This window comes from Centroberyx affinis, unplaced genomic scaffold (assembly GCF_046629955.1).
Source record: "Centroberyx affinis isolate AG114_WGS23_722 - 3 ecotype Tasmania unplaced genomic scaffold, CSIRO-AGI_Caff_v1 ptg003635l_1, whole genome shotgun sequence".
NCBI classification, from domain to species: Eukaryota; Metazoa; Chordata; class Actinopteri; order Beryciformes; family Berycidae; genus Centroberyx; species Centroberyx affinis.
Genome location: NW_027281544.1, coordinates 269,321 through 330,268, shown reverse-complemented (window position 1 = coordinate 330,268; position 60,948 = coordinate 269,321). Strand labels below are relative to the sequence as shown.

Below are 60,948 nucleotides of genomic sequence, written 5' to 3'. Positions count from 1 at the left end.
ATGGCGCCCCCTACTCACAGTAATGCAGAATTGAGTTGTGTTTTTTTTAAGTGACACCCTGCCGTGTAATTCATTAGGCAGCGGCGCTGTAATGAGGCAGCAAAGACAAAGCACCCAATATTCGGCGTGTCCTCTGTCCCTGGGGAGCTGCGATCATAATGACAGCGCTGTTTGTTGCCTGGTTTCATGCTGAATCATGATCATACAGCCACAGGGCCCCTTAGGGCTCTCTCTCTCTCTCTCTCTCTCTCTCTCTCTCTCTCTCTCTCACTCTCCCTCTCTCGTCAGTCAGCCAACTCCAGAATGTAATGAAGAGACACTTCGCTCTCTGTGGACAAAGACTGGGTCAATACTGCTGCCAAAAGCTATGATAAGCCTTGAGGTCATTTGCATGAGACAAGTGTGATTTGGTTTATTTATTTATTTGGACCAGGGTATAATTAGGGTAACAGGAAGTGGTAGAGCTTCTTCTTACAGTTTATACCTCATGAGATCTTCTAATGACAAGCCATAACCTCTCTCTGTTTTGCAGCCGCAGTCCTTCCCAGCCAGTGGGGCAGCAGGAGGGCAGCTGTTCTGTTTTAGGTCAGTTTGCATGGGGGCTCAAGGCAGACTAGCTCTCACTTTAAGAATTCAGCTAGATATTGATCAGCTGTAGTGGTTCATGCAACAAGAAGGCTAACATCTTCTACTTTGTCACCACATTTCCCCAATGAGTCAGTGATAAGCTCCTGCCATGCTATAACTGTGAAGTAAACATTAAAACAAACCCCATCCAGCCACCGCATAAACAGTGTCGTGTTCTGTCTCTTCGCCTCGGCTCTCTTCATTGGCTTATGCTCTCTGCATTAGCCTTTGCTTTGTCCATTGGTATTTGTCTCCAGTTGATGGAGTACTCAGCAGCCACTTTACTGTTGAGTGCCTCTCTCCACCATATTGGGTTATTATTTTTTCATGTACATTTGCATTGTTATGATAATAGGCTATTACTGCCACATAATGGAGAGCTATTTCTGTCCTGCTGAATGAGCCTTAATGGAGCCAGCGGTGCAATTCTTTCCCCTCTGTTATGGTCTGGGTTTGTGGAGGTTTTGATTTGCTTTAATTGTACAGCATTTTGTTAAGAAACATGTATTCTTCTTCTTCTTCTTCTTCTTCTTCTTCTTCTTCTTCTTCTTATTATTATTATTATTATTATTATTATTATTATTGTTATTATTATTATTATTATTAATAATGTTAATATTAGTATAACACATGGGAGCCTGTGTTCTTTGTTCTCTTATGCTATTGGTCCGAAGACTCAGCCAGAGAATTCTGATTGGCTGTCGCCGTGAGTTCATAGGTTAGCTTGTTATATAGCCACCTAGCTAGAGAAGGGTGTGTTACCTGTTCTTACAACAATACATTTCAGTCCAACTGTAATTTGCTTAGGGACACTCGTTTATTCACTTGACGTGTCGTGAAGAGGCTTCGCTTATTTACTGGACATACGTAACGTTAATACTTTTTTGCAGTCTGCAATCTTTCCATAACGTTCAATGGTGACAACCTTGACATGCTAACGTTAGCTGTATAGCTAGTTAGCTAGCCAGCTGGTTACAAGTGTGTTTCCAAATGTCATTAACTATTAAAAGCTCTGTTAGTAGACAGCTGAAGGACTATTAAAATGGGTTCTGTCAGAGCAATGGCATCAGCTAGGCTAGCCTGCTTGTCCTACGCGAAAGCAGTAGGCTCGACCAAAACATTAGCCTGGTCAGGATGCAGTGTGTGTTGCAGAAGAAATCTGTACAGCTCATCTTCCAGACTGCAGAACTGCATGCCAGCTTGGGTTGTTGACCAGTATGGCACTAATGGGGTTTTGAGGTTCACAGATGAAATGACCGTCCCCGCCATCAATTTGGCCAGTGAAGTGATGATAAAAGTCTGTGCTGCAAGTCTCAACCCCCTTGACATATCTATGAGGGGTAAGTAGTTTGCATACATGCTTTTAGATTCAGTTTTAGATAGTTGACATAGTTGTCATTATTGATACACAGTCAATTACTTATAGTTGCATCTGTTTTCAGTAGGACTGCTCACTTTGATTTCAGGTGGATATGGGGCAAAGTTGCTGAAGTTAAGAAAGGATCCCTTGTCTGTGATGATGGAGAATGACAGTGAGTTTCCCCTCATCCTGGGTCGTGATGTTTCTGGTGTAGTGGTGGACTGTGGATCCGGGGTGACACATTTCGCCCCAGGAGATGAGGTAATGGTTTGTCGCTGGTATGCCACTGCACACCTTCCCAAAACAGGGTGTGTGCAATTCAGTAGTCAGGTTCTTAACAAACATTTCCTTGGAAGAAAGGTTGTGCATTGTTTTTCTAGTTCATCAGGAATGTGACTCATAATTACTTGAGAATAGTTTGGTATATTACTCCCTAACTCCAAGGTAACTTGTGCACTAGGGCTGTGCATCAAGTTCTATATTGAATAGTAGTGCAAGGATTTCATGGACCAATCGAATATCCATTTATCAACTAATCTGGAAAATTGTCTCTCCCACATTATTATCCCCCTGCAAACAAAAATGCAAGTATGCAAATTGACCTTACCATGATGTAATGTTTATCAAAGACGACCAATACGCATTTGGTAATATTGTTCTGATTCCAGCAATGTTGTTACAGCTTTTCAGGACACAACATGAAAATGTCTTTTGAAATGACTAATTGACTAGAACAGTTGAGCCTAAGAGCCCAGCAGCTCATTAGTCGACCCGGGGACTAAGAGAGTAGGCGGTCAAATTGTCTAGTGTACAGCATTTTGAAAGTCAAATCTGTGTTTCAGGTGTGGGCTGCTATCCCTCCTTGGAAGCAAGGCAGCCTGGCAGAATTTGTGACTCTAACAGAGTATGAGGTAGGCTGCTGGTAGAGTTACATGGTTTCAGTGTATTTCCATCAGCATCAGGCAACAAGCTATGAGACACTTTATTATTTAATTGTTGTTAAACATAACACTGGCTGACTGGCTTAAATGAAAGCAAATGTGATTTCCCTGGTCAGTATGGTTTCAAACAAATGGCAACTATTTGTAGAGAACTCTCATATGAATTGTAAAAATGCGTGGAACAAAAGTTTGGAAGAAGTGCACCCTGTTATGTAATCCTGCAGTGCAAGAATTAATTAGGATTAAGTTTGTCTGGTTGCGTGAGCCTCTGTGGCAGCAATTAGGCAGACACACAAACTGCCCAGTGTTTCTGGCTTGTACTGCGCTTCGCTTACTTGGCAGCTCCTAGCTAGCTGTCCTCACAGCAGCTCTTATCATTAGACTGAGCTTTTTAATTGTTGCTACAACAAAATACTTTATACCGTAGCTTTAGGCAGAGAAAAGGCATCTTCTTGTTTTTATGTGCCTGTAACTGTTTACATTTTGGTATGTTCCTAACTGTCGATGTTGTGTGTGTGTTTATTCCACAGGTGTCCCACAAACCAAAATTGTTGAGTCACACAGAGGCAGCATCCATCCCATATGTAGCTGCCACGGCCCAGTCTGCCCTCGTCAACGCAGGTGGTCTTTGCAGAGACAACTGTTCCAAAAAAAGGCAAGCGCCACCCTGATCCTGGCAACATGGCCAAACACATTATCCTTGTATCAAAATCCCCCCCCCATTCATCATCACACATACACACACAATTACCCAGACTGTGTGAATCCACGGTGTCTGCAGGTCCTGAAAAACGTCACAAGTCTTGATTTTCAAAAGTCCCTGAATACTAAATATTACTATTTCATTGTTAAGCCTTAAATTACTTCTTAGAGGGCTTAAAATTGTTGCAGTTTCTTAATGCGCTCTTTTTCTGGTGAGGCATCAGTCCAGCCGTGTGGACCTGTACTCTGATAAGACTGCTTTTCTCATATACGCTTTCATTCAGTGGTGTCTTATATTTCAGTCTAATTGGCATCAAAAAGGTCTTGAAAAGTCTTGCGTTTGGCTTGATGAAACTTGCAGACACCCTGGAATCTAATGGCCTCCAATCCCGCGAATCCCTTTTCCCTCCCTGAGGCTTCCTTCCGCCCTTTTTAGTAGCTTCTGTAAATGAGTCCCACAGTAATTGAATGACCCTTGGGTTGCTGGGGTTTTTCCTCCCAGAGTTTTGATCACCGGAGGATCGGGAGGTGTGGGAACATTCTCTATTCAGGTAAGGCTACCTCACACTACCAGTAATCATAGCTGTACTCCACTAGCCATACCAGCATTGATGTCTGACCCTTTTCGACTCGGCATGAGAATAAGGCCACCGCTGTTTGTGTGTGTATTTGTGCTTTCTTCCTCGGTGTGCTGCCAGTTATTGAAGGCGTGGGGCGCCCATGTAACCGTAACCTGCTCTCAGAACGCAGAGGGGCTCGTTAGAGGGCTGGGGGCCGACGAGGTTGTGGACTACACGGCAGGAGACACGGCCACGCAACTAGAAATGATGGAGAAGTATGTGTTCTTATGGTGAAAAATGTGTCTACGTCCTGTGTAGGGCATTTCCAGAAAAGACCACAAGATCAAATGGCTGTACATTGTGTGTAGAGCGGTGAAACAGAGTTGTTTTTAGGAGTGAATGAAAGGGAGCAGAACGTCCTCTCCTAGACATAAAGCCCTGTGCGATTCAGTCAGTTGGTGAGGTATCATTAGTGTCAGCGACAGGCAGTCCAGCCGACGTGCTAATGAAATGGAGCCATGCTCTCCTGTAGTACTGCTTGAATCGTGTGTTTTTCCCCCTTAAACTACCCTTACAAACGTGGTAAACATCTCCCCCTCAGCATGGCACACCTGCTCACTGATTCACTTCCTAGTTTCCATGGCGACCGGGGCTCAAGGTCTGAGTGGACGCTAGTTCTCCCCCCTCTCCACCCGCCCCCTTTTCCTAACATAGTCTTTGAACTAGGGCTCTAGCAGTATGCAGAATACTGATATAAGATTGTTGGATTATTGAATTCAAATCCTGCAATGCATGATCTTATAACTTTGATTACCTCTTATGATGTTATACATGTCTATCTGTCTGTGTGCGTGTGTGTGTGTGTGTGTGAGTGTGTGTGTGTGAGAGTGAGTGTCAGTATTAAGAACCATGCACTGCCAGGATTCCCATAAGGTTGACAGTCTGTATTTGCCACCACCAGGTTTGACGTGATTCTCGACAATGTGGGTGGGGACACGGAGCAGTGGGCCCTGGGCCTGCTGAAGCCCTGGTCCGGGGCCAAGTACGTCACGCTGGTAACACCCTTCCTCCTCAACACCGATTCCATGGGTCTGCTGGATGGGGCCATACGCTCAGGATTCACCCTGCACAACAAGGCCCTACAGGTAAACAGCAGCAAAGCAAGCACAAAAAATGCCACGTTTTAAGAAAACCTGAAGCCAACGAAGCGGAAGTGAAAGATTATACTCTGAATTTTAGCCCAGGTCTGAAAAGAAAAAAAAGAAATATCATAATCACGGTGACCTTGATTTTGTTTTATTAAATGTTTTGGCTGTTATTTGCCACCCAAGCATGGGTGGGGTCCACAGGTGTACCAAACCTGAAATAGAATACTTTGGCCTCATTGGCGTGGAAAGACAACAATGTGAAATGGGTGTCCACCTGTTCCAACCGGTGGATGCTTTTGCTCCGATTTGTTTCCACTCGGATGATCAGCCTCCACATCTAGTGACTCGATGTTCAGTCAGTGGAACGGAGAGGGAAGAGTCATGTAGTAACTTGACTCAGCTTTTATAACAAATTCTGGCGTTGTAGATTTTCATGCTTGATCAGTTGCAATATGCCCTGCGGGGTGTAATAAGAATGAGCATGAGTAGATGAAATGATCCGACCAGAGAAACAGGAGCGCGAGCGTTAATGGTTTGAGCTCCTGTATGTGCGTAGGTCTAGTGTTTGTGTGAGTATGTCCTCTCCTTCCAGCCGCTCTGTTTGTGGAGTGCATGTGTAATAGGGGTAGTGGGTTTGGGCTGAACCTAGTGGGTGAATAGTTGAGAACAGGGTGGAGTTGCTTTGGGGACTGAGTCAAGTTGTCCTGGGCTGCGCAGGCACGGCTGACAGCATGGCTGGCAGCGTTCGAGTTGGGTGTGTGCGTGTATGAGAGTGAGTGTGTGTGGTAGTCTGGATGCGGGGTGGGTGTGTGTGTGTGCATGTGTTGCTGAACCAGCAGTATTTTGTATTTGGGCAGATTGTAACCGACTGTCTCCCCCCTGCAAATACCAGTGTTTGTGTGTTTCTCTCCAAGCCTCCGGGGCCCATTGTCCGCGGAAGCAGCCGGCTGGTCAGTTTGGCGGGGCTCAGCCACATGAGTCACACCCTCAGTGCCCAATGCTGGACAACGGGGCTTTTTTCATCTGGGAGAGCGCAGCCCAACAGAGCCCTCTGGTGGTTAACCTGTTAGCAGCATTGAACGATCAGCCATGTAGTCTGCTCTATTTGGAAACAACCCTATTTGGCGTCGTTTTACCAAAGCCTGAGGTGTGGCAAAGTGATGGCAGATAATAAAATCCTATGATAAAACGAGAAGGAACTAGATGGTTTAGGTGAATGAGCGGTGCTGTATTTCAAGAGCATTCTGGGCTGTTCTTCTCTCTGATGCACCTCCATTGAGAAGGTTTGGATGTGCAAGTTTGTTCCTTGCTCACAATTCACGCTCAATTTTTGCCAGCAAAATGCCTCACCTCATTACACAAATTAAATTTGGGGGAACAAACAGTGACTTGTGAAAGATCAGTGGCATCAGATGTGTAATTATGAATAATAGGAATAAATACTCATCGGTGAGCTGCTTTGCTGGTTAAGCTCATCACCGGCATACAAAGTCTGTCGATCGATCTTGTCTGTCCAGACCAAATCTTTCTTTTGACTGCCTCTGAGAAAATGCAGTGTGTCAAACTAAATTGTAGGTTATATTCTAAATGTAAACTTAGGAATTGGTTGGTGGAAATTTCAGCAACTATTGGCCTACGTTCAGTATTCTATTTGCAACTTTGTAACCTTCGCTTGTTTTCCAAATAATCCATTTACATAGCTCTCACTCTCAACATGATCACAGCTGAAATAAAGTTTTCTCTGTTCCCACTGGTGAGCATCACAGAATGTTATGGAAGTGCTGATGGGGTGTCTCCAAAATGTGTTATGTGCACTGTGTGTGCCAAGATATACACTGAATGTACAAAGTATTAGGGACATCTCTCTGATATTGAGCTGCAGCCCATTTTGCCCTCCCTTTAGATTTAATAAGGGAAATCAATAAGGGAACTTTTCATCTGGATTCACCTCATCCCTGATATGCGTCCCTGATATTTTGTACATTTAGAGTATATTATGACGGTGTCATTAACATCTCTCCTGAATTGTCAACTGCAGGTTTGTTTAAACACACTAATACACATTTCCAGCTTTTCCCATTAAGGTATTTTATACTTTTGGTAGAAGGCTAATTTTATTTTCAGCATTATCATGTGAAAACTTGAGAGATCAAGTTGGGACTCCTGAAAGCCTTGGAGTGATGAGTTCCTTTACATACCCAGTTAACCCCTCTAACTGTAAATTGTGTGTGTTCCCTGTTGTTGAACCCGTCTGACTTCTTCTTATTGTCTCCTTTCTGTTTGCCTGTCAGAATGTAATATCAAGCGGAGTCTTCTACCGCTGGGGATTTTATGCTCCAGATGGGCCCGCCCTGGATGAGATCAGCAAGCTGGTGGATGCAGGAAAGGTATTGCTTTTATGTTGATCATGTAATGCCATGCTCCTCATTCATCACCAACTATACCGGTGTGATGCGGAGGAGGTGGACATCCTCTCATTTGTGCATCATTCGCAGCCCGAAGACTCGTATGAGAAATTCACGCAGGGAAGGGAGATCATACAGCGGATTGATTAGGAACATACCAGGGATTCCATACATGCCCGTATATTCACGACTCCCTGGTGGCTTTATGAAGGAGCGAGCATGGCATTCCCGCTGTGCTGGTTGGTTGGTTGTGTGCATGGCTGGCCGCTGGGCGATGAGTCAGGCGCCGGGAGACGATGAATGGGTTTTGAAACAGTGCTGAGCAGCCATTCGCTAAGCGTATGGGACCTCTACCCTTTTGTCCCGGGGCTTACAGCAAGCGGCACACTCAGACCTGTGGCGGGAAGCTACTGACACACACAGCCCCCCCCGCACAAACACAGATGCACACACACACACACACACACGCACACACACGCACACACACGCACACACACACACGCGCTCTCGCTCTCTGTCTCCTATTCTCAGTCAGATGTGTGGATGGTTTCCAGTGTGACGCCACTGTGCTCCCCATTCATTGTTAATGACAAGAGATGCTGACCAGAATAACAAGCCTGGCTGTGCGTGTTGTGGGACTAGCATAGGATTGTCCAGCCTCATCACATTCTAAACCCCTCCTGCACTTTTTCACATCTACAGCCTTGAAAGCAGAGATGATTTAGCACTGGGAGTCATAGTTTGTGGGCTTTCTTTTGTAACAAAGACAGAAAATGAACATGATTACTATGATTACCTAGTGCCATGCATTGGACAAAAAGAAAAAAATATATATCTCAGGCCTGGGTCCAATAGTATTTGCAAATAATTGCAACAATGTGTTTGTGTTGTTTGATTCTGGTGTTCGTTTTATCATGTTTGGAGTGTCAGTTGCATGTAGTTTTTCCCATCAGGACAATTCAGATAGCATCAATTGTCAATCACAGAAAAGTCTACTAAATTGTCTGTCAGACTGTCTGACACTAACTGTACTGTCTAATATGGCAAAGTCCACCCATCTAACCCATTAAAATAAAAGCTAAGAATCATTTTCAAATACTGTTTGACCCAGGTCTGATACACCTATGGTCTCTTCAGTGTTTTGTGACTTGACTATAAGATTACATCCATGATGTTTTCTCCTGGTTCACCACAGATCCTGCCGGTAGTGGAAGCCGAGTTCCCATTCACCCAGGTGCCGCAGGCCTTCCAGAAGCTGGAGCAGGGCCATGCCAGAGGGAAGACGGTGGTCAGGGTGGCTGAAGAGGACGAAGGTCTCGGACAGGCTGAAGAGTCGGTGGAGGACAGTTACAGAGAGGCTGCAGAGCCAGAGCAAGTGAGGGAAACACCCAATCCAAACTAAAGACGGGAAGCAGAGTGCCAAGAGAGTTAACTCTGTGACTTTTCTCACCTCGACAAAGCTACTCTTCACAACGTGACTGAGATGTCCAAAGAGACCAGGATGCTGCTGGTGTGCAGACTTGGACTACAAGCCTGACTTGAGCTGGTAATGGGAGCATGTCAAAGGCTGTTGTTCTTGTTAAAGCTTAGTTGTGATGGTTTCACAAGGTTTTGGATGTCAGGGATTTCTCTATCCTGACTACACAGGAAATAACAGCTGTTACAGTCCTGCAGTTCTCCCAAAGTACTTGATTAGATGAATTGAACAAAAGTAACACTTCAACATTTAGGGAACAATAAGTGAAGAAACTTCAACTCTAAAAACTTTCCCCCGCTGAACACTGTCAGTTAAAATACATTGGCAGTTTTCGCTGAAGTTTCTTCATTGTTGTTCCGCTGAATATTTATTTTTTGACAGCTACTGTATAACATATTTGAGAAACATGAGGAACAAAATATATTTTTATTTTATCTGACAATATAAAATGGTTGTTGTGTGTTGTATATTTTTGACTGGACAAAGTAAAGAAGCAACTTGTTAAGTGAAGGAGTCATTTTTGTTGCATCTTCTGTTGCATGCATGCTGCTGATAAGTAAGGCATGGTGAAATAGCATTGCATAAAAAATATGAAAACTGCATTAATACTGTTAAGTTTAATTAAAATCAAGCAAACGGGTTTATTCATGGAAAAAGACAAAATATAAACCTTAAGATATATTATTGGATGTGTAAAACATTATGCATAAGTATTTCAAGTTCGGAGTCCACTCTCACGTAACGTCCTTTCTTGTCTGTTAAGTGGCTAGTAATACATTCTTACGGATTTTTCCTTTGCTCTCACATGTTGACCTTCTCATTGGAAATTGTATATTCCTCCAGCAGCAAATGTTCAGCAGACTCCAGCGATGTACCTCGTCCTTGAAGGCTGGGGCCCACTGTGCAGCTGCGTGCCAGAGCCCCTAGTAGACAATAGTAGGGATCCAGTTCTGCAGCTCATAAGTCTTCATAGAATCTCCACATTCCATCTTTGGGTTAGTTTATTTGGATCAAGTGTATTGAGAATCACTTGGTTTTTGTCGTAGTTATGACCCCCTGAAAAAGAGAGAAAAATGTGCTCACCAATGATATTTGATAATATTCAGGCTAGTCAAGTATTATATTTAAAAGTGGGCTTGTATCTTGTTTACTGCACCTGGGATAAGCTCATATCCCAATTAAGAGAAATTTAAAACATGATCACTGGGATAATGAGGGATGTAAGTCTTTATTGTGTTTACTGTTAAACTTTGTGGTGTGTAGGGTCTGCTTATATGGTAATATTTGGAATATTCTGTTTATTCATATAGAGAGATATTTGTTACCAGGATATGAAGATGCAGCTTATTCCAAATATGACCATAAGAGGGATATGAGCTAATCTCCAGAATACCTTAACACACACTGAATGATGGTTTGTACACTGACATTTAGTCCACAAGGTGTCACTAATTGACAGTGATGCAAAGTGACGACTCCTGACATAAATACCCAACATCAATTTAATTGTAACTACAGTGTGCAGGAGGGTAAGACACTGATTATGTTCTCACTCTCCTGTTTGTAATTAGTTAAATGCTGATTTAGGATTCAATATCAGGTAAGTGCTTAATATACAGAGGTTGCATCCAAGTTCCATTGTTAAAGTCACATGCTTTACTTTTACTTCTGACATTAAAATCAGACCTGGGACAAATATTTACCAATCATTTTAGTGTTTGATTTAATCTCCTTGAGCTACCAGATGGGTGGAGTTTGACAATATTATAATGTAATATCTGAGCAATCCAGTAAGTATCAGGAAAGTTGGCAGTCACAGAGATAAATTAACCTTGAAATACTTTCCTGTCATTGTCTAAACTTTATGGCACTTTTTTGTATTCTGTGGGGCAAACTCCACCCAGCTGGTATTCAAAACACCTTAAAACGGAAACGTAAGAATTATCTGCAAGTACTAATAATCCCAGCTCTCATTTAGACAGACTGATAATATGAAATAAGATCAATCCAGCCACATGCATCGCAGGCACACATGGATGACCCGGGCTCACCTTTGACCTCCAGCAGCAGATCAGGGGTGGCGGTGTAGCGGATGAAGCCGTCGGGGGTGATGCTCCAGAGCGGGTGCTGGATGCTCGGCTCTGGGTTGAGGCCCAGACGGCTCCCTGCCATGGTCACACTCCCACTGGGGCTCAGGCAGCACTCCTCCAGCAGCTGGAGACACAGGGAGAGGAGGCAACGATGAGACCAGTGGCAGGTTTGAATTCATTCTGTTGTGTGGTGATGTAATGTCTCATGGTTATGCAGGATACACCAGATCAATGGATCAATGGTGGTTGGTGTGAAAGTGGGAGGTTTGTGGTTAAGTGTTCGATGTCTCTCAGCAATAGAAGATGGATTGTGGGTAAACCATAGTGGGGGGGTGGGGGGGACTGTAGTTCTCTCACTTTTTTGAAATATCAGACTTGTCTCGGTCTCGTTCCTATATTGACTCCGGCTTATCATGGCTTTGGCCACTATGATTCAGTGACTCAACTTTTTCCCTGCCTATCTTAAAAAAAATAATAAATGGGTAATTTTATTGATGTTTGCTTTATTTTTTTGTCCCCCGCACTGCAAACAGTTTAAGGGATTTCATTTCCTTGTCTAGTCAATTCTTATTGATTAGTTGGATGCTGAAGGGAACAGCACAGTTTTGCAGATAAATCTACATCTCTCTGAAATCTCTTAATAATTATGTTTGCATTTTGAATGAAATGTACCAGGTTCATTGCCTATTTTAGTCTTGGTCTTGAATAGGATTTGATTTGCTCTGGTCTGGGTCTTCACTTGGTCTCGACCTACTCTGAACCTGGACTTGGACTTGGAATTGGCTTGAACTTGATTAAGGTGGTCTTGACTGCAGCCCTGCTAGTACCCCTAAACATTTTCACACATAAGCTCCTGGGATATGGGCTTATGGGAAATAAGCCTTACTTGTACTATCCATATCCCCCCCCTGACCTCTGACACTGATTGACAGTATTAGGAAGATGCTGGTACCCTGCAGTGGAGGTGTCCGTTCTGGTAGGACCAGATCTGCTCCAGTCCACCGGTCTCCTCCATTTCTTGGACACGCATTAGTTTGATATCGTCCAAATCCCCAGTCAACGACATCAGGAGCCCCGTCTCCCTGTTCCTCAAATGGAAGTGCACTTGCTTCTACTCAGAAAACACACACACACACACACACACACACACACACACACACACACACACAAAGGATCAGTCCTTCTGTTCACTGTGAATCACTAAGGCCATGTGTATAAAGAACATGGGAACAGAAAAAAAAGGAAACATGCTGGTTGCACTCAGATGAAGGTCAGTTGTAATGCAGGTGCACGAATCAAATTATTGTAAACTAGAAAAAAAGGGAAATAATTATGCACACTGCAAATAAAAGGCTAGGGCAAAAAGTCTACTTCAAAAAACAAATTTATTGCACAAGTGCCCAACTTAAAGTGCAAATGAAAAAAGTAATATGTGTACAAAAGTAAAACATTTCATCAGTGCTCTGAAAGGAGGCACCACACAGCCATTTCATAAGTTTACAGATAGAGGAGAATATGTAGAATATGTACACATATAAATTATGTATATACCATTTTCTATACAGATTTTGAGCTTTCTAGAATAAAACCACGCTTGACATGCAGGCATACATGTCAAGCTTGTTCATGTAAACTATACAGTGTGCTGTTTCAGACTTTCAATAATGTGACTACATGAAATGATGTTTATTACAGTGAGGCCATCTAGATTAGATTTTCTCTGTAGGCTTGGCTGCAGCATTTGTAACATAATTCATTAAAGCTAATCACAATTCTCTATTGCACAGTCACCAAGTTCTTGATAGACTTGTTGGCTATCATTTGAAATCTTGTCCGTCCTTTGTGCCATAATGGAAATGTTTTAAGTGCTTTGTGTGGAACCGCATCTTTGATATTAGATGTTTTTAAACCCTCCTGGACAAAACTGATTCATTTTGGTGCCAAATGACTGGCTTGGCCTATAGCAACTAATGTGATACTGTAATAACTGACAGATAATGTGATAACTTGTGAAAGTTTTATAAAATGTCCCTCTGTATGGACTGAAATTATAATGAAACCTTTTAAAGTAATAAGTTGCAATATAATTTCACATTATTACATTAACTGGCAATAAGCAGTAACATGTAACATTTTTATCTGATGATGTAATAATAATATTGTTTAATGATGTAATGTATTACACTCATCACATTAGTCCATATCATTATTGCATGATTTAGTTGAGAATGTGCAGCAATTATGATGAAGTCATAATTGCTGGTTAATGTAATGAAGTGATTTCATTACATTATCTGGTAATTTACACATTAACAGGTTTTATTGCATTTTTGACCCATTTAGAGGAACATTTTATTACTGTTTGACAAGTTGTTACATTAGCCATCAGTTATTACATTATCAGTTGCTGCATGGCCCTTAACTGTAGCAATGACATCTGTTCAGAGATCATAACAAATACGGTCTTGATGTGTGCACTGTGTAACGTTTAGCAATATCCCTTTACTACATATCTATTTTCTTTTATCAGTACTATAATTGACAACTCAATGCCTTGACAAAGTGAAATTATTTGCTCTTTATTTTTGCTCGGCTCAAGAGTCAACCTCACCCATGACTTCTGCAGTTGTGTTTGCTTTCAGAAGTTTCTTATCAAGAATGAAGAATCAGATAGAGATATATGTTGTTAACTGTAGGACTTCAGTAGATCACAAGTGATCATGTGTTCACCTTTGCACTATGATCGCAATGTAAAACAAAACATTTTATCTGATGCACGTTTCCACCTTTGTGTGCGCAGAATCTTTCGGGACCATTGTGAACAGTGTTTATGGGGTGTGTCCTCCTACCTGGATAAGAGGGCGGAGGGACCCAATTTTCTGCCAACTGCTGAACTTGCGCCAATCTGGAACCTCACCAGGCCTCAGCAGAATCTGAGCACCCCGGTAGTTGATTCTCTCATACAAAACCCACCTGTTAATAAAAAACAAAAGAAAACGCAGTCAAGCCTGAGATATTCAACAACTACAATGAAGCCTGATGCAGTAAACCCAACCTATCTGGCATTTGATGCAGGTGAGAATAATGTTTGTTTTTTAAATGCAGCTACATTTTTGGGTCCTTGATTCCCTGCTAAAGATAATCTTTTGAAGCATCTTGAGCCTCACGATGATCACGAATTTAGGTTTGTGACGCTCATTGTTGCTTGTAACTCCGCTCTCAATGGCTCCATTCTTTGGCTGGTTCCCCACCTCTCTCCTGCAGGAGGAATGTGCCACTCCAGAGGCAGCTCTGGCGCTCTGTGGGCCCTTTATTTCCCCGGGGTGAGCTGACACCTCCGGTCTGAATCTCACACATCACCCCCATATTTCTTCTGCATCCCTCACCTCTCCATCTGTCAATAACATCGCGCTCTAATATGAGATGTTCCGCTGACATTGCATTCTGCATCCAATAAGTTTGAATTAATGAAGTGTCATGCCTGAGGATACAGGGCAAAACCGCTTCACCTACACAAGCCTTGGTGAAAAAGCATATTGCGGTTTGTGTGCAGACGGTAACACGGTCTTCTGGGGGAAAAAACCCCCGGCAAAACCATCTTCACTGCTTTGTTGCAGTGACAGACCTGGATTAAATGGATTCAAAAATAATTGCACCATTTCAAAAGCAGGACACCAAGGCACTTCAACTTTCAGATAAAAGCTATTTATTCAGGCAAACAACCTTGATATTTTTGCCACAATAAAATACTTATTTTTATCTGTAAATTCTTCACCTGTACCTTGGCATCCCTCTTTTGAGACTCCGCTCTTACCCAAATAGCCCGGCCTCGGAGTTAAGACCATGAGGCTGCAAATTTGGGACAAGAATGACAGAAAGCCGAAGCGAAATATTTGGAAGTCAATTAAAGTATATTTCGCTATTTTTTTTGATAACTTGGCCCGACGCAAGGAGATAAAAACAACAACAGGGATTTGGAAGTGGGACTGCTGAGAACAGACTGAGGCCACTGAAGGACTCGTCTGCCAAGGAAAAAGGATGTTCTTCTGTTTCACACCCTCCCGCCAGAGGAAAATGGCTTTCACAGCACAGTGAGTTTTGCTCCCAGCGCACACACACACACACACACACACACACACATCGCCAGTTTCAAGTGGAGAACTTGGTAATGGCTGGATATATACGCCCTATACTGTATATGTACTCACATGCCTCCTTCCACCAGCACAGACTGGACGCGGCTGCAGCCTCTGGCCAGCTGCAGGTTCACCGATCCGGCTGTCAGAACCACTCTCTTCCCCCGCAGACCGCACCGCTCAAAAAGAGTGACGGAGGGCAGGGAGAACTCCTACCGAGGAAGAGAAAGAGAGAGAGAGAGAAAGTGCATGATAGGATGGAGTGGGCGGGAGACTGCAGGTAGTGTAGCTGGAGATATGTGTTGAGGAATTTTTTTTTTTTTTTTTTTTTTTTTTTTTTTTAGGTTGCCCTGGAAACGGGCCAGACTCCCACCCTTTGCGCTCGCTGGCTTTTGGTGCTCTTGTTTGCCAGATGGACAGTTTTATAAATTGATGCTCCTGCTGTGTGCAATGGCAACTCATTCTATACTGAGATACTGTATGATTCAGCTTGAATCTGACATCATCCCTTCTGTTTTCAATGTAGAGGAAGATGGCAGACAAGCTGTTGCTGAGAGACAGTTTCAGACTCGGTACCTACTGATGATTATGAAGGATCTTCATATAATGCAATGTTGGCATACCGCGACTTTTATGTTTGTGCTGTCTTGGCCAGATTACCTCTTGAAAATTGGATTTTTAATGTCAGTGGGACAAACTGGCAAAACCTGGTAACAAATAAAAACAAAATAACTTACAAAGCCAGCAGTCTGTAGAGACAGGATGGAGGAACGAGGCTGTACACAGCCCATTGCTCTCAGGTCCGGGTAGCACCCCACTTCTAACACATACATGCTGTCAGTGAAGTCCTGGCCCTCAAATGCCAGCCAGCTGAAAGTAATTCACACACAGACGCACACACGCACACAGATGCACACACATATACATATATAAGAGGAGCACAAAATATGACACAAATCCTCATTCTGGATTCATGCAGAAGAATTTCTTGATCTAAAAATATCTGATATTTGCTTACTGCTGGTTTCCGATAGTAATACATACAGTACATCTACATCTGAATATCAGATGGAAACAGATGAAACGTGGCACTAGGATGCTGCAGCTGTGCAAACAGTGAGTGGTTTATGATACGCTGGATGGATTATTAATGCCTGAGGATATGCAGCACAGTGTGTGTCCCCACCTGTAGCGCCAAGCAATATATCAAATTAATACTGATATTGTAATATGGGAATTTTTGCTCATGTGAAGCAGTGACAGTGAACAGCCTCTGACAGACCCGCCTCCCCCGCAGAAACACTTTATAATATGAGGAGACAGTGTAATATCCAGCAATTATAATATGAGGCCACCAGAGATATTCTGAGAAAAACACTACTGCAGGCGCTGTGAGAAGTGTTTCAAATCACTTGGAAGCGTGTCATATCATAACTGGAATAACTAATGAGAATAATCACAGTGTGATGTTTCAGGCGTCCTCACCTGCCAGCCAGCACCTTGCAGGAGGCCACAGTGAAGTCCGGCTGCAGGGAGGCGGCACTGTCCTCCAGAACGAGGACAGATCCCTGGAAACCTGGATCAGAGAAGAGCTGCACCTGAGGCACACACAGCAAGACAATACGCGTGAGTCATCCTCTCTGACTCAGCCACCCGGTTCAATAGCTCAGCAGATAATGTGCAAGAATAGCTGAGCAAGATCAAAAGTGTGCTTTCGCTCTGTTGAATCGCTGACCTTAAACTTGGCGCAGTTCTCCAAATCATCCTGAAATGGAAATCAAAGGTTAATGAGAGTCATTTGCATGCGTTGAACTGCAACATTCTTCTTTTGTGTTTTGATCAGCAGATTTTGCAGAGTGGTTATTTGCATATTCCTCCGAGTCACATACATTATGCGCATTCCACTCAAGTGCTTATTAGGTAGGCTGTCTTGCGAAATTATACTTTGAGCTAGTGCTGCACGATTGTGGAAAAAATGACAGTCCCGATTAATTTGCTCAATATTGTGATCACGAATAGTAATTACATAGTATCGGTTTCAGGATTAGTTTACTGTGAAGTAATTTTTAAGTAAAATTAAGTAAAATTTTCACAAAATTTAAATACATAATTGCTTCCCTAAGGTGAACTTGGGGTTCTTGTTTATCGTCATCTAAAAACAAACATTTTCACGTTCAGACTCTGGAGAAGTATTTTCCTCTCTAACATTGGACCGATCTATTCTCTCCCACGTTGCTCGTCCATATGTTTTTCCAAAGATAGTCTATGTAAGGTTTCTCTCTTTCTTTCCCACTGCTGCCTGCTTCTCTATCTTAACTTCTGCTTTGGTCACATGGGTGAATGTTGTGATTGCTCATGCATAATGGAAGCGCTTGATTAACTCTACCAGGACTTTGAAGGCAAAATGAAAATACAACAAGCACTTCAATATCGTTGAGTTACACAATCATTAATCCTGAAAGCATAAAATCGTGATAATTGTGCAGCTCTACTTTGAGGCATGGACACACTGGCACACACATCTCTCTAATAAGCGAGCCATCCTGCCACCCTAGACAAGTGGGCAGATTTCACAGTTCTGTTTGAATTATTCCTCTTACCAGTACGACAGGCATTGCTGAGGCAATCCTGGGCCGCAGAGCCCCCCAGTCCTCTGGGCTTCCATACAGGCCTTTCTCCAGGACGTAAGCCTCGCCACAGAAGCCCGGCTCTTCAAACACAACCCATCTAACAGAGAAAAGAGAGAACGGAGCATAAATTACCAGCTTTAAACAGTACTAATCATGAAAAGCCAAAGTGCGCATTTATTTAGCACTGACATTTCAGATCTGTTTTTCTTTCCCCTCTTTCATCTCATGTTAATTATTGGAGATGATAAGCAGTCTTTGATGGCTTTGTGCACCCACGTTTGCCTTCACAATTAAAAACACCACAGGAATTCATACTACGAGGCAGAAACTATGCGTGTTGCTCAGTTACTGTATGTCAACATTTTCAGGAGTCTTGGTCAGAGTCCAGGTTGAGGCCTGTCTCCCACATGACAGTGGTTCACTAGCTATGTACTGTATGTACTCTCATGGGAAATGTGGCATGACTTGGGCACCAGTGTGTGTGTATTGGTGGGGGGTGGGGGGGGTTGTTATTTCTGCTAGAAAGATAGACAAACCGACAGACAGATTGGGTATTTTAGGGTGTTTCTACTCGAAGGAGAGGCAGGCAAACAGACAGACAGAGGCTATGTTTGCATTTGTGGGCGTGTGTGTGTGTGTGTGTGCGTGCGTAAGCTGATGTGTGTCTGCTCACATATGAGACTACAAACAAGTCTCTATCTGCAGCGCTGAATCAACACGCCGACCCAATCCGAGGCTCAGGGGGACAGCCGCACGGCAAGGGCGAGGCTGCGCAAGCTAATAACAGGCTAGCGGCGCGGCGATCAGCACGAAACCCTTCAAGACTGCTAGAGCCCCGCCTCCTGAAGCAGGGGTTGTTCACCATTTTGTGAGTTTCTCGCATGGGCAGCAGTGAGCAGCTGTAAACATTTGCCTGTCTTTGTTCAGATTTGCTTTTGCTGTTTTTAATTACTTTGGCATTATTTCAGCTGAATAAAACGTAATGGAAATCTAATTTGCTCCCAACAAAAAAACAAAAACAAAACAAATCTCTTTTAAACAAGGAAAACATGTAATTGCTCATTGTGATGAGAATGAAGAAAAACAAACAGCTAATCGTCGACCACATTGCCCATGGCACTTGGATTTTCCACTCTCCCTCTGTGATTATTGAACAGACAAAGCCCTTAACAAGAGAGCCCATCCAAATGTAATGGCATTCCTTGGCAACTGTGGCTGTGTGACTGATCCACTTCCACACCCTACACTGACTTCACCTTTACTCCCACTGGAACAAGGTGTGAGACAAGTAGGCCACCTGACCAAATGAGGCATGGCGAACATTAGAGAAATAGGTTATCTGTCTCGACCTGCCGGCATGGGCGCGGCAACCACGCTGCCAGCCCTACCCTACGGCTGCACAACTGAGCTGCAGAGGATAGAATATATACACCAGAATTCACTAGAACTGTAACCTCAGCTAATGAAAGGGTTGAGCGCAGGAATGCATTTTAAAGCGAGCATGCCGAGTCGTCATCTGTCAGAAAGGAGCTGACAAACACAGGAGGGCTTGGGAGTCGAGCGAACTTCATTGCAAACAGGTGAACTCGAGCATGCCTTAGGTATGTGGGAGGGGAGAGACAGCTTAGCGATGCAAATAAGAACAGACAGATACTATCTAAATTGCTTTAGCTGGGGAAATGGTAATGCTATGCACCACCTAACCTGTTATCTCCCATTACTGCACACACGGCGGGGAAGGCGAGAGGGATAAACGTTAGACTCGTCACTTACACGCCCCCGGTGACGTCGAAAGACTGCGTCTTCAGCCCGTAGCCCGTGTCCTCGATGTTGGCGACGGGGACTGACAGGTCAATGTTGACCCCCAGCGCGCCGAAGTCTCTGTCACTGAACATCTTGAGGTGCGGAGACATGAAGTCCTGCAGCGGGAGGAAAAGCATACAAATGCAATGACCGTCGCACCAAGCTATGTGACACTGTGCATTCCAAGCACCGGCAGAACCAGTTTAAACTAGGACTAGATGTATCAGTTTGTATATATAGGGGTGAGTTGATCCACCGCTGATGTGAGTTTCCCTTGCCGTTTCATAAATGTGATGGCTCATCCTGCCTTAAGAAGCTGCAAACCTTAGAAGAATTTCATTAGTCTGGATTCAAAAGGGGAGTTTCAGTGTCCCATGATGGTCTAAATGCTGTTTCAGAGGCTTTTCCACCCTGACAAGACTAAAACTTTGGGGTAAACACTGAATCTTTTTCATTTTGGTCAAATAAGATACTGAACACTGGCACAAATGATCGGCTATTGGCAGCTTCAACACGAAAATGTGTTGGTCAAACCCTAATTTTATTATTACCACAGCTACTATTCATCATATGCAGATGCATTCTAGGTTACCTAAAGTCAGATGTGGGTGCATGGTGAATTGGCCCAGGGTGACACTTACAGATACTATGGGTCGCAGTGACAGAAGCAGTTCTGAGCCTCCTCCCCAGTCCCTCCAGTCCAGGTACTCTCCCTCCTCCAGGATGTGCTGCTGGCCTTCAAACCCTGGCTGGCTGTAGCCCACCCAGCTGGGACAGTGACAGTGACACAGTGATTACTTACATTTGTTTCAATGGTAGAGATGTTTAGTCATGTGCCTCCATTGCTTGGAGTGCTCTGCATGTGTGTATGTGAGGACAAGGACATTGTTAGGTAGGAAACAACTACAGAGACGTTGCTGTGGAGTTGTGTTTCTAAGTCATGACTACATTACATAACCTCAAAATCACCATCTGGCAGCAGATTCAGTCCAGCATAGACCTTGTAATTTCCCCGGCTCTGCGGTCGACAAGCCGTGATTACCACCTAAACTGAATCCAGTGCGAGCAAATAGAATTAAATACGGCACGGAAGAACAATAAAAACTCACAGTCCTCCGATGATCTTTAAAGAGCCCACAGATGTCAGTTTGTTCGACTCAAGGTTCGCTCCATCTGCAGCGGAGTCTCCTTCGCCCTCGCCGAAGCTGAAAACGTCGCCGTCGATTTCCAAACACGAACCCTCAAAGCCGGGCTTCTCGTAAACCACAGCCTGAGCACAGAACGGAAAGAAAAACAAAAACCCAAGATGAAACTTGATTCCTCCTTTAAATAGGTTGTTGTGTGAATATAAAATCATTGTTGTCTAGCGTGCCAATTCTGTTCTGTCCTTGCCCGCCATCTTGATGTTTTGGTGTCTTTTGAGGTGAGATATTTAAAAAAAATTTTGCAGCTCATGAATTGAAAACATATCCTGGTAAGTTTTAAAGGATAGAAGGTAATTAAAGTCCTTTTTTAGCAAAATGATAACACTTCTTTCAGACTGAATCCTATTTGAGAGATATTGAAGAACAAACTTTGAGTACTGATATTTTTCCCCAAAATGGATATAAAGCATTTTGCAAATTAAATCTTCAGTTTCAGAATCAATACTGACCTTAAAGGAAAAATCCACCCTCGGTTAATGTTAGATACCATCAATTTGTGATGTCCAAGCTTTCCAGGAGTTATTTTGTGATGAAGTGCTGCAATTTACTTTTTTGATTTAGAAAAATTGCTTCTGCCTCTTCTAAGAGGCTGGATGATTGTGTTGAGTCTAGATGCTCTTTGATTCTAAGAAACTGACACCAAAACCTGATGTTTACTGTTGATGTTTTAGATAGCTGGAATTTTTTCTGCTATTAAAATCCATTGTAGCTGTGCTGGAAATATTTCAACGTACATATACATATGGTATTTGTTACAGGGTGGATTTTTCCTTTAAGGGCAGGCACAATAATGACAGTGAATTAATTGGTTACCTTGACTTCATTAGGATTCTCCACTTTAAACCCACCCTGCAACAGAAACATTATCATCAACAACCATACTGCAGCTGTAATTAATATACATGGCATAAAAGAAAGATAGTCAGCAAATAGTCCTGTTTTCTGAAAAATAATGAGAAACCATTGTGTTTGACAGTAATAGGGAGCAAGGGAAAGGACACAGAATGTGTCTCTGCTGACCTGAACAGCCGTCCCTGCGGCCAACTAATTACAGATAATACTGACACTGAAGGCACAGTGGCAGAGAGACAGTACATTCACAATAGAAAGTCACAATGTTAAATTCCTTTTGAAATAGAAAGTTAATTAGGAAATAGAATATTCATGAGCGTAGCAATTGTACACTGTGATGTAGCGGGGGCAAATTTACTAGTGGAAAATAGCAGAGGAAGAGATGTGTGGCATAAAAAAATAAAATAAAATGATGTTGCATTCGTGCCTCAGAATCACAGCATTCTTGGATGGACTGCCCTATTACTCACCATTTTGAGGGGTCTGAGGGAGCCTATGAAGGGTGAAGGGAAGCCCCAGGCCTCAGGGAAAGGATACTCTCCCTGCTCCAGCACAGCCAGCAGGCCCTGGTACCCCGGATCACTGAACACCAGCCAGCTGCAGGAGGGAGGATAACAAAATGAAGCATTAAATCCACAAGGCCGCTTCACCTCGGACCTTACTGCACCTCATAGTGGTTCTACAATAACTGGGAATCATGGTCTTGAGCGGTTTACAGCTTTTAAAACACAGCTGTAACACCACTGTCCTAACAAAAAGAACAGAAATAGTCAAGATATTTAATTTTTTTCACTACTAATAATAGCCTAGCAGTAAAGTCCTTGAACAGTAGTGGTTAGTGTATAGTGGTATATAAACTATATATGTCTGTGCAGAATTATGTTCATTTCTGAGCCACAAATCTTTCTAGCGATGGCATTGTCTTGCTAGAATCTAAACAACAATTTAAAAATGTCATTACAAAATGTAAATAATATAATTTGGATGGAGAGCTTGTGAAATTGTGATAGTCAAGCCGTTTCATTTGTGATTACTAAGGCAGAATAAAATGGAGCTAATATCGCAATTCATTTTTCTGCGCCACGATACTTATTGTCACATTTTTGTATTGTGATAGATAAAATTTCGTTATATCGTCCCATCCCTAATTAACTACTATGTGGTCACAGGTGTGTGTTTATTGGGTATTTTACAACGGCTTCAAGCGTGACTGAGGACCAGCACTATCCATTTTACAATATAATATGCCAGTTGTCGCACACTTCTGTTGAAAGCACTTCTCTGTACTGCTCATTTCTTTGCGCGGGCAGCCGCTGCTGGCATCAAACCCCCTCGCCCTGGCAGCGTTAGAGCTGAGCTCTACCCTCTGAGCTGCCAAGATCACACAATGCCTCAAGCAGGAACACATCAATCACCAGATCAGAGCCTCTGGCCAAAAATAAACGCAGCTCGTTCAGTCGGCTTACAGGAACCGATACAGAGCTGATGCCAGCCTCGTGACGATGAAAAATTCATAATGCTCGGTACACTCGAGTGAGCTCGGTTGAGCTGGGTACAGGTTAGATTAGTTAGACCCAAATATACATCTGCTGAACAGACTTTCCACAGATGTCTCAGTGCAATACTGCAGGAGGAGCTGCTGAGGCAGAACGATTCGTGGGTGATCAGAGATGGGTTGCTAAATACTGCGCTGGCATCTGACAGTAATTAGCTCAAATTAGAGCATGATAACTGAAAAGATAGTCAGGGACTGAGGAGATGTTGAGAAATGCTGAAATGATTCCTGAAGTGTTCGTTTTCTACCGACGGTGCCAATGTAAACCAACAAAAAAGAGCTTGCCGGCGCTGTGGGAAAAGGTCTACTGCCATTAACTTCCTTCAGGGGCAGGGCACAAAATGTCCTGAATACCTCCTGCTCACGTTGAAGAAAACACACTCTGCTTTGCCAAAGTCTCTCCCCACCTTTGTCTGTTTCTACCTCAGTCTCCACCTCTCTGTCCCGCCTTCCAAGTCCCCCCCCCCCCCCCCCCTCACTCTCTCGTCAAACATGCACGAGCAGGAAGGACATTCCTAAGCAGGCAAATGAGTGAGAGTGAACCCAAAGGGAGGGATAAACACTAGGGAAGACGGTAATGATTATCTGTCAGCTCAGCCTCTCCTCTGACTGCCAGCTCATGCCAAAGTCAAACAGCAAGAATATCCCATTAAAAGACAGCAGCTCAACATTTCCTGCGTCTACCACTCTGGGTTTGTCTAGCGCACCACTCTAGCCAGGAGCGACGAAAAAAAAATCATTGCCGAGAATTGGGATCGTCTCATTGCTTACAGCTGCGGGATTTTGCGGCTACCAAAAAACTCTCAGACACTACTTCTGCTTTTCCTCGGCTCCTGCAGCTTGACTGCGTTGCTTCTCAAATCAGATCCGATCTCCAGGTGTCTCCCTTGCTAGCAGTCTCATCAAGCACAGTTAGGAAGACCATATGGTTGGCTAATGACTTAATTTTGCCCGTCTGTTTCGTTATCGCTAATGTACGCAACAGTTTGCTGAAATGGTCACACTTACACCCCGGAGTGGACTTTGATGGAAGCAGTGTTCTGTGGGATGCCGAATGAGCCGATCTCTATGGTGTCGTCGTGGTAAGGTGTTACCCTGCCGTGGCCCTCCGGATCAGTAAACAGGTCGATATGGGGAAGGCTGTAGTCCTAGAAAGAGGGGGAAAAACACACGGGAATTAGCAGCAATGGAGATAAATAAGGCTGAAAAATTCATCCCCCACATAGAGTCAAGCAAAGTCTACATCACATTTCTCCTTCTTTTCTGTTCTAAAGGAGTCACGACTGAATACCGATGAAGCATTAACATACATTAGCAGGCCATGAGGTGATGCTTGGTGATATTGAAATACTGAAGGCCAGATGAGGTGACAGTATAGGACACTAACCCAGACAGCGAGTCGAACAGAGCCAATCAGCATCGGCGGGTCGATGTGCTGCTGCGTCTCCGGCCCAGACTCTGCCCACACATTCGTCAATTCTATACACCCCTCCTCCAGGGCGATGGAGCGGCCCTGGAAGTCAGGCTTCTCATAGAGCACCCAACTGCAGGGAAAACAAAAAAGCAATTATTGGGAAGCTGCGGAAAAAAGACAGAAATGTCACAGGGCCGATAAATGTCTGCTGTGCAAAAACTGTGATGCGCCTGTCAAATCTCAGCCAAGCAAGAGAGAATCTGAGTCATTAATTCATATGAACATGTATAAAAACATAGTCATCGGAACATTTTAAGAAAACGTTTGTGAATTAAACCCACTGTAATACCTTGAGGATGGAGGTTAATCTTATGAACCAATACGCAATATCTGATGTAACAATCCCTCGTGCTATTTTTGGGAGAGCGCCTACTGTATGTAGACACCCAGCTTTGATGTTAGAGTGGGTGTGTCATTGAGGTTACCAAGTGTGCAACGCTCGTCACAGATGTTTCACTGAATTAGGGCCACGACACCTCCAGAAGGCTCAAAAGGAAGTGCTATCATCCCAAAACCACTCAACGCTAATCAGCACTACACTCATCTGCACCACCTTGTATCGCCGCACATAACGGTTCTCCTTTCATTGTCGAGTGCCGGTTGAGTATCGCCACTTACCATCCTCGGACCACCCTCACGGATATGAGAGGGGAGAGCTGGAGAGAGGTGGCGTCTGCTACGTCCCTGTAGATCTCGTACGCCTGGCCACCCAACTGAGCATTCTCGAACAGCACCATCTGCATGGAGACACCCAAGGGCAATGTCAACTTGAGACATTAACCTGAGGAGGAAATAATAACTGGCTAAGAGCTTTACAAGCTTATTCCATTCGTTGAGCTTTCTAAGGAGGAGCTGACAGCTTGGTAGTTTCCTTTATTTCTTTTTTGCACTACAGTAGAAGCGTTTTAAATTTCATCTACAAATCCAGCATACAGGCACAGACTATACAGTTAAAATGTTGAGCACAAGGGAAATATATTTTTGAGCAGTCTCTTTCAACCCACAATGCAGTGCAGCGCTCTCCCACAAGCTTCGCATTGCATTGGCAGCACTAAATCTCATGATTGTAATCACATCCAGCTGAGCACTTGTACTGGTATGTTTTTTTTTTTTTCAATACTCTGTTTACCCCCAAGAAGAAAAATATAGAAAGCAGATGTTTTCACAGAACAATCACATTTCTATCCAGATTCCTCTCTCATTGTTTCCCCCCTGTTGTCTCTCTTCTATGTGGGCAGAGTGTTGCCTACTCACCTTTCCAGGGCGCCTGTGAAATCCTTTGGTAGCTCTTATCTGCAAATGCAACAAACACAGATTATCATGGCGCTGGAGACTGCTGAGCATGGCAAGCATTCATGAAATGCTGGAGAAGTTAATCCACATTTTTTTGTTGATTGTCCTCTTTCTGTTTACTTACAAATTTATGTTGTTTTCCTGTGGGGACACAATGGATCCGTGGGCTACACTGTGTTATAATTGTATTTATCTATTCCGCTGATAAACATATCTAGTAAAAAACATTTGTCTTTGACACATATATGCACACAAATTGCAGAAAAATACAATATTTACAGAGGTCCAGCTTGTTTTAAAGCTGCACTAGGCAGCTTTGCATGTTGGAAGCTCCAAATGGCAGCGAGAGGTAACTGTTTGAAAAATCTGCCCTTCAGTACCCAGCAATCATGTGACCAATGGGGCCGATCTTTGATCGCTTTATACACAAAAGATACCAACAGACTAGAAAGGCCAAATATTTATCATTGGTGTAAACAAAGATGTCCTGCTAGTGACCACACCTAACACCAGAATTTAATTTGGATAAATAGGTTGAATCTACAAGGTCTCAATTACGAATGGGTGGGACACTCTTCTCCATTGTAGCCCGCTTAGTGATGTAGGCTGATGATTAGGCTGATTTACTTTTCTACATAAAAATCTTGCCTAGTGCAGCTTTAAGGACATTAAATGATACAAATCATTGTAGTAACCAGCCACATGTGCCAAAGAGTCCACACACATACACACCTGTGCTTCAAAGAGAAGTACAGTCTGTATTTGTCATTCTCAGCAATCAAATATCCTGTGTTTTTACACACTTACATTGTTACTAGGCATCGCCTGCGGGTGAGCCAGAGGCTGGTGGAGCTCGGTGAGTGTGGGGTGCGTGGTTGGAGGAACCCCAGGGAGACATGGAGGCGCACCATCGGGAAGCAGGAGACCTGGCTTCACATCCGGGTCTGCTCCACCTTCAGGGACTGGTTTTGTCATCCTTCCAGTAATCTGATGCATAAGCAGTAAACCATCAGATAAGGAATAAAGCACTTAGACGTGCTTCTCTACTCGTATAATGTACTGAATTGACATTTATTGACATAGTGAAATGTGTTACAACAGAGTAAAGATCACCAGGTTCTATGAGAATCTTCTTTCTTTCACTGGACAATGCATGCATTCACATGGTGGTAAGATACACTGCAGTTTTGCTTAACTTACACTACTTGTTTGCACGTGTGAGAAGTATTTTACCCGTTATGTTGTAAATGCATGGAAATCTCTGTGTTTTATGAAGGAAACTTCAACATTCACACCATTTTTAGCTGGTGATAATAATGCATGATTTGACTAACCTCTGTGTTGAGTTGCTCCTGTCCTTCTGTGCTCTGCTCTGGTTTTGCTAGCTCTCGAGGGAGGTACTTCTCTAAATAGTCTGGCAGCTTGATGTCGTTAAAGGAAGGAAGCGGAGGACCTGAGTCACCGACCGCAGCCTCCACAGCCTGGGCTCCGGCTCTGTCGCTCGGGGCAGGGCTCTGCTTGGCCAACGCATCACTGAATGGAGCTGTGAGAGTGGGGCTTGGCAGGAGTGGCTGGGATGCCGGCGGAGGGCTCGGCTGGGGGGCCTCGCTCGGCGACACGTCCCCAGAGTTGGTGCTGTCTGCCTGGGCCTGAACTCCGTTCCTCTTCCCCCTGAGGCTGGAGGAGCTGCTGAGGCTGCTGAGGACACAGCTCCCCTCCAAGCGAGACTTCACCTTGATCTGCTCATCTTTCTTCTCCTCTGCCTCTTCCGCCTCCTCATCCTCGACTGTGGTCTTTTCCTTAAGCCGAGAGCGAACATCCAGGCTATTAAGCAGCATGCTCCTGTCTGCCAAACTGGCCCTGGCAGGCTTCAGGCCAGCTTTAGTCTCTGTGCTTTGGAGCTTGGCTAAGAGGCCGGGGCTTTCTAAGCTGAATTGTTTCTTCTTCCTTAAGCCGAACTGGAACTCCTCAGGGTCAAAAGTCTTCTCGAAGCGGTCCTCCCTGATGGCGGGCATGGCAAACGGGGGCTGGGGTGGCCGAAGGTAGTTGTGCTTACGCGGCGGGAGGGAGAAGGGAGCGCAAAGCTTCTTGATTCTCTCAATGAAATCATCATCATCTAGGTCACCAGACGTGTCCAGGAGGTTGCTCTCACTTCCACAAGAAATTAGTTTGGGCGCTGGGATTTTCAGCTTCTTTTTGGGGAAATCCACATCCAGCCAACTGGAGGGGGCATCCCGCTGTGTTGAGGAATCTCCTCCGCTCAGTCCCCGGGGCAAAGGGAGCTTATTCAGGGATGAACGGTGGAGAGAGCTTGAGCTCAGTTTAGTGGCCTCTTTTGAAGTGGGTGCTTTTGTAGCTTGAGCTGAACTCCCTGGTTTATTATTGACTGTGTGGGGTTGTCGGGGTGGGCTGATATCACCATTAACAACGGGTGAAGGTTCATTCACCACAAAACCTTGTGTTTTATCAGTTGTCTTTTTTTCCACTGTAACTGCGGTGCTAGTAGCAGTAGCGCCGTTAGCAGATGAGCTCTGTATCGTTTTCTCTGTGCCCTTGGCTAAACTACTATCATTTATTGACAGTGTCTTTTTTGACTCCTCGCACTGTGAAGGAGACACTTTCATTACATCTGTTGAGCTTTTGACTTCTGAGGCCAATGATTTGATAGCTGAAGATTTATTCTTAGAATCTACACCGGCTCCCTCACTGCTCTCAGATTTAGGAACAGAAATAGCAATCGGTTCCATAACAGATGATTCTTTCTCAGCCATTTTGCCAGTCTGTGTGGGAACTACAGCTATCAGTGCCGGAGTCTCATTCGCTGCTTTCACAGTCACCTCCTCTGCTGCTGTAGCTGCTCTAGCAGTCGGCTTTGAATTGGAAAACTCTTGCACAACATCATTAGCTCCATGTGCATGTGAGTCATCAGTACATTTCTCTGTTTTTTCCACAGATACAGAATTAGGCTGTGGCTCTGCTGTAGTCACGGCTGGCTGTGTTTGTATTCCGGGGATTTCTTCAGACTTTGTTTGTGACTCGGGTGCATTTGAAGCTGTCTCTCCCTTAGGAGGCTCGACAGGCCCTTTATCACTGTTGGCCACACTCACAGTCTTATTAGCCTGGGTGACTGCACAAACAGCTTTATGTGGATGTGCAGTAACCATCTCACTGACAGGCTGTGTCTGAGCAGGCGAGTCTGATCCAACAGTCTTTTCTGAGACTGGTTCTGGTTGTTTGGACTCCGCTTTGGCTTTGTCTTTAACAAGCTTTGGTTCCTCTTTTCTGTCAGCGGTAGCCTTGCTACCCCGTGTCTCAGGGATGTCCTGTCCACTGTCTGAAGCCGTGCCCCTTGATGTATTTTTATCCAAAGGCATGAGCTGCTGTGCTTTTTCTTTGTCTTTGTTCTCAATCTGATGTATTTTTTCAGTGTCTCTCTTTTCCAATTGCACCACTTTCTCTATGTCTTTTTTCTCAGTCTGATTTATTATTTCTGTGTCTTTCTTTTTTGGTTGCACCACTTGCCCTGTGTCTTTTTTATTGGGCTGTTTTACTTTTTCTTTATTTTTTGTTTCAGTTTGCCTTGTCAGTGGGTTATCTAATTTGGGGTATTCGACAGGTGGCCCTTGCGCCACAGGAGGAGTCTTCTCAATAAGATGTTGTTCTGTCAGAGGTAAGGGGGAGGAGGCTGACGTCCCGCTGCTGTCCTTGGAGGCGTTTTCCCTCTCCTCAGCAAATGAGAGGCTGTGTCCCCCAGCTCTCTCTTCCTTTTGGGGTGAAACAACGGGATCCTTGTCAATAGGCTTCTTTGTTCCACTGCTGCAAACAGCAGTATCAGGTTTGTCAACTATGTTGACAGATGGTTTGGTCAGTCCCCCCTTTTCCTTAACTGGTTTGTCAATTTTGTCCATTTTAAATGAAGAATCTAACTTTTTGTTCTGTTTGTCTGATGCCTCTAATGCCTTTCTAAATGCTTGCTGGCTGGTATCACTGGGCGACTGTGTTTCTGAAGTACTTCCTAGAGATTTATCAGATGGTAATGTGACCGTCTCAATGAGCTGTTTGGTGGGAGAGGCGGTCTCCTCGGTATCAGCCACCTTTTCCTGTTTGCTGGCAACGACCTCCTGCTTGCTAGTACAGTGACCTGGTTTATTTTCACTATTTGGGCTGATGGGGCTGGTTGGCTCTCTGCTTTTCCTTCTCTTAGAGCGGGAGCCTGTCCTGCCTGGACCTTTGGAATTGGTCAGATCATCTAAGTCACCAAGCCCTTTAGCTGGACTATCTGTTTCAACACTGTTAGGTTTCGTAGGCAGATCTGCTGTTTTCGAGGCCTCTTTGACTTTTGTTTGGGAGTCTGTTTGTTGTTCGGGAGCAGGAATGCTCACCCCAACAGCAGTGGTATCTCGCCTATCTGGTTTACATCTTATCTCTGACATGACCATGGTCTGCGTCTTCTCTTTGCAATCCAGTTTACCCTGAATGTCCAGTTCCTGTGACTTTGACACAGGCGCTGCTGCAGAAGGGGAGGATTTCTGGGGCATTCCTGTCATGGCAGACTTTTGAGACAGGGCCGTCCTGTCCTCTGTCTTACGCGTCTCTGCAAAGTTCCTCGCCCGCTCCTTAACCGTCTTGGGTTTCTCCCCGACGGGCGGCGCAGAGCTGGACCTGGCGTCGCCGTAACGCTCGGCCGATTTTGACCTGTGATCTGAAAAGCCAAAGTCTGCTTTCAGCCTATCGGTGACTTTCCTGGCAGGGGAGACATCTGCACTCCGGGGGCTTTGGAAGGTCTTCTTGCCACTCCGTACTGCCTGACCCTCAAACAGGCTGATCTTATCTGCAATCCGGCCAACGACTGGCTTAGACTCCTCATCGATTTTCTTCACGTCCTGCAGTCTGTGAAGAGGTAAAATGTATGTGAGCAGGTAAACTTCTTCTTGGGGGTAAACAGAGTATTGAAACTGTTAGGATTCAAACACAGATTTTATATATATATTGTATAATCTGAACCATTTGAAGTAGATTTTCACCAATACATTAATGCTGTACAGCCTCCTCTATAAGCAATCTTTGCAATATGCTCTTATTGTCACAGAAAAATATAGCACAACCTTCTCTTCATTCTTTATACTAGTTGAATCTCTGGGTGTAAGTGATTTGTAAAATCTTATCTAAACTTCATTGTACAGCGCCATTCTTGCAGCCTAAAGGGTTGTACTTTGTGTTATGACTCACTTTATTTTTTCAACTGTTATAACTCTCCCATAGCAGTTAATGGACATTCCTTGTTTTGGCAATATTCTTATCTTAGACATCAGCTTGACAGGCAACTTACAATGTTAGTTAATGTCGGAGGTACTTGTAGCATTAAACATTCAGTCCATACGAATAGGTTTTGCTATACACACCACAGTTGATGGAAATGTGATGATTTATTGTTTCATTCATTCACAAAACACAGGCAGCTCTCTTTCTGAATCAAACCAGTCACCTTCAGGTAAAGACTTACCTTGCATTAGTCTCTGGTTTGGGCTTATCCTTAGCTTCCTCTTTGGTATTCTTTAATCCTGACTCAAAACCCTGGTTGGTTCCCTCCGTTTTCGAATCAGCGTTCACCAGAACCTTCTTTGAATAAAACTTCACCTCGCTCCGAGAAACCTTCATGCTCCTGCGTTTGGACTCCGGCGTCTCGGTTTTCCTCTCCACCTTGTAGGGGCTATCATCATCCTCCATGTCTGCTTTCTCATCCACCACACATGCCAGAGTGGCTGCAAAGGCTGAATTTGAGTCCTGTGAGTCGCCCAATTGCTTTCCGGTAGCGGGGGAGGTCTTGGTCTTCCCTCCTTCAGGTGAGGCCTGGGAGGCGGGATTGTGTTTGGAGGAGGGGTTTACGGATGCCTCTCCCAGCTGAGTGACTGGACTTTTGGCCTGGGGGCCGGTCAGCGGGTTATCTGATGTAGGGAAGCCCTCCAGGACAGACTGGGCTTTGGTAGGCGCGCTCTCCTGGGAGCTGCTCCCTCCGTCTCCCTGAAGGTTCTTCTTGGACTTCCTCCTGGCTGTGTTTTTACGCCCCATGCTGTCTGCCTCTGTGTCCTCTGTTTCAGGCTCTAACTGTGAGTCTTTGCGTGATTTCAGTGACACTCCCACCAGGGCGCTGTAATGACTCTGTGCCCCGACAGTGGGCTTCAGAATCGTCCTTTTATTCTCCGACCCCGCTGGACTGGAGCTCTTTAGGGGATCGGCACTCTTTAATGATTGTGCCTTGGAGATGACCTGGAGGCTTTTCTTGACCCTGGTGCAGACCACTTCCGGTGCAGCACAGGCGTCCTGCCCGCTGTGAGTCACGCTGGTCTCCTCCAGGTACACATGGAGCTTCCTGCCTGTCTGGGCCTGGGCTTGTTTCGGAGCCTGCGGCTGGGCGTGGGCCTGGTCAGAGTGCCACACCGCTCCCTGCTCAGAAGAGGAAGAAAGATGTGTCAGATGACTGGCATTCTTCTCTGAGGCGGGATTCCCGCTCGCTGAAGTACCGTTGCTGCTCTCCTCCCTCTCCCTCTCCCTGCCCTGCCCTGTTCTCTTCTTTCTAAACTCCTCCTCTGTCGGCCCTCCTTCTGCTGGCGCACTGCTGGCTGCAAGGGGGCCGTCTCTGTGGGCAGACTGAGTGGCGTCCTCGTCTTCACAGAAGACAATGTCCCTAGAGAGGCTCAGCTGATTGGGGTTGGAGCTGTGGCCCTGCTCCTCCTCCCGCTGCTGTTCCCTCACAGGCTGGGTCTCCTCTTCTCCCTCTGACCTGAGAGCCTGGTCACTAGTTGGGGAGTCATTTTCAGCATTTTCAGAAGGACCGCTGGGAGTCTTTCCCCTCCATGGGGAGAACCAGCTCCCAATACGGCCCAGGACCCCAGGACTCGGCTGCTCCTCTGGGCTCTGGGACTGAAGACAGGCAGAGAAATAACTCACTAAAAATGTCTCCACACATGGATAGCGGCAGTTAATAAACATGCACATTTTTCAATTGAATATAGGCACATTTCAATTGAACTGAAGCGTATCAGTTACACATGGTAGGCTACTGTAAATATTGGAAATAGGAACAAAGGAAGGGAGTGCAGGATTAGGATCCAAGGTAAATATAAGTAGGCTATTGTTTGTTCACACGCTCCTTTAGTATAGCCATGCATCTCTCAGCATAGCAAAGGCATGCAGGAGTGCTTATAACCCATAAGCTTACCGTAGAAAATACCATATCATTCAGACTCTTTATGTAGGTTGTGAACATGTTTTTGGTTTAAAACAAAACACCTATAGAGCATAGAACAAAAACAAAATCATTCCTCCGAGATAAAAAAATAAATAAAAAAAGCAGTATGAAAGAGCAGCAAATCCTCAAAAAAGTTTTTTTTTTGCCTTAGGAAAGTGACAGATCCCAAAAGTTTAATACAAGAACAACTCACCCTCAATTAGACTATAGAAGAAAAGTTTTCGCCCCCCTCCGACGTATAAACGGCTGTCAGTTTGTACAGCATCAGATCTGCGCTGAGATGCATGCCTAACTGATGAACTTCAGTTATATTGTTTTCAGTCCTTGCATCCCATAAAGCATCCACAATAGCACGAGTGCGGTAGACTGTGGAATCGAAGCTATGCGTTCTGCTGAAGTTCTGCCCCTGGAGCGGCGCGCACCCGGTGGTAAAATGCTGCCTTCAGGTGCTCCTCGTAAATTCTTCCTTCCCAGTTTAGATGTCGTTAATAGGCTATGCTTGTAGGTGTATTCAAGTGCTTTTGGTCGGGGAGCTGAACGACGACAGCTCTCCCTATCCCTTTAAAGAACCACGCCCCCCTCCCCAAAAAAACAAAACAAAAACAAAACATTAACAAGAAAAAAGGAGCCGGATTATATTTCGAGAAACTGCGTAACTAATTGGTGTTTTAATGAATGTATTAAAAAGAAAATGTGTCACAGCTAAAAGAGTGAGAATAGAGTCGTACAACAATAGCTACTAATTATTTACACAGAATGCCAAGCAATGACATATACGAATCAAAAGCATCACTTTTACTATCAGTCGTTGACATGGCAATACAGCTCGGCACCTCAAGGAACGGGAAAGTCCCACTTTCTCATATGAACATCAATTAGGTGGGTTACTCAGACCTCAGCTTAAAGAGTCCACATTTGATCTTGTAGATTTTAGAATTATAACAGAGAGCAAAGATCAATTAAATATCCCCAGAAATTTAATTTTTTTGGAGGTCATATTTTCGCAGGAGGGTGCAGTCTGTAGTGCTGTGGTTCTCAACGTGGGGTCCGGGGACCACCAGGGGTCCTTGAATGGGTTCCAGGGGGTCCCCAGCAAATTTCGGAATTGTTAAACTTCGCCCCTTATTATTTACAAGAAGTTTGCACAAGTAGAGAATGTAGAAGAACGACTATTTTGATCATAGCTTCACTGTTACCTCTCTACATAGGCCTAGTCTTGGAATTCTGGACAAAATCATATCACTAAAAATATTGTCCGAGTTGGGTCCAAGAGACAAAATCTCATCAAATGTAGCAGCAACACTATGGTATGGTGACCTGCTACATCTAATAATATATCACATTGTCAAATAAGAAAATTCTTAAATTACTCGGTATAAGCGGGTTTTAAAGTTTTGGTGGCAACTGATATTAGATGCAGGAACTTTAAGGAACCATACTTTATGAATTGACACCTCAGCTCCTACTCGCTTCACCACCTTGTTGGCTTGCTGATGTGCGCTCAACGTCGATATGCGTAATTCCGATATTTACTTCGGTACTTGAAGGCAGCAAGAGGCTGGGTCCCAACGAAAGTTTTCCAGGGGAAATGACGCATCTACTTGTGTGGGTTTCAGAGCCTGTTGAATTCTGCCCTTGGTTTCCAAGTCTGCTTGCCCTTATTTCATTTGGCGGGCAGCTCAAGCCAGTTTTTCCATGCTGCGTCGAGGAGCATTAACCCTTTAACTGCTTGTCTCCGGGTCGATAATAAGTAATTGCTTCAATTTCTTGTCAAATAAAAGAATTGACACAGTAAAACAAATGGTAGGTTTTAAAAATAATAATAATATAATAATACATTTCCTTTATTCATATTAGCTTCTCGCCAAGTGTATTTGGAGTGGGCGTAATAATTATCAGCGCATATTAATTATTTGGCCCTTATTAGTCAGTAATAACATCATATGCTCTTGTTGTTATTATACATTTATTGCGCCTATTTGGTCATTAATACACTATTATGGGCTGTTACTGGGCTAATATGCAGTATTGTCTATTCATTTGCTTATTTCCATATACTAAACAGTCGCCATGGGGATCACTAAAGTTTCATTCTCTAATCTAATCTGGAAACTTGTTTAGTTTATGATAACCTGAGCAGTCGATAAAGGTTTAACAGGTTTCTACACGAACTGGAATGCCATAAAAGTTGACCTTAAGCCTGCCGTCTATCAGGCACTCCCATCCTCAAATAGCCTACTCGACCGCAATTCACCTGTAATAATAACTCACTCAGCAGCCCCTGTTAATTTCTTTGCCAAAAACGTCGCCAAAGACAGAGAGGGAAATCTTACCATGATTGCAGCGCTATCCTGCTCTTTCACTCGTCCCAGGAATGAGCATTCAAATGCAACCAGCAGCAAAAGCCCTTAGAAGAGTGAAGTATTTCACTGTCGCCGCCTCTCCTCTCCTCTCTCTGTGGTAACCTGTTCCTCAGACAGGGGAGCCTGCAGAGCCTAATGAATATTTAGTGCAGGTATACTCAAACGAATACTACATATCTTTATCAACGCAAGTGCCAGTACTCGAGGTAAGCCTGTTAGATTGCATTATAAATGTTGCTTGAGAAGTTTTTTTTTCCCACTGGTAATGATGGCTCGGCTACAGGTGGAATCTGCCCGGGCCAGGTAACACACCCAAAGGCTTTGAGCGCCGTGACACAGCAGGCACGGCGGTTTATTGTGCAACGCTTTCAGGCCCACAGACAAAACACAAAGACGGGTACAGACTATGGCTTTGTCAAGGGAAACCTACACGTTTTCAGGTTAAGGATCCCCAGATAGACACTCTATTAGTCCACGGACTACAGTTTGCTAGGATTCAGTCCCGGGGAAGCCCATATGAGAGGATTTTTATTGTTGTTGGTTTAGTATTGATTGTATAGGGCGTCAACCGTAGCCTACATGAGGAGATAATAGGGGTGAAAGTGTGAGGAAAGAGGTCAGTATCAACAGAGTGAAAGCTGTGATTAGAATAGTAATTGTTATGCATTATCTAATTTGGATGATTTCTAGTGAATTCAATTAATGTATTGTACACACACACACACCCCGCCCACATTGTCACATTGTGGACACTAAACACACATCACATTCGTTCTGACATGTAAAGCCTCTCTCTCTCTCTCTCTCTCTCTCTCTCTCTCTCTCTCTCTCTCTCTCTCTCTCTCTCTCTCTCTCTCTCTCTCTCTCTGTCTCTCCCATGAATCATTAATGTGCTACAGAAGCTGAAACCAGTCTCTTTCTCCGCCCCATGAAAAATTTACACATTGCCTTTCAACATTCATTCTTTTTTTTACTCATAACAAAATGCACGGGAAGCAAAACATAATGACGCTAATTCACACACTTTTATGCTCACAAAACTGTCCGTGATCAGCTGCGTTAGGTGACCTCATCTGTTCAAACCGGTTCAAACACATCATAGTTTGTTTGCTGTAAGAGGAGAAAATGACTCAAGTAAAAAAGAGTGAACTGAAAAAAGAGTGACTGGAAAAAAAAAGTTGCTGGAGTGAGAATCGTGAAGCTTTGTGCGCGTTCCAAAACAGATAACCCATTTGGTGTGGTCAGTCACGTGTTAGATGGATATTTGGGATTCTGCAGGACTGACAACCACTTCAACCGCTTGTTGTCGTTTTTGTAACTTCGTCAACAAGACTGAGCATGGAGCAGAGCGTGGAGAGGAGGGGCTGAGATACTTTTTTTTTTTTTTTTTTTTTTTTTGCTGCTATCAAAGTAAAAGTCCTCTTCAGTTTTGAAAGATTCTAAGATTCTTGCAGACAAAAGTAAGAGTTCTACTTCAAATAAGAGCCGTTTGTATGAGGTGTCCATGTCTGCAGCCCTCTGCTGCTCTGTGTCAGTTACTGATACCGTTATGTTGGCTAATTAGTTCAAGTATTAGTTAGCATGCTAGCTAACTTCAGATGCCATTAACCCATCAAGCTAACGTTAGCTAGCTAATTGGCAAAGTTAGGATATACTGTATATATACGTATATACGTGTGTGTGTGTGTGTATGTGTGTACGTGCCCGCCCAGTATAATAGGCAATATCTATGGCGTGCATAAACGTACAGTAAAAGTGCCTATGTATTATCTGTGTTATGAAAAATGAAGTTAATAACAGTTGCCTATGTGTCATGGCCTTATTACTTCATCAAACCCAGCTGACAGGGCTGGACATGTAAAGTTTCGGCCATAACCCTCTCCATGCCATGCATTAGGTGACTGGGTTAATTAGCAGCAGCTGTTAATGAGGTTTAGGTTCACCTTAGACCCAGTTATGGCACAGATGAAGATTGAATACATCTTAATCCAGTGTAAAGGAAAACTGATAGGTTACTCATAGCGTTATGTAATCAAAGGTATTTTCCCTGATGTGTCCACATGCAGGTGCAGATGGATGTACAGATACAGATACCCTCATCATGGTCATCTTGTCCACATGAAAAGGGCTCAAGTCTGCATTGGGAATGTTATGACCATTATCGCTGAATTTATTAACACTTGTGTATTTCCCCTTTCCCTGTGTGTGTGTGTGTGTGTGCCAGTATCTGTGATGATACTGGCAAATGACCAGCAGTTAGGAACTGAGCATCTGTGAGGAGAGGGTCTTTCACCTTGAATGAGTTTATCCAAGACATCTACTGCCTGCCACAGCTCTGTCAAGGTACACTTAGCAAACTCTGTACTTGTTCATCTGTTACTCACTCACTCAGTTCTTTGAGTGGGAATTAATGATCAAGGTCATTTTATTTTAGTAGAATATTAACCATCGTCACAGTGAGGTCAATAGTACAATTTTGTACACACACAGTGTATAAAATTATTATATATAAATATTTTCCTTTTTCATGTGGAGGATACAGGTACCTTGACAACAAGTTCAAAAGGTTCATTCAGGTTCATCAAAAAAATGACCCACCTGAAAGGTATTACATTATCGGTAAAAATGTTATTACAATATCAGTCAAGACATTTTATTACATTATTGGTCAAGTTATTACATTATTGAGTTTTATTACATTTTCGATCTAGTTAAGTGCAAATTTTATTACATTTTCAGGCGTTATTACATTTTCAGTAAATTATTATTTAAATCATTATTGGGTGCTACAAGGTGTACTCTAACACCATAACACCCAATTCCCAAAGACTTCCTCTCCACCCTGTCTTATCCTATCAACCTCTCTCCCATAGCATTGTGCTTCTCTTCCCTTACCATTTCTTCTCAACTCCCCCACCAGTACCAGCTAATTAATTAAGTTAATTATAACTGTTATTAACCCCCCTCCCCTGCCCCTGATCAAAGCCCATGCCTTTGTAATGCATCACCTTCTTCCCTTCCCCCGCATGGATCTTGAACGTAATCTGAATATCATCTGAATAAATATTGGATGTAAATTAATTTGCATGGCTCAGGCTAATTTCAAGGGAAAAAGTGCATGCATATTTTTTCCCCCTTTCCCCCCTTTAAGTTCATATATTTTTGGCTAAATCCAACGCTTCCTCCCAGGCCTCAGAGTTCCTCTGACTAGCTCGGTTCATCCTTGCTGTGGAAAGTTCCACAGATACATAGTCTACTAGAGACTGGCACCATGACCTGATGAGTTGATAATGAATGAGAAAGTAGGCATCTGGCAGCAAACATCTTTTTAGCAGCAATGAGCCCTAAAAGCATCATCCACCTCTGAGTTAAATGTCACAGATGAATCATCATTTAATAACATTAAAAGTGGTAAACAGTCCAATTCTGCTGCTGTTAAAGTGGGCAGTTTTTGAGAGACCCATTCCCAGAAAGCTTTAACCTCTGGGCACTCCGAAACCATATGCATAAATGTACCTATTACATTTACATTACATAAGGTACAATACAGAGAAAAGGATATTTTAATTAAAATGTCGTTTGATCTAAAATTTGATAACCATATCTCTTCTGATGGAACAAAATCCTGGCCGCATGATCTGCTCTTCTCCTCTTCTCTCAACAGCTTTTTCAAAGAAACCCCAAAGTAAATCCAAAATACTAAACTGAATTCATTGCACACAGACAGAGGAATTGAAGCGGGCTGTTAGAATGTTTTTATCTGTTTCCATGTAATTAGTCTTTCAGCAGAACAAATAGGCCTAGAATCTTTCAGACAGCTCTTGTATTTGAAAATGAGGAGGACTTTTACTTTGATGTCTGATATCAGGCATATCCATGTTTGGTGTTACCTTTACAGTATGGGTGTTACACGTGAATATATGAACTGTAGGCACACCGACCTGTAAGGATTAGGTCTGGAACAGAGAGGGTTTTGATGGACTGACAATGCAAATTTATGTGCAATGAATCACACATTCCACTTTACTGAGCAGTTTCTGGTGTGTCTCTTGAAACATATGAGCAGTAGAATATACATAGAATAACATTTGTGAAGCCTTTATTCACCCAGGGAGGAGTTTTACTCAGCAAACATGCTCTTTTTCAGACAGACATACAAGGGAGCTGCCCACTAACCAGTCTCCTATTGTTGGCCGCTGAGCGGCTCCACTGGAGGCTTAAAAGCCTGGTTTGTTGTTTAGAGGGCATGCGTGACTTATTCTCTTTCTCCACACAGATTTGCCTAGCTTGTCTATGGGCCAGATTCACAAAAGTGCTCTTAAGAATAAGAAGTTTTTTTTTAAGGTTAGTCTCATCTCTTACAAACTTTGATTTCTCATTTATTAACTTCTCAAATAGGGCAACCACAATGTAAACTAAAAGGGCACTCGGAGAGCGCAGACCTCCGCCAAGGTTCATGCTATTATTGCTTGTTCGTGAGTCGGATCCGGATCCGCTCCAAAATGTAATGGGTTCTTCCTTGGCCCATGCTACACCCTTCCACGAAGTTTCATGAAAAACGGGCCAGTAGATTTTCCGTAATCCTGCTAACAGACAAACAGACAGACAAACGGCACCGAAAACATAACCTCCTTGGCGGAGGTAACAAGCATAAGATTTTCCTACCTAGCTGCATCCCATCATACTTCCATCCAGAAAACAATTTAAAACAATTATTTAGGGTGGTTATATTTGTGGTTTACTTAAATAAGTAACTTTAAGCATAGGAAAAGGCTCAGACATTGTTAACTGCTAACGCCCTAATGTCTTTCACTGCAACAATTTTAAGACAAGTGGAAGGCTATCCTAAAGTTAAGAAAGAAATTAAGAACAAATTTGAGAATTTTACCTTCAAGAATCCCATTATTTGTACGTTTTTTTTTTCATAGGAAGCAAAAATAAGAAGAAAGTTAAGAAAATACTTAAGAACTACTTTGATGAATATCAACTTTTCTTAACTTTTTTCTTAACTTTCTTGACTAAAGTTACAAAAACATAGTTAAGAATAACCTCCTTTTTTTTTTCATAAAAAAAGGTTTTGTGAATCCCTGGTCACAAATCTGCTTCTCTTTGGCTATATAGATTTTTTTTTTGCAGTATAGATGACACAAACAATCCCTCTCTCAATCTTCAGGCCATTGAATGTTCAGTCAGTACTGAAGAGAGATGATGAGAGAGAGACAAGGAGAGACAGAGCCTTGAATGTATGTATAGGTTGGTGCAGTGACTCATAGGTGGTATTGAAACCTACGAGTTGGCAGAGAGGTAGAATCTCTCGGTATCTTCTTATCTTTTTACTCATGCACTCTTATCCACCCAGGGAGGTAGTCACATGTTGTGTGAAGACTATCAAGTGTGTCAAATGTTAATGTTATTGTAGTTTGCTTGTAGCATGAGCCTTAAGTGCAGTAGCAGTCCCACTTCTTTCATGTTTTCTGAGTCACTGCATAGCGTTGAACCCATGTCATGGACTACATCCCCATATTAACTGTATACACTTGCACTGATGAAGTATCCAGTACATTCTGACTCAGAGACAACATGGCACAATACAAGTAATGATGGGTGGATCAGAGGTTAATGATCCTTAAACTAGATTCTGTTTTTTGTGGAAGCTATTGAAGAGGAATTACATTTTTGTATCAGTGCCTATACATGAAATAGGGAAGCATATTGTAGTCACCATTGTTCAGCTGATTGCTTTGTTTGTTGGTACTCTGTATACTCTGTCCTTCCTCATTTCCTTGCAGCATGCACATTAATGCAGTGAAGTATGTTGTGTGTCTTGTTTTGTCCTGGGGGAGAAAACATAATTACCCTTTGATTGACAAGATTTCGTTCAACACCCACCAGATCCTACAGTATTAACAGCGTCATCAGAATGTCAATCTTTCTCTCTCTCCCCCCATGCCTCTCCCTCTCTCTGACACCTTTGCATTTCTGTTCATGTACTGAAGCGTCACTATAATCCACCAACTGCCACAATGCCTGGAACACTGCCTTGGGGCATTTAGTAGCAGGAGCAAAAGGCAAACTTTGGCGCACAGCATTGGTGTCACTCCATTGCCCCACCCGCTGGTTGTTGACGCTCATTACACCCTTGCGGACCAGCACCCTCCCACAGTGGAAACATTTAGTCAAAGAGCAGTTGGAAAACATTGGTCAGAGCTGAACCTCTGAGTCATAACATGGAGCCATGAGTTTATCTAGAGAGTCTTACCTGCATGTATTGTTTTCAAGGTACCTCAGCAGTGGGATGGAGAAAAACAGTGTGAGGCCACATCAAATGTAGACATGTAGAGGAGCTAGAAGTAATCTTTTTCCAGCTTCCTCAGTCTATGAGTCTGTTTCTTATTGCCGACACGTTTTCACATGTGCGTGGCTTGCAAAATGAGTCAGGCAGATGAAGCTATCCACCCAATCCTCTCTATATTTTGTGTTCCAGGGGATGGTCTCCCAGCTGCATTTCTTCGGGATTACAGGGGGCACAGTTTTGACTGTGTGTCGTTTAGATGATAAATAAGAATGTGATTCATTGCTGCCCACTCACTCAATGCCACCCACTTACTCCTACATCACCACAGCAACCATCCTCCATGACTTGTAAACAGTCTTCCTCTCAGGCTGTGCCGTTCAGAAGTGAGATCGCCGGTCCCATGTGGTTAAAAACAGTTCTGGTGTGTAGGAACAGTGTAAAAGGAAAAAGAATAAATTACATTGCTAATAGATGCCTTGTTGATATGCAGACTTCATACTGCGTCATTAAGACGACCTGGACCTCACATTATTTTTAAAGCCTATCCTTTGTGCAGTACTGGATGCTCTTCATGGTCACAGGCCTCAGTCGGCAAGCAGCACACACACACACACATACAAAGACAGTACTGGCGGGGTCAGAGGCATCAACCATGACCTGGCGCCAGTAGAGGAAAACTTGTAGTCACATCTGTTTTGCTCCATAACTACTATAACCATAGCATTTGTCCATTCTCACATACCCGTACATTCACACTGTTGAGTAAACTCAAATATTGATCTGCTGTTTGCCACCGCAGCTCTTAATTGTCTGAATTGCTTCCTGAATCTTTGAGTCCGACTGAGCTCCAAATCCCCAGAACCTGGTTTTTGAATGAATCCTTCAGCGGTGTCAGAAGTGTGATTGAACAGCACAGCCGAGCAATGCCTACTCAAATGCGCTGGTAAACTGAAAACAGCCTGATGATTTAGAGGGTTTGTATCCACTATACTCAGCCTACACAGTGACACAGGCAGAAACACAGGCACATTTGTGCTGTGCACGATATACAGTGTGTTCTGCACTGATTAGAAAAAGAAACAAACAAACAAACAAAGAAAAGTTGGCATGTGTTATCGAATACCATGTCGGTCTCATAATCTAGATCCTCTCAGCACCTTCCCCCATAGCAGCTGCCACATTTCCTCCTTCACATATCATACTTTCTTACATATTACATTAGAAATAAGAAAATAATGCATTGCTGCTTATATATGAGTGCGGTAATACACTGAAATAATTAAACATTAAAGTAATTACACTTCCTTCTTAGTGCGCATGGTACAAGGAAAAAGAACATTGACTAAATTGTGAAAGCCTTCCCTCACGCACCGTTCTGGGGAACTAACCAATCACATTTGATCAGCTGCGGCACAACTGTCTGCCTTGTAAAGAACATTAGATATATCAGCCGAGGACAGAGGATTTAGTGTTTGAAAAATGACCTTCCTTGGCACGTCGAGAAGAGAATTAATGGGCTGTTTGTCACAATCTGAGTGACTGATTTGGGCTCATTAATGTTGCGTTCATGCAGATAGACTCTTTGGCATTCCCAGCACATCCTCCTGTTAGCCAAATATAGCTTGAGCAATTGCTGACAGGTGACAACAATAGTTATTAATGTTCTGTTGCATAATTATCACCTGGTATTGCTCAAAGTAAATGTAATTGTAATTTGTTTTGACTGTGAAAGATTATTCATGAATAAACAAGAGGACAGAAGTGCAGCGCTGTTCCTTTCCTCCATAATAGAGGTGTTTGTCTTATGATTGACCTCTGTCAAGTCCTAGCAGTCATCCAGGAGTATTGCTGAAACATGAAGCCAGTAGTATACAGCAGTAGTAACTTTGATCTGATCCTCACTAAATATTTACATCGTTACAGACTGTGGTAAAAAATATATATATATATGAGAAGACACAAAATATGTGGACATTAATTAACTGATGTTCTCATTTATTGTTATTACCTCTGGCACAGGCTAAAGAAGAAATTGTGAATATAATCACATTTGATAATCATTGTAAAGTGTTAAGAACAAATGTGTGCACATACTGCTGCACCACATCCATTTGAGTTCACTACAGGCTGGATCCATTTTGGCAACAACAACAAAAAAATCATTACCTGAAGTTCACCATTCAGTATTTCTAAAATAAGGAGGATTCTGTCTATAAAAGTGTAATCACGTTGCAAACCAGGTCTCAGGTTCCCTACTATCCTTTAAAAAGTACCACAGTATGTTTGATTTTGTGTGCTGCTGATCATAAAGTAAGACTACATGTCACTAGATCACTTTGGAACAAAGCTCTGCCAAAACTCAAAGCATAGCCATGTTTTATATCCTGTTGGTGGACCAAAAAATAAATAGCAGAATGAATTCTACAAAGCATCTCTTCTCTGGTGACTCCACTGCCCTCTTATACAACTTTTATATCTGTGTGGGAAGCCATCACTTCTAACTACAGATGAACCCAATTCAGTGGAGCTCAGATATCAAAGGTTCCATTTGTGAGGCGATTTTTATCTTCACCGATGCAATGGGACGAAATGGTAGCTTGTTACTCTGAATTGTCCCCAATAAGAAATTCTGGGCCATCCTTTGTATCTTCTTTTTTGTTATTCTGAATGTATGCTTGTAGAAAAAAAGACTCCAAGCAGATATTATGGCAAAACGGTAGGTATGTCGCAGGTGGGTATATGGCCTCCATCATTTCACAAACAGGTACAGTCCCCTTGAAACAAAAGAAAGCAAAGGAGAAAATGTTCCTGTATGTTGCTACAATAGCATAAGTCCATGTATTTTGTCTCCTTAGTTGATGTCGCGATGGGCATCCTGAGAGCGGGATTGGCGGTCCAGCATGACGGACGGCTCACAGAGCAGCAGATCATCCTCTCCCAGCGTGGAACTGTGCTCCAAGTTCACAAAGTTTGGGATGTTGAAGTGGGACAGGAAGGCACTCTCTCTGTCCGACTTATCCTCCTCCATTAGTCCCCGGAGAGGCTGGCGTCCCTCAGCTTCCTCCCCCTCCTCTTCCATCTCCTCCATCCCAGAGGAACCGATACCTCCGGGCCTGCTGCGGCCCCGCTGGCCTCGGGCCTCGGCGTGGTCCCCGACTCTCCGGTCTTCCGGTTTGCACCTTCCCTGGCCCTGCTCCTCCTCGCTGATGTAGAAATGGAAAAACGAGCGGGATTCAGCTAGCAAGGGGCGAGAGAAGGCTTTGTCATTTTCGTCCTGGGGACTGCCAGCATCCACCAGACAGCTCCCCGGCCGATGCCGCTTCTCGGCAGGTTCTGGGTTTCTGTCAAGAAAAGAAAAGAGAACTTTGAAAATATAAGGGGCTTCCATCATCACAATAGTCCAGAAGGTAGCTATAGCTAAACACTTGAAACCCTTGAAGAGTGAGAGCGAAATTTTAGTTGCTTCTTTTTTTGTCTCCCTCTTTCTCTCCATTTCTATCAAAATCATCATTTCAAGAAAAAAATACAGCTGCCCCTAAAGAACCATCAAACACTTTAATCAGAGAGAGAGATGGAGAGAGCGAGAGAGAGAGAGAGAGAGAGACTGAATGCCTTGGCAACACATAACTCTCACTTGTAATGCCAGTAAAGCCAACCTGAACTGAGAGAGAGAGAGAGAGAGAGAGAGAGAGAGGGAGGGAGGGAATAAATACAGTCCAATAAATTCCCTATCTCATCTACGCTTAACCTGTCCGCTCCACTCACTATGACCCTACTTGAGTGATTTCTTTCCAATTTCTGCCTCTGATCTTCACTTGACCTGGCAGCGTGCCTTTGCTCATATGAAGCTCACATCCAAGTTTAATATCAGCTCCACATCAAAGGTGCAATAACTTGGCATGCTGAGGCATAACATGACCAATCAGCGTTTATGTGCCGGCACACAATGCCTTAATCAACTTCATGTCTTGCAAGCATAACAAAAGCACCGAGGCTGTTGCTCCTTTTGTAAAGCAGGGGAACGGATCTCATTGAAGTTCTGTCACTATGCTTTTGAACGCCCAGACCTGACTCATAGCACAGGATGAAAAGTAGTTGATCTAGTGCCATCAAGCCAGAGGGAGTTGGATCAAATTCAACGCTGGAGGCTGGAGCTCTCCTTGGTTCTGAAAGAGCTTTTCTCCCCGGGGTCAGATGTGATGGGTAGTGTGAGGGAGGCGGGAACATGGGCTGTGTACTGTCATGGAAGAACTCACTCTTGATGTGGCGCCCCTGTCTTCGTCAGCAGCGTGAGAACAAAGAACATGAAGATGACAAACACAGCAAGTCCGACCCAGAAGCCGATCACGATAGAGTCTGGAATGTCAGAGAAAGACCTTGTTATAAATGCAGTGCTTTTATGGTTAGGTTCATCTCTCTGTGACTTCCCCCGGTACTTGTCATTTTGCCTGTCTGTGTTCTCTCAGAAGCCCCCTCTCTGTCTCTACTAAGAGTAAAACGCTCAATTATGCTCAAACTGAGAGGGAGGCATTTCTAAAACTGGATTACAGAACATGATGTAGACTGTAATTTTGTGTACTTGTTAATGGCTTGGAGCTATTTTTCTGTTCCTCTCTCTTCAAACACAGCACTCAATATCAATTTGAGAATGAGGTACCAGTAAAGGCCTACTGCTTAATAATGCATGTATGTCAGATAATTTTCTTATTGAAGACCCAGGTAGCCTACATGTCATCATGCAGCATGGCACAATAAAGACAATGCAAGGAAGTGAAAATGTGCCAGGTGCAAGAATCAAAAGTAATTAATGGTCGGCATAACAAAGGTGAACAACCGGTGTTTAATTGCCTCACACAGACACGCAGCGCACACACACACACACACACACACACACACACACAAAGGTGAACAACAACTGTCACCAGACACACGCACGCACATACAAACGCGCGCACGCTCTTAAGCAAAGAGAAAATTAAATGAGAGCAGAAAGTGAAGGGCAATAGCACCGGGCAGTAATTTGGACAAGTGTATCTTACATCTATGCGCTTTGAGACCTTCAAAAGACACGGGCTCCTCGTCGTCGTAATATTCATATTGCCACACGTAGTCACTGCGACGAGTGCTGGCTTGGCTCTGGTTGTGGAAGTCGGACATCTCAGATTTAATTCATGTACCTTGTAAATGGAAAAGCAAAAATAAATACAGAATACTGGATACTGTCAACTGAGCAAAAAACTTTACAAAGCACAGGCTACAGATCTACAGATCTTCTCTATGGATATGAAATCTCGTGCGTTGTTGAAAAGCCACATTGCATAATGAATGTGGGAATTCCGCCAATAACTCCCAGAGACGTTATATCCTTCTTCGGGGAATTCAACAGAGTGCCAAGAGCAAGGAAATGCGTCGCTTTACCGTTACGCAAAAACTCCATCCATCCTCATGTAAACCCTGCAGCCGAGCAGCAGCGTCTGGCGAACTGCTCAGTGCGCATCACCGCCACTATCCAGCATCCTCCACTGTTGGTTCACTGACATCTACCCGGGATACCAAGATTGCACTGCAAAAAAAATACCAGTCTTAAGCGTTAGAAGATTTTTTCTAAACCAAATGATCTACCAATGAGATGAGATCATTCCACATGTTTCCAATAGAGTTTCACTCATTTTCCATGCATTTCTCCAAACAGGTGACAATATAATAAGGTGGCTCACTCCACTACGATTAAAGATAATGTCATTTAATTCAATAAAATGATTGAAAGAAATAGATTTGTATTAGAAACGTGAAATTCTCACTACATTGGTAGATTTTTTTTTACTTGTTTTGAACAAAAAAGGCTCATTGCAAGACTAAATGACTTGTTAATATGGATATGTTTGCAGTTTGTTATAGAGGGGTGTCTGCGGGTGACTGATGGAAATATCTACATTTATTCTTGAAGTCATCATTTAAGTAGGCTATAAAAGAATGCACTGCAAAAAATATTCATCATATTCAGTTTTGAAACGTTATTTTTTTCTTTAAAACAAGTGAAATATTTGGCCAATGGGGTGGGCTAATTGCACTTGTTTCCAACGCAGTTTCACTTGTTTCAGGAGTTTTCTAGAAACAAGTGCCAATGCCAATGTCAACCATTTAGGGTAGAATCATTTTCCTCCTCAGATTCCTTCACTCAACATGAATCCATTGCACATTCTGGTTTAATTTCTGCTTTAATAGTTTTCCACCATTTAGAATTTTATATAAAAAAATTTTTTTTTTGCTATTTCTCCTACAAATTTGATTCAATCTCCATTAAATTTTGCACACTGCATATTTGGGCCTCTCAGATTACGTCTGTTCCATGTGTGGCTGTGACACACGAGGAGGCTGTGTGGTGAAGATGTGAAAACAGAAAGTGACGCATCATTTTCAAGCTAGTGCAACAAAACGTCAAATAAATGTTTTGGATGCGCCCCCAAAGTGTGTCAGACCACATGTGTTTGTGCTCCGTACTGCCACCATCAGGCCAATCTTGCAATGAAATCATGCCTATTCCATAGCATTATGATACATGTAACCATTTGGCCAAGACACACAAATGAAGGTGAAGATGAGCAAACCAAAACACACATATTCACAGGGTTTAGAGGGGTTCCAAAGTGTATCAGAACACATTGTGCTGCATAATGTTGCTGTGAGGACAAATTGGCACTATATCTCTGGCATCTGTGTGTTTGGGCTGCTTGGCTGCTTGCGGCTGTATTTTACTCTTGTTTTAGGACATGTGCTCAAAATTAGACTAAGTGATATGATGGACACATAGATGGACATTTTTGCAGTGTATAGATAAACCCTGAAATTACAAAAATGCATTATGAAAATAGAACCACATCTCAGGAAAAATCATAAACATCATTGTTCAAGAAATGATTCATTCTTTGTAAAATAAATCAGACCCGATTATTCTGATAATTTATCAGAGGCATTGTCAGCAGATGTGGATCACTAAACTGTGACGTGACGGGGCCCACAGGAAATTACAGACATTGGAATTCAAACACCATGTCCGTCCCCACCAGTCAGACAAATGAATTAGCTTCATCCCCTTAGGTTTTAAATGTAATAAAAAGTTCAGTGAAAAGCATGCCAGCTAGTCATCACCATTTCAAAATGCTATTGAAGTGACAATAATCAGCCAAAACAGTTTTAAATTGGCCAGTCAATGGTGTGTTTTATGTTTTTTATTAGTAATACGTTTGCAAAAATCCCTGGCAGAATGAGTATGGTGTTGAAATTCAACACCCACCTAGCCTCTGACTGATAAGCTTATATCTAAATGGCTGAATCATTTACCATTTTAGTGGAGAGAGGGGGTGTTAAGAGGGTATAAACAATGCACTGGAGCAAGACTAATGATATTCAAATTACTCAAACTGATGGCAGACCATATGAAAATGTGGGGACCTGGAGAGGAATTCTGTGCTTGAGGCAGCACAGACAGGGAAAGCTTTTTAAATTTCTATATGATCTCTATCATTAAATGTCTTCTTTTCATCCTTTGATGAATCTACGCTCAACTGACATGCATTGCTTTGATTTTCAAATCAAAAGAGAACCATTTATCCATTCATTCACTGATGAAAATGAGCATTATGGTCATCAGGATCATCAAATATATATACACTGAAAATCCACTGCTATCAGTGTACTCTTTTATCTCTTACTAGCTGTGTTAAAGACCAGTCAGCATGTATGCTTCCATAGATATGTGATCATTCAATCTAATGAGTTGGATACTGGCTGCAATATACATTCAATGGCCAAAACAAATTGTAAATAACCAGTAAACAAATAAGACAAAATGATGATTTAGTCACTGTCCAGGCCCTGAGTTAGTATACCATCACGCTTCAACCGCTGGCCACTTCAGCTGCAGGCTACCTCCCGGCTAAATTCCCTAGGAGTCCAATGGGAATACTAGTTTGGCAGAGCTGGTTTGGTTTTTGAACATCATGCCAGATTTAGTGCCATCCAAGTAGTCCTGAAAATCCCACTGAGATAAATTGAGATGGAAGAGGTTGCAGGCCCAGGGGTTCTCAAAAGAAGTTACTAAGAGCCTTGTGGTATCGGAGGATGAATCACAAGCCTCAGGTGGTTATTGTATTAAAGCAGCATGTTACCAAATACTGATTTTACATGATTTTTATGTACTCCAGGCTTATTTGTTCCCCCTGTGCTCGAACTTATCAACTGCTGAAATTGTTAAAATGTCTGCAACAACTTCAACTTGCACTGCATTCAAGAAAATACAGGATATATAGTGAGAATCAAAAGCCTGACGTCTATTTTTGTCTCATATTTATCTGTTGATCAGAAATGCAAATTTCACTAATACACAATGAAAGAAGTTTCACACAACTCTCCCAATGGTTTTTCATGTGGTCTATTATTCATGCTGTGACCATTCTTTGCTGCGGTAGGCATGGTGAGACGACACGCTGGGCTCTTTTCACAGTGAACCTTTTGGAAGGCTTTCATCTAAAGAACTGTGTCAAGCCTGCTATGGAAATATGGCTGCTTATAGTCAAAGTGCCTGTCAGCAGGGAGAGAAACATACATTCAGTCTCCTCATATCCCCACTACCATTAGTAGCGCCAATCAATCATCTTCTGAAGAACCCTATATTTCATATTCAAAATGTTCATGTTTGAATTTTGGCGTGACTGGGCTGCATATTATGCATCAATATACATTTTTATGAGTGAATTTAATCTTTGTTAGTGAGCTGCATATTCACTTATAGCTATAAAATAGATTATTAAAGCTCTGCATACTATCACTTCTAAACTGGAACGCTACCCTCATGGAGATAAATTCTGTTAAATTCAGTTTTCCTGCCAATACATGATGCAGACAATATTTTATAAAGACCCTCAGTAGTGGTCAGTAGTGCATCAAATAATTAGAAGGTGACCAAACACCATATCAGCTATTGCCACAATCTCACTTATCACTATCGCCTATCACCACCACAGCCACTGTGATGGAGAGAACTGATCTGAAAGCCCCTCCCAAGACCCTGCGGACCTCTCCTGCATGCAAACCACCCAGAGGTGCAGCCTCAGACCTCTCTGACTCACCACTGCAGGTAGGCGAAGGATGTTTTAATAGAGCCGAGGAAGATTCTGCGCTGCTAAATATTCCTCCTCATCACTGTAGATTGAGTGCTGGGAATTCCTCTCCACATATCAAGAAATCAAGAGACTGAAGGTCACATTTTCCAAAACCAGGAGTGGAGTTGTTGGCCAGTGAACTTTTCCAGTGTTGGCGGATGGGGGATAAGCTTCTTGCTCAAAGACACCTCAGCAGCGGTTAAGGGAAGCTGGGAGCGTTACTCGTTCTTGTCCCAAATCTGCTCTAACCTTTAGGCTACTGCCACCCAGTGTTCCTCTGACCGCTGTCCTGCTTCAAGCAATTGTGACAAACTGGCAGAGTGAAACATTCGCAGCACCAAAATGGAGGACATGAAATATTCATAGGTTCTGCATCAGCAACATTGCTATGCGTTGTGCATAATTCTGATGTTGCTGGGATTAATTCATTATTTTACCCACCAAAAAGCCGGAGTCTCATCCTTGACAGCTCAGCTTGTGTCAAAAGATCAGGACTGACAGAACTGAGCTCTCTCTCTTTTTTTGTCTCTCACTCACTCACTCACTCTTTCACATTGCATCATACTTCCCTTATAACGTCCAATGCTCTTTCTCCATTTATGGATTCATTCTCCGTCTCAATCTCTGCAGCACGGCCTTTTCAGTCAGCCTCAGGTTGACTCTCCTCACCTAACGTTCCCTTCATTTGTACCGATGCATCCCGAGCACTCAAGCACCCCCTACTCTGTCTCAATCTGTTTCTGTCTCGCACAAAAACACACTGTTGTCTTTGTTCTGCTCTGCCCCGTCTTACTCGGCAAATTGAATCCCACGGGCGGTATTTCCCGCCGCATTGGCTCTCAGCACATGGATAGGCCTTCTGTATTTCTCTTCTTCTGCATAAAGCCCAGTGACCCATGCTACATATAGAGCAGCCACAGAAAAACAAACCTTGGCACAGAGGGAAAGACAAATAAGAGATAGGTCACTGTGACTTTGACCCAGCTGCTGACTGTCGGCTGCCTGTAGTGTTGGCGATTGAGGGATTTACTGCAAGCTTGTGTATAATTGCAAGAAACAAAGAAACAAAATGAAAAAATGAAAGAAAAAATGAGTATAAACATAGATAAGTGAATGCTAATCTGTATTGAACAAAGGTTGTGTTTAAAAAAATGACATGGAAAAAATATTGTACTGACACAAATGGTCATAAATCTAGATCAAACCCTTCATTCATAAAACAGTTACTAACAAAAACAAAACACAATATACTATTATGGCTTCTGCAGCTTACTACTATATGTTATGTGCAATGTTGTGTGTATTTTTCATGGCCAAATTCACGTAAACAAGAAGAGCATTGATATATATGACACCGCCTCGCTGTCCCTGTTATTGTTGCATAGCCTCTTACTCGGTCTCACTCTATTGATTGTTGCCTGCTTTCTGATTTGGCCTTTTAGTGCTTTTCTCAGAACAGCAACATGGCAACCGCATGTCAGCTTTCACAGGGCTTTCTCTCTTTCACATCTTTCTCTGAACCCTGCCTGTTTTTACTTCGAGCACACTTTCAGTCCGTCGGATGGTTTCCAAGGGAACCCACTGGACTTCAATTAAACCAGTATCTCGATCACAATGACCTTCCAGATAACCGTTCTCGGAAAACACGGTTTGAAACCTAGAAGCACAGAAGCACATATAGGCGCACATAAACAAAGACTGCGTAACATGCCATCGTAACATGACGAAACTTTCTATACGAGGCACATGTTAATTTAAACTGGTTCTGCTGAGAATATACCATTAACCTATTGAAATGCAGATTCCTCTTCTGGCTTTGAGGTCCGAACGTCAGAACACCAAATAGATATGATTAAACTGCCATTGGGTGCTTGATGGATGAAGGAGGCACTTCTTTCAACAGCTCAGTTTTTATGAACTGCCTCTGTGCCTCGGTGGTCACTGATCATTTGGTATGCTGTGAGGATAACTCATACCACAAAATATCAGAATGTCCTTTTCAGAATACAAGGGATAAACCAAACCTATACACATTATATGCAAGCAGCGTCTCAAAATCAGTTTAGGAAAAAGGAAATAATTCACATTCCCCATGTGAGAATTTGACTTTAAGCAGTACTTTGAATATTTAGATGTTAAGTACCTGGGCATTTGCATCTGCATCTCAACCTGATGTTCATATGAAATAAATAATCTGCATATGCTTGCATCTGCTATTTGTGATAAGAGGAAGTCATCTGTTTCTATTGTTATTGTTTGGCAAACTCAATCACTCTACATGTGTGACGCACAAGAAAATAAATGGATGTTGAGAGGAGAGGCAAATGCACATTAATTATAAGACAAACAGCTCTTCATTGATTATCTGGTGATGCACCTCCGAAGGCACCTACAAACTTGATTGTCTGTTAATGGAGCGTAATGGAAAATGTTCAGTCATTTGTCACGTACAACAGTGGAATACATTTATGCGAGCGCCAAATGCAAGACATATGCAGGAGTATCCTCCCTGCAGTGGCTTGGTGACTTTCCTTTCCAGCTAGGCGTCACTCCCCGTCTTCTGTCGTTTTCTTCCGGGCTGAAACCTCATCTCCTCAGCAAACACCTCACATCCCCCTCTATCCCTCATCTAATATGCTCTTGTCTTGAAGTAAGACTAAATAAATAAAAACCTCCTGTCCGTAGCTCTTATTTTTCTTATTTCTTTCCTTAGCGCTTCCCTCTTGTATCACGATTTTAAGACTCTGACCCTTCTACTATTGCTTGCTAGTAATGTTATCTGGAATTGAGTGTCACCTAAATTCTAAAATGTAAATGTAGTTTGCATTATGTCTGAATTTCACACAGCTGTTCTTCATAATGCATGGACTATTGTCCATAAGATATTTTGAGAAAGCCTAGAGCCTCTCTGCTCTGCACTAGCCTGTTTAAAACCATACCATCCAGTGTTTCTTTTCTGCACTGAGCTAATGCTTTCACCCACAGTGAGTTCCATTTTCCACAACCCGAGCATTACCAACAACCAATAGAAATGAGTGCAAGGGTCAAAGCCACAGCGCCCTGATAATGAATAGCCAATATTGTTGTGTGCCTAGAATATATATGTACCATATAATATAGAAGTGCTATGTAGAATCTAAGCTTTCAGGTACAATCATTTATAACTGCGACCTTCCTACATACCCTCACCTGTTTTAGGGGCACCTTAGGTCCTCTTGGTAACGCTGCTTGTTCCAATGTAATGGTGAGGAACTAAAGTCATGCCTTGTGATATCCTGGAGCTGTGGACCAATGGCTATGGCTAACACAGGGTGGAGGGTTATACCAGGGCAAATTATGTCAAAAACAAATTTATTCATGCTAAGTAAGGCACTTTAGAGGAACGTGTCTACCAAATGGCATACATTTGACATTGGATCTAGTTTAGAGAACTTTAACCGTACATCCAGACTGACTATGCAGTATTGAATTAAACATCAAAGCTATTGAAGTCTGTAGTCTCTTTTTTAATGATATCTTGCGGTGTTTAGCTCTCTTTCTGGGAGCATTCTTTCTGGGAGGAATAAACTTTTACATAAAACAGTGCCGATAAAAACAAGGGATCCCTGTGCACGCTCCCAGAAGGCACCAGTATGGGGAGGATGAGATGTTTCCTGTAAGTGGGACACGGTAGATTGAGTCACGATTTAAAAGTAGGTCGAGGCGCTGAAAATCCTCTTGGCTTCTCTCCAGAAACGGCGAGGCTGTATCTCCGCGGGACTCAGTGGGTTGCCCCGTCATCATACTTCGCCGTCTGCTTCCCTATTCCTTCAGTACTTCCCCAAACTTCTGTCAAATGTCTGCTTCAGGTCTTCATATGAAAGGGAAAGCTGTTTTCTCATACGGGAGGAGGTCTCCATTTGGAGTTTGGGGGTGGGGGGCTTCTGTGCGAGTGCCTGGCAGGAGGCACAGACAGAGAGCTGCCGTTTGTTTGGAGGAAACAGATGGAGAGTGAATGCAGGGAGGAGGGAGGGAGAAGACAAACAGCTCAACCTCTATAGGTGTATCTGTGAATCAGCATGGCTTGGCCACAAGCACATTAATATCAACATCTGCACTACTGGAACAAATGGTCTACACATGTAGTATCTGCCTAATATGCAGAAACTCCTTAAATCGCATCACAGATCAGCCAAGTTGGTAAATGTGAGTGTGTTGTGTGTGGTTCAGACGTCACGTCACATGGTTTCTGGGTATTGAAGTTCAGATTTTTCAAACAGTCACCTCTCGCCGCCATTGTGTGAGGTTGCCTAGTGCAGCTTTAAACGAAGACACTATCAAATGTTGATAGTGATGATAACATCCTTAATACTTACAGTAAGATGATTGTTTCTCTTGTTTTCAGCCAGATCAGTAGGCAATGTTCCCTTTATCATGTTTCAAGTTCAGCAAGTCATGGATTAGTGGATGCTTTCCATGGAGCCTCAATGCCAATCAATTTCAATAGTCTATCATGTGCCAGCTGCATACTGAAATGCAAGGAAATTATCAAGACAAACCAGTCCCTGAAGATATTGACATGCATTACCACCAGAGTTTGTTGGATGAGGGTGTTTTCTCCATTCAGTGTCACAGAATGAAACACGTGTCCACTGATGTTAAATGCTTTTATTTATAGCTGCTCAACTAAATAAAAAAAATTGATTCAAAACAGGCACTCAGCGCAAAAATAATGGCTGAAACCTCCATTCCATGCATAGGCGCAGAAAGCAGGACATCAGGGAGCACGCATACATATGCTTATGTGCTTTATGGCTGGGCTGTGTAATCAAACTTAAACTGTTAGCTGGTGGATTGAGAATGAACAAAAATGATGCAGAGGAAAAATTGGTAAAACACAGATAGGGAATTACTGAATGAGCTAGTGGAAATTGATGTTATTTGTGGTTGACTGTTGCCATGGAGAGGGACTTTCTGAAGGGAAGTGTAGAGAGAAGTGTAAATGACTCTCTGACAGAAAGGAGGAAATATGACAAACGGATAATGAGCCAGAGTGAGAGAATAAGAGAAAATGAGATGAAAGACAGCCAGTGAATGAAGTTAAAAGGTGGATGAGGCTAAAGGAGAGCCCATAAAAGAGCGTCTTGGTGGTGCACTCGGTTTTGAGTCAGTCAATTTCAGTCTCTTGGTTATCATCAGCAGAAGTAATACACTGAATGTACAAAATAATATGATCATCTTCCTGATATTGACTGGTAGCCCCTTTTGCACAATCCCAACTCTCAAGAAATTTAACAAGGGAAATCCATAAGGGATAATGGCTTTTACCTGGATTCACCTCATCAGTGTACTTCATGAAGATATTACTGTAAGTGTCCCTAATATGCTGTACATCCAGTGTGTGGATACACTGCAAAAAACGTCCATTGAGGTGAGATAACTTCACTTGTTTCCAATGCAGTTTCACTTGTTTCAGGAGGCAAGTCAGAATAAGGCAGATCACCACACTACTATCAAGAAAATGACACTTGATTCTACAAAATTCTTGAAACAAGTTGATTGATTTGGAAACAAGTGAAATTATGTAACCCCATTGGCAGATTTTTTTTAAGACTCAATAATAGACTGAATGACTTGGTAAGATGGAGATGTTTGCAGTGTATCTGTGAATGTGTGTGTGCGTGTGCGTGTGTGTGTGTGCGTGTGTGTTTGAGCAGCAACAGCATATAATGCATACATACATTTATTTCACCATTACAATGCAAAGTAATGAAACACAAAATAAATCAGGGACCAAGGGACCATGGTGTATCCAATTACCCAGAAAGCAGACAGAGATGGAGAGGAGAGGGAGAGGAGAGGGAGAGAGAGAGAGAGAGAGAGACACAGAGGGAGAGGCCTATGTGGACCTCATTAGCTCCAAGTTCAGACTGCTTATCCCCTAGAGAGAAGTCGTTGTGATGTGGCTCATGGAGCGAGTGGGCAAAGAAATCCAATGCTGCCTTATAGTTCACCTTTAACACATTCCTCACCTCTATTACATGATAACAAGTAATAGCTGCAAAGGTGGCACCTATTAGTTCTAAATTAACTAAAATGAACATTGCCTGTCAAACACCACACAGAACATAAGCCTACACACACACACCATTAGCTTTCCCATTTGCATTCTCCACTGCCATTCATCTAACAAACGTGTTGTCAAATCTAACACTTCTCCTTGTGTGAGAAAAGCAGATTTCATCACAGCGTGTGGCCTTACATCTGAGCAGAGACTGCCCCCTACTGGCGCACTGGGAAGGAACTCTTCACTCCATTGAGCTGTTCTGTATAATGAACTTCAGTGCCACAATGATATCAAGGACTGATGCGGGGAGCCGTTGCGTATCACCCATCTCCACTCTGAGCTCACTGTTTCATTAGGGAGTGTCATGGGCCTAAATGTAACTCAACACTAGACAAGCTTCCATGTTGAGAGACATCAGTAAGAACAGGAAAAAATACAGTATTTTGCCATTGGTATGCAGAACAAGTGAATACATGTGGTTCCCGTGATGGTGCTCAGCTGAAAGTCTGCCAAGTCCACAGCGTGGTAAAATTTCCGATGTAATAATGATAAGAAAAATATATTTGTTATTGACCTCCGTTATATTGCTGTAGGCTGTAGGCTATTCGCCCTGTTGATAAGTTGTAGGTTAGACCTTTAGTTTTCCCAGCTGAACTGGTCGGTCGCTCCAGGCCTCCATCAGCAAATAATTGGCCAATAAATTCAATCACCTTCATGGCTGCTATACAAATAAAGCCTGACGCGTGTCAGCCCCCTCCCGTGTCCTCACCTCAGCGGGCTACAGCAGGATGGCACGTGTTTCTTCGCACCTCACAACCAAATGGCTATAGAGACAGAAATACTCAAGGACTTAATAGGATGAAGATACCAACAGGTTTAAAATAAATTCTGACATAACAAACTGAAGTAGGCTACTGTTCACTTTTAGATTGCGACCTAGATCGAATCTGAATGAGGTTTCCATCTAAAGCCTAAAAAATGTCCAATGATGATGTTCTTGTGTCTAAAGCAGACGCTCAGCCTATGTACAGTGGACGCAGAGTGTAGGAAAGTCTAATGACTGTCTTTAATCAAAGATACATTTTGGCCATATGTTTCAAATAGGCCTGAATTCCCAGGAGAAAGCAGTGCTTTTTTATTCTATACCATAGGCTAAGTTCAGATTAAGTAAAGAAAGTGACCATATGGTTGGAGTTTGCTGAAGTGTGACTTCGCACCTCAACACCGTGGCGCATGGAGACACTTGGAGGCGCGTCAAGGCGCAATTTGGCACCCGTTCCGGGGCCCTGATAAATATAGGAGGCCCCTGCATTCGTTCCATTCAGACATCCTCTGAGGACTAACGCAGGACTAACCATAAGGAGACATGGAGACCTTTAACATCAAGAGTGGATTTACTTCTGCTTTTACTGGAGAAAACGCAAACGAGAAGTCCAGTAGTCTGTGGAGACCATGGGCTGGACAAGAGGACACGGCTGCGACACGCACGGTAAATTCCGATGACTTGAATCAAGTTTTTAAATTGGAGGATGGGTTGCTGTATGGGAAACAAACATATAAGGATGATATTTTAACGCAAACATTTCTTTTACCCTCTGACAGGCTAATTCTGTGCATGGAGGCCCTTCAAATGCAAAGCACCCCAAGACTCTCCAGGTCACTCACCCCGTGAAGTAAGTTTCACTTTGTCAATTAAATGATCTTAATGTCTCATGTACCATTGTGCCATTTATTTAAAAGTATATATTTTCTAACTTGTCTTGTCGTTTTTTAGGTTGTACTGGCCCAAATCGAGATGTTTCGATTACCTCTACCAGGACGCAGAAATGCTCCTCCGCAACTACCCGGTCCAAGCGACTATCTGCCTGTATGAAGACTCCAGCAGTGATGAAGACAGCGAGGATGAAGAGGAGGAGGTCGAAAAGGAGCTGAATTAAATGTCTCCTTTGAAGACTCCTTTGAAGACAAATTGCTGTATAATGAGATAATATATTTCTCTTAATTTATTCTTGTAAATACATGTAAATAGATCTCGATTCTTTTTTTATATGACAATGTAAATTGTCCATTTAAGTTATTCCTATTGCATTTCTACCTCTTTTTGTATTTTGTTGAACATTGCAATAAAATGCAGTAAACGCTGAATAACGTTCTCCTATCCTTATTTATTATTTATTTGCATTTTTATTTTTGCATTTACTCACATTACTGACAGTATGTACGAGCGAAATTAAATGACTTGAAGATAAATGTGGAAAAGCAATGGGTGGAGATGTACACTGTTTAGGCATTGACCTGGGGGGGATTAAGTTAAAATAGCAGGACAGGACAAGGAGGAAGACAGTGGATGAGATGAGATGACAGGAAGATGGCAGGGAAACCTCTTCAAAATATTTGTGCAAAGACAATAGGCATGGTCTGCTTTGTGTTTACCCTTACCAAAAAATATGTTGTAATATTCCTATAATATTCCTATAGGGACTAGAGTGTTTGTAGTTATCAGTTGTGAGTTTATAGTGACCTTATCGTATACTTTTTGTTTTTGTTTTTTTAAATCTCCTATAATATCCCTTTAATAGTCATAAAATATTCCGCCATAAAGACGTATAGGGAGTAGGGTCAGCCACGCTATATATCCCTATAGAAATATTAAAGTGATTTTTAGTTTTGGTTTCTACTTAATGTATATATATATATATATATTTTTTTTTTTACTTTGGATTCAGCCTAACAGAAGGCTACATGAGCATGTTAGTCACTGAACAACTTTTTCCCATGGATAAGTGCGAGGTTTACCGGATAAACACACCATTTCCTGCACAGTGCCGCTTTTAGTGCGGAAATTTCGCCCCACTTGAAAGGTGTGAACTGTCACTGCAGGCTCGTGACAGCAGAGCGCGTTAAGATCTGGACTGATAGACACTCAAGGGGGAAGGGACTGATGGCAAAGCCAGTAGCCAGTAGCCAGTAGCCAAGTGGTAAATGAAAAGATTCACCTTCAGTCAGTGATCATCATAAGGCGACAAGTGAGTGAATACAATTCCAATTCAACTTTATTGTCAATCCACAATACACAAATGCACATTTTTCTTGGCGTCATTACACACAAGAATAGAACGAAAAAACAAATGAGTGCAAGCACAGACAAGACAAGACAGCACAAAATTAAATGGTGCAATGCAACATCAACAACAGTATAGTGACTGATGCATACAAATCAATATTGCAGTCCAGGATAGGTACAAAGTAAATGGTGCATAGTATTGCAGTTTTAATTTAGGTATCGCATTTAGTAAGTGGCTGGTGGAAAGTAAGGTTTAAAGTGATTGGTGCATCATATATTGCAGCAGAAATATGCTATGGGATTTGCTGGTAGATTTATATAACTGACAGACAATTGTATTCTAAACTGCAAAAAAAAAAATCTGATTTGTTTCAAAAAGGTATCTTGAATAGAGATTTTCATTATGAATATTTTAGGTGAGCAGGACCTTATGCAAAGTTTCCGCAGTTTCAAATTAATTCATCCACATCTTACATCTCTGACTTCTTGACATGAACTCTTCAACTTACCCT

At 42.9% G+C, this 60,948-nt stretch overlaps 4 protein-coding genes across 6 annotated transcripts; 2 read left to right on the top strand and 2 right to left on the bottom strand.

Annotated features, from left to right (window-relative positions):
• Positions 1 to 1,366: 1,366 nt before the first annotated feature.
• Positions 1,367 to 9,684, top strand: LOC139661867 (reticulon-4-interacting protein 1 homolog, mitochondrial-like). The gene is made up of 9 exons (XM_071540434.1): positions 1,367 to 1,967; positions 2,094 to 2,248; positions 2,830 to 2,898; positions 3,459 to 3,583; positions 4,133 to 4,181; positions 4,329 to 4,465; positions 5,152 to 5,335; positions 7,630 to 7,725; positions 8,939 to 9,684. Exons 1-9 carry the CDS (start codon positions 1,670 to 1,672, stop codon positions 9,143 to 9,145), a joined length of 1,320 nt encoding a protein of 439 aa, XP_071396535.1. The 5' UTR covers positions 1,367 to 1,669; the 3' UTR covers positions 9,146 to 9,684.
• A 134-nt stretch (positions 9,685 to 9,818) lies between these two features.
• LOC139661866 (beta/gamma crystallin domain-containing protein 1-like) lies at positions 9,819 to 36,131 on the bottom strand. 3 transcript variants are annotated; one of them, XM_071540432.1, is made up of 22 exons: positions 35,841 to 36,131; positions 31,762 to 33,179; positions 27,593 to 31,148; positions 27,066 to 27,245; positions 26,220 to 26,258; positions 25,584 to 25,702; positions 24,879 to 25,035; positions 24,500 to 24,639; positions 22,407 to 22,533; positions 21,898 to 21,933; positions 20,989 to 21,149; positions 20,521 to 20,647; positions 19,850 to 19,995; positions 18,047 to 18,173; positions 17,182 to 17,211; positions 16,932 to 17,044; positions 16,184 to 16,316; positions 15,519 to 15,658; positions 14,160 to 14,283; positions 12,263 to 12,421; positions 11,272 to 11,434; positions 9,819 to 10,276 (listed from the first exon to the last, which is right to left on the bottom strand). In XM_071540432.1, the coding sequence occupies exons 1-22, from the start codon at positions 35,841 to 35,843 to the stop codon at positions 10,188 to 10,190; spliced, it is 7,287 nt and encodes a 2,428-aa protein (XP_071396533.1). In that variant the 5' UTR covers positions 35,844 to 36,131; the 3' UTR covers positions 9,819 to 10,187. The 3 variants fall into 3 exon arrangements, with proteins under 3 accessions (XP_071396533.1, XP_071396534.1, XP_071396532.1); XM_071540433.1 differs by having other exon boundaries at positions 31,762 to 32,702; XM_071540431.1 differs by lacking the exon at positions 35,841 to 36,131 and adding an exon at positions 33,478 to 33,540.
• An 8,885-nt stretch (positions 36,132 to 45,016) lies between these two features.
• LOC139661879 (melanocortin-2 receptor accessory protein 2A-like) lies at positions 45,017 to 47,322 on the bottom strand. The gene is made up of 3 exons (XM_071540447.1): positions 47,205 to 47,322; positions 46,422 to 46,521; positions 45,017 to 45,506 (listed from the first exon to the last, which is right to left on the bottom strand). Exons 1-3 carry the CDS (start codon positions 47,320 to 47,322, stop codon positions 45,017 to 45,019), a joined length of 708 nt encoding a protein of 235 aa, XP_071396548.1.
• Positions 47,323 to 58,738: 11,416 nt separating this feature from the next.
• Positions 58,739 to 59,309, top strand: ripply2 (ripply transcriptional repressor 2). Its single transcript, XM_071540425.1, has 3 exons — positions 58,739 to 58,861; positions 58,975 to 59,045; positions 59,147 to 59,309. Exons 1-3 carry the CDS (start codon positions 58,739 to 58,741, stop codon positions 59,307 to 59,309), a joined length of 357 nt encoding a protein of 118 aa, XP_071396526.1.
• The last annotated feature ends 1,639 nt before the right edge of the window (positions 59,310 to 60,948 follow it).

Bases quoted from the DNA above. Each gene is read 5' to 3' on its own strand.
- LOC139661879 (XM_071540447.1), bottom strand. From the start codon at position 47,322: ATGTCCGACTTCCACAACCAGAGCCAAGCCAGCACTCGTCGCAGTGAC. The intron at 46,522-47,204 runs GTAAGATACACT...CTGACATTCCAG, and splicing joins AGGTCTCAAAGCGCATAGAT to ACTCTATCGTGATCGGCTTC. The intron at 45,507-46,421 runs GTGAGTTCTTCC...TTTTCTTGACAG, and splicing joins ACAGGGGCGCCACATCAAGA to AAACCCAGAACCTGCCGAGA.
- LOC139661866 (XM_071540431.1), bottom strand. From the start codon at position 33,525: ATGTTCACAACCTACATAAAGAGTCTGAATGATATGGTATTTTCTACG. The intron at 21,150-21,897 runs GTAACCAATTAA...TTCTGTGCTCAG, and splicing joins AGAATCCTAATGAAGTCAAG to GCTGTGGTTTACGAGAAGCC. The intron at 12,422-14,159 runs GTAGGAGGACAC...TTTTCTGAGTAG, and splicing joins CCCTCCGCCCTCTTATCCAG to AAGCAAGTGCACTTCCATTT.
- ripply2 (XM_071540425.1), top strand. From the start codon at position 58,739: ATGGAGACCTTTAACATCAAGAGTGGATTTACTTCTGCTTTTACTGGA. The intron at 58,862-58,974 runs GTAAATTCCGAT...ACCCTCTGACAG, and splicing joins ACACGGCTGCGACACGCACG to GCTAATTCTGTGCATGGAGG. The intron at 59,046-59,146 runs GTAAGTTTCACT...GTCGTTTTTTAG, and splicing joins CAGGTCACTCACCCCGTGAA to GTTGTACTGGCCCAAATCGA.
- LOC139661867 (XM_071540434.1), top strand. From the start codon at position 1,670: ATGGGTTCTGTCAGAGCAATGGCATCAGCTAGGCTAGCCTGCTTGTCC. The intron at 2,249-2,829 runs GTAATGGTTTGT...TCTGTGTTTCAG, and splicing joins ATTTCGCCCCAGGAGATGAG to GTGTGGGCTGCTATCCCTCC. The intron at 3,584-4,132 runs GCAAGCGCCACC...TTTTCCTCCCAG, and splicing joins GACAACTGTTCCAAAAAAAG to AGTTTTGATCACCGGAGGAT.